Consider the following 70,478-nt stretch of genomic DNA (forward strand, 5'->3'; position numbering starts at 1 on the left):
TCTGCTCACCATTAAGGACAAATTCCAAAATAGATCGTCGCAGGGCCACCATAAGAAAAAGACATGGCCGCAGACACAAGTAGCACAACAAAATAACACACACGTCAGCAAAAAGCTGAGTAATCACCATATATCAGAATACAGAGTATAATAGAATAATTAACATTACTAGCTCAATTAAATAATGTAGTTCAAAACTACATAACACATTGTACTCTGAAAATAACCTTGAATAATAATACAAACCCTTTTACTCAATTAACTGATCATACCCAATAAGTGTGCCATGCTCTTTGTTCTATACCTAGCCTTGGACATGGGTAATTCGAATAAAACCAACAAGTATAAAAACTTGAATACTCCCAATAATTAGAAAACACCTTGAACCAGACCACATACGGGCCAATTCCCACTGTAGGGGACCATAGAAAAATAAATAATAAAGATTGTACCTCATTCTTAACTCATGATCATTATCTCCTTACCAACATGCCAAGGACTAAGGTCTATAACGCCGAGCCTCAAACCAAGAACAAAATAATAATTTCTCAACCTTTTGATCTCATACTTGATCAAATAATCATTCACAACCAATAATGTATATCTCAACAATGGCACAGATTCCCAAATAACATAACAATTTAAACTCCGTTCAATCATAGTATATCTCAACTCTGATATGACAATAAAACTAATACCCAAATATAATACTCTGCATTAACAACCCTAAAACCTCAATAAAACAATACTCCCTATAACAACAACATTAAAACCCTAGAAATAATTGTACAATTAATTATATACAACAAAAATAATACGATACTCAAATAATCCAATCAAATTATATAATACCACACACTTATATATATGTAAATCTTGATCATACAAATAACCAAATTATAAATTTTACACATGACAATACAAAATACAAACAATACAACAATAATTAATAATTAAACAACTTCGGCAACAAAAGATGCGTGTGATTACACATAACAAATAATACAATCAAATTAATCAAACATCTCCAAATTGATGAAGTGTGATTACCTTTTATTCAGGAAACAATTAAGCGAACCGCACTCACGCACAAGATACTCCACCATCAAAAATAAAACTCACGCATAAAACTTGTAATTTTGGGAAAACTAATAATAATGGGTTTATCATGGAGATAAATATTTATTATATGAATTAATGGAAATTATGCTACAGCTAGCTTTAAGCCACGAGCATAATGGAGTAAAGAGATAGGAATTTTAATATCAATACGGCAGCAAGGTTTATTTATCAAAAACTTGGGCTAAAATAGTTTATATATGCTTAAAAATAGAGAGTCCTGTTTAAAATTAAATAGGGTTTTAAACCTTTCCAAACTCTAAAATAAAAAAAAAATTATAGGATTAGGAAAGTTATTTAATAAATAAAAATAAACTATATATAAAATCATAAAATATTCGGGTATTACAATTATCACATGACACTTGTCATGAATATTGCAAGTTGTGTTTGATGTTTGCTATTTGTGTTTGATGTTTGCTGTAGAAATGCAACGGCTATATTAATTTTTAACAGTTAGTATTGCTATAATGCTCCAACGGTAGTTTCTCACTTCATTTAAACATATTTCCAAAAAATAATTTCACCAACGGTATAATTATAATTTTATCTATAAATAGAGCCTAATATTGATATAGTTTCTCACCCTTAAAATTTCACTCTTCTTTTTTTCATTATAAAAATAATTTGTGATTATGGATCTTAATAATCCTAATTACGGAAATGGTTCCTCTCAAAATAATCCAAATAACCAATCTTCCAATTCTCCAAATTTTCAAAGTAATTTTCATTTTGATCCAAATAACCCTTATAATCCAAATGCTCAAAAGATGTTATTTTATAACATTCCTAACCAACCAACGCATCCAAACCAACAATTTGTACTATTTATAATGACTATTAATATTGCACTAAAGAATGTCTAACTTTTTTTAATTAATTATGTAAGTTCAAATATTACAAATAAATAATAGAGATTAATATATGTTTTAAAAAATATAAAATAAAACAAGAGTGAGAAAGAGAAAATGATGGGGTAGTTAGGAGAGAGAATGGTGAGTAAGCTCACCATTGTAGATAAATAAATAAGGTGACTCACACTAGTAGCTTATGATAGTGGAAGGTGAGGTGGAAGATGATTTGGAAAAAAAATAAATAAAAAAGATAGTTGAAAGTGAGGTGGATAATGGTGAGTAACCTCACCAATGCTCATGCTCTAACTCACATCAATTTATTCCCCTATCCACACGTTCCACTATGTTTGTGTGAAAACATACTATACAACTTGAAGTACCTTCAACCATTTCGATAGTCACCAAACATGAAGTATAATTAAGTGCTTCTCCATTTTGCACTTGAAATTGATTTGGCGGTATAATATTCTAAGTATATAATAATCTATAACTAGCTTAAAGCTTTAAAAAATTATGTTTTATCATTAATGTAAATTTGAATATGTAAATTGGTCACTTATCGATGTTATCAATTATCATATTCATCATTATACGTGAAATCGTGATATAAATACAAACAAACTCAACTGCTCAAAAGTGCGATGATTTAAAAGAACAATATCAATCGTAAATTCATAATACATAGCTCGTTTAATCAAACATATTTTTTTAAAAAGTTCGATTAAATCAAATGATCGTTTAAGTATACTATGTCGGTATGTCCTCCATATGATTAATTTTGTAATTGTAATCTACTTAACTCGAGAACAAGTATAGAACTATGGATAGCGTGACATAAGAAGAAAACTGGACAAAATTATGATCGAGTTACTTGCAAATTCAGCGTTTAACATCACAAATTTATAATGACTTTTAACAAATATAATGACCTAAGAAATTACAATTATCACCGGAATATACTAGAATTTAGTATTCAAGTGCATTCTTACTTGAGATTAAAACATGTAATCAGCCAATTTTCATTATCTCTCCTAAAAAACCTATCTTTAACATACCAAATTCTTAGTGTTTCTTTGAGTTCATCGATTCTTGTTGATTTCGTAGTTAATGGGGTCCATGTTCGGCGACTGGCCTTCACACGACCCTCACAACTTCAGCCAACTTCGCCCTTCTGATCCTTCAAACCCCTCTGTAAGATGCAATTTCATCTCTGAATCTTATCGATGTTTGAATTATTGTTTTTGATTTCGTTAGAAATGGCGTTAATTTGATCTGGGTTTGCTGTAATTATTTTAGTTGAATGATGGGGATTTGTGTCTCATCTGGGTATTTCAAGTAATGAACCAATTTTGTTTGCTAAATGCTTGGCTTAGGATTTTGTTATGTGATTTGTGAAATAATCATTGTTGTGGAATTGTATTTAGCAAGCATGATCATAATTTTCTCAGAATTATTCAAATTATTAAGTGCTGTTTAGTTAAGCTTTTGTACAATGGGTGACTCAATTTTGCAATCTGGACAAATTTAGGGATTTCATGGCATAAACCATGAGTTTGTTTGTTTGGGGTTGAAACTTGGCCTTCTTTGGATGTGTTTTGCTGTGATAGCATGCCGGAGAAATTCATTTGGGTTTAAAATCGAAACTTGGCCGTCTTCTAATGGTTGAGAAAGTATATGATGCTTCTTCTGAAAATTTGATATTCCCAGTTGACGCAGTTAAATTTTATGAAGGTGTCATTGATTTCATTGTAGACGCTGTTTATAATCACCATAAAGAATAAGATGGTAAATTTGTTCTTTATATGCCAATGTAAGTATTATATGCAGTTGCATCTGATGTTAATGAACTTTGTGGGTAAATTAGACTCGATTATTTGGTTTTCTAGGGCTCTCAATTAGTCTAAAGGTAAGTATTATTGATAGTCCTAGCTTGAACCTCAAATTCATTTTGCTATTTACGAAGTTTGATGAAATGAGCAGCATTTCTTTATTAACTAAGGTGAAGTAAAGGCATTCGATTGAATTGGCTCTTCAATCTTCACAACCTTCAAATATTCAACTAATAGTGTAGAATTTGGTCTTCATAACACAATTTGACCAATATGGGCATAACTTCATAAAAAGAGTTGGTGAGTGACCTGTCTCCTTCCAGAGAGTGTAAACAAGTCTTTGGGTCCAGCTCTATGTTTCCACATTGCGCCAGCCTTCTCATTTCTGCCGGGATTGGAGTCTAGGTTCAGGCTAGATTTAATCTTCTTTAAGCACTCACAGGTCACAAGTTTCAATCTTGACTGAAGAAGATTTCAATCACAAGGAGTTAGGATTTCGATTGTATTGTTTCATGTAATGTATGATTTATTTAATATCTACATGCCAGATTGATTAATGGAAATACATTTTGTGACCTATGGTGTACCTAGCTACATACCGCACTTATCAAGACAATCAATTGTAGCGATATACATGTTAAGTGATAGTTAGCTAATGACTCACACCTTGACACCTTGTTTTTGTTGGGATATATGTTTTTCCAATATATATAAGCTTCTGGCACACGTGAAAAACTAGGTTGATGGCTTGAGAGGAAAGTTGAGAGGTATAGAGAAGACATATCTAGTACTGCGACAAGGTATTTTAGTGAGTAAAGAGGAAATGAAATAAAGACAATCATGATCGATTTGTTGCATCATGTTTCTGACTGATACTTCACTAATGATTTGTCATTCATTTAATGAAATTGCCTTAAATAGTACACTGTCTTTTAAGGTTACTGTACCCTTCCCCCTTTATATTCCATTTGCTACACCTCCATAGCATAGTTAATGAAAATTGAAGAACAGACTCTCTGCACTAGAAGTTGTGAAGCTTTGCAAAATTGCATCATTTGCATGTTAAAACAAACCTTTTGTACAGGCACCCTAGTAATAATACAATATGCTCTCGAGGCCATTTTGACATGTATATAAGGACTTCTTGAGTTCAAGATTTTATTAGCGTCTGATGTGTGTGTGTGTGTGTGTGTGTAACCAGACATTTAAATATTTTCTCACCCTCACTCACCCCCCCCCCCCCCACACACACACACACAAAAGGGGGGAGGGGAGGGGGTATTGTTCCTTACCGACTAGTTAATCAAGCATACTCTGATACATGTTAGCCAGTTATCACTGTCTTTCTCGACGTTTAAGTTTCCCTCATAACAAACCTTCAGTTTAAGCATGGGAATCTATTTGTGTGAACTGTGGAGTGGAGTAGAGTACATCTGCAATATCACTATCTGTCTTAAAACATAGAGAAATAGATAGTACTTGCTGTACGTGAGTTGCTCCTATTATGGTATTCTTTTGAAAATATTGTAATTTTGTTACTTAATGCAGTACAAAGTGAGAGCACATTATAATATTGGGATCCCTAGGGTGTGGCAGAAGAGTATACTAGATTGATTTTGAGAAAAATATCTATGTGAATGACCTGAGTAACAGGAAGAGGATGATGCAAGGCTCACATATCCTTGTTGATTAGGATATTGGTTCACTTCCTTTTCACCTTTTCATTATTTGGTTGCTCTCCTTTTTTTTTTTTTTCCATTAGTTCTCAATTTCAAATTCAATTTGAATTATAGTAGAACTTCAAGCATTAGATAGAGTAGAAAGACAGGAGGCCTTCACACCAGGCAAAGGGAGTACCTTATATAAATAGTTTAATGATATTGTCAGGGTAACAAAAAATAAACTTTATCTGCAGAATAGAGAGATTCTAAATGTCGAAGTTGACAGAGTGTTTATTGGTTATCAGTTCCTTTTGTGCTTGTTATTCTTCTCTTTTCCTCAAATTCTCAATGTACCTTATATAATGATTTGCCACCTCCCCATGCTGTACATAATTACAGTTTTCTCTTCCTTTTCTTGTTGTTTTCTTAGAACTCAGAAGTAAAACTTCATGTGATTGAACCCCCAAATTCCTAATCCTACCTGTGACCCTATTGCCTACACTAGAGTCCTTAGTGTTTCCTCCTGATGTTAGGGAAGCCTGTGACGTAGTAAGGTAGCCAGCAAACAAATGTATATCTCTGTTGGGAATTTTTCCCGTGATGCAATTTATGCTGGGCCCAGCATTGAGTAGGTCAAAGGCCTCAAAGGCTTGTTGATTTTATTTATGAAAGGTTTATGTTTAAATTAGGAAGTCCTTCATCACATGCCTTGATGTAGCATTCTAATAGGCTACTAATTCCTGTTTATGTGCAGAGATTGACGCCTGCCACCTACCATCCCACTCACAGTCGTACTCTTCCACCTCCTGATCAAGGTATTGCTAATTCTATATTCCTAATCATATAAGCATGTTGAATTCATACAGTAAATGAACAATAGTACAATACACAGTAATAATTTTGCATAATATAAGTTGAAATTTGGATGCTACATGTAGGATATGTGACAATGTTTACTGATAATCTACTATATACACAAAGGTAGATATGTTATTGCTTGTTTTTGTCTACCCTTTTTCTGATCTTTTTAGACATTCTGCATCCTGTTCCATTTAGACAATGACTATATCAATATTGACATGACAGCAATTTCAAGGAGTTAGTTAAATAAACAATGCATTTGCAGCTGCAAGTGCTTTCAGAATTCCGCGTGTTCATAATGTGTAATTTTTGACCCTGGTGTATCTAGAAGCACTATAAATGTAAAATGAACATGAGTAAACATATCCATTTTCATGTAAAAGCTGTTTCTTAAGAATTTATTTTCGTTTTAAAACATCCTTCCTGATAATCATGGAGAAAGGTATTTAAGATCACTGATAATTGTTTGAGAGGCTGTTGTACAAAGGAAAAAGAGTATGAACAGGATGATCAAATTCATAGGCAGTAGATGGAAGATTATCAACTAAACTAATGGGTCAGGAAGGAAGTCTGGCATAATCATATAACTGCCTTACACAAATTTTCCACATGAAAACCAACTAAGGTACTAGATAAGTATGAATCAACATAAAGGTATACCATGAAACAAGAGACAAAAAAAAGAGGGGGGGGGGGTGTTGAGAAGCACCAACCTGTTGTTAGTACTTTACTTGATATTTTGTAGCATTTTAAAATAAGTGAAATTTTTTTTGGAAGCAAGTATTTCCAGTAGATGGATAAGGACAAACGGAGTAGAAGAATAAGAAAAGAATGTACAGCTGAATCTATGTAGTAGCATCATCTATAAGCAATGGAACAATCATTATATGCAAAAGAATTACCTTTTATGAAAGCTATGTAGCTAATGGAATAATATGGAGTCTAGGCTGATTCATCTGCAAGCTACAATTATAAGTAACATTAAATTGTAGGTATGATCTATCTTCACCAAGGCTGTTTGCCTGTTTCTATGTTCTTTGGCTCTTTGCATATCTTGACTGGCTAGGGATAGGAGCTTACACAGTTACACCTTGGCCTTTACAAATCAATACATATGTCTGCAATGATTGTTGGATGAATAAATATTATATTCTCCCTCTGTTTTATATTAGCTGTTCTACTTTGACCGGAAACGTATGCCAATGCAAAACTTTGACCATTAATATCTTTAATTACGGGGTATATCTTAATTAAAATTATAAAGTTGACATTTTGAAAGTATGTGTTAGGCAAGTCCCATAGCAAACTACATCATATGTTACAATTTCTTTTACGTGTTGGTTAAAAATAATTTGGTTAAAGTAGGGTATGTGAATAGTGTATAAAGTCAAAGTGGTGCGAGTATTTTAAAACAGAGGGAGTAATGGAGTATATGAGTGATGAATGATGATTACATATCTTTTTTAAAAACAGAGGGAGTGTATGATTGATTAATGATCAGTGGATATCTGATTTACTTTAACCATCCATAGACATAAATCCCCAGAGATTTGACCTATCAGTTGGTAATATTAATTGTGAAGAAATATCTTTGCTAGTGTCAGATATAGCTTTAAAGCTCAATAAGGTCTTATCTCTCTGTAATATCTGGTTTTAACCTATAGCAAGATTTCTCGTCTAAATTTTGTGTACAGTTCAAAGCATGTGATAATCTTGAAGCTTAATTATAACCTCTTTTTTCTTTCAATGAAAAAGTTAAATCAAATCTTGAGGGGAGAATTTTTGCTAGTTCTACAATTATTACGAAGTATATTTTAAAGTAAATATGTTGTGAACTTATGATTGCCTGGGTGCCTGTTTCTGGAGAATAACTACCTGAGAACTCATCCTTACTTTCTGTTCCGAGGAACAGAAACATACACTGACCTGTTGGAAACCTTGGTTGCAGTTATCTGTACAGAGAGCAAAAATATTCTAATCAGACACTTCTATAAGCATGCAGAGGAGAAGGTACCAGTTTGATTAGTATTATTTGACTGATTTGCGTGCTTTTAGGCATGTATTCCAAAAATCATTTTGGCCTTCTTTTTTCTTGGGTGGATGCAGCTGAGACCCAAGAGAGCTGCTTCAGAACACCTTGCGCCTGAGAATGGAGCCAAGCATCTGAGAGCATCTTCCTCAGGAACTCCTCTATAAGCTATTGCCAGATGAAGGATTTTTAATCATGTTAATAAAGTCATGTACATAATTTTTATAAAACAATGATGTTGTAGATGTGATAGTTATATTCCAAACTGTTTTGATTTGTCGGTAATTAATAGGGTAAGGTCCTTGAGAGGGTACAGGTGTTCCCTCAATGTAGGGTGATGAAGAATTGATCCCCATACCAGGGTTCAGGAAGATGAGCTTCAAAATCGCTGTTTTCTTCCAGTTTCCTTGACAGAGTCACCAAGGAGCGAAACTTGTAATGCTTGTGGTGTGTACATTCAGTGTGCATAATCAAATAAAGTGACTGAGCTATGTCGTTTATGTGCTATTTTAGCGTACACATTGTATCATTTTTATTTTCCTGACAGTCGCTACTTGGCGCCTGCATTAGCTCTTTGTGAAGCTTGTGTTAATAGCTGCTAGCAATAGTTGCAAATTTCGGGTACAGAATAATGTATTGATTGCATTTACAACTTTAACAGCATTTTTCACTTTGCTGGTGTTTGCCTTTGGGCTTTGTCTATCACTTTTTTTTTTAACCACAAATACAGAATACTAAAAGCTTACTATGATTGTTTTGATGCATGTGATTTAACCCTACTGTAATTTATGCTTTTTGGAAAGAAATGAAAGGGAAAAAAATGCTATCTTTTGAGTTTTGATGATTGATATAGAATAAACCAAGTGGCAAATAGCAGAAGATTTTCATTCTATGTTCATATCTTTTTTTTTTTTTTTTTTTTTTTTTTTTTTTTGACAAGAATGTTCACATCTTTACTAATTGAACGCAATCTTATGATCAATAAGCTAATATGATTGATCACCAACATAATATATTGATCCTCTTGTGAAGGGCGTCTCTTACTGTTATTTCTTTTTCTTACCTTTAGAAATTTAGTACGTACCTGTGTATAAATATTACTCGTATATTTCATAGCGAGCTATTTTCTACATTATTATGAGAAAAACAAAAACACGTATGGTACTGGATCCATGAAATCAATATCACCCTCGAATTTATTCCGAAAATGCTTCCTTCACATAAACATGTCATGATTATTGTACCTAAAAATTGTAACTTTCTTTATATTGCAATTGAAAACATGAAACCAAAATTAAAAAGGCCAAATTAATTAATAATTTACATTCTGAAGGAATAGAAAAGGACCGACACTCTACAAGCTGCTAAAAATGGATAGTATCATCTTCTTTAAATTAAATGAAAGATCAGATAATAAATACTGACACCAAAAAAATAGAACCAGTGGCTGAAAAGAAATAGAGCAAACTGTGACATAAAAGAAGAACCAATTTTCCCTCCCTATAGGCTAGGCAAAAAGGACCTTTGCAATATTAATGGGGGCAACAAACAGACATACCAACCTAATAATTTTTATTTTTATATTTGTTAGAAATTAATACATGATTAAACATTCCAACGAGATTTTTCGCCAATTAAATAAATACTCTCGTAGTTTATATCCCCTTTTCACATCTGTCAATGCATTAGCTCGATAATTAGTAATCTAACAAGTAACAATCATAAAAAGCCACAACTTGCTTGAAAATAGACATTGAGACAAATCAGACAATACCCTGCATGATGATTTTTTCCTTATATACAACTTATCAAACATTGTGATTATGTAAATAATGTCATTAATAAAAGAGTAGAGAAAGTATACCATGTTTATGTAAAAACGTTTTAACGTTAACAGATACATATCATAATCTATTAAAAAAAAAACCGAGGGTGTGTACTTAAATTATTTGTTACAAAAATAAATGTATGATAGAAAAATAAAAGCCAATAATAATATGAATGAATGATGTACTGGTTAAAATTCACATGGTGTGTTTAATATAGTTCTCTGATAAGTCATACTTTAATGTGTGTGTCAAAAAATGAGAGAAGTTTTAAGGCAAAAACTCGAAATAGTTGAGCATGTGATAGCACATGGAAATGGGCCAATTTCATGCTATCTTACTTTAAATTGGATTTTATAGTTGCACATGGATGATACAATATCCAACTTCCCATTAAGACACAAGTCCCTACTTTTTTTGTATACCACTTACTTGTATTATGTAACGGTGGTAGGTTCCTTCTTATTTATTGTCACTATTTTACAAGATTGGTTTCAAGATTTTATCACACTATATTGTTGTAAATTGACATTTGTCTTCAAATCCACTTGTAATATCGGTTTTTCGGTTTCGGTTACAGTTACGTATAAAAGTTTAATACATTGTCCAAATTTATATTAGATTAATAATGTTTGATGAAATTACATATCGATTACTATTATTTTACTGTTCTTAAATTAGGTCATGATAGATACGTTAAGGATTTCAATTCCATAATTGATAGATATCTCATGTCATACTTCTTTCTCAAACCTTGCTTCTTTCCAAAGGGATTGAAAACAAATTGGCGGAGTTGGCTGATTATGTAAGGGGAACTCTTAACCTATACATGCATTATATTAAGTAATTCTTGAGGTTTTGGCGTTCAAGTTTGGAACTTCAATTTTTGTAAAACCTTACTATCTATTTCTCCATTTCAGTTTGTTTTGATCCCTTAATTATATTATGTCTAATCATCGTCATTTGCAAACATAATATAGCTAAAAATATCTATAAAATTTGTCACCTTTTAAAGTTATAATTGTGCACGCAAACATTGCGTGCGTGCATAAATTTATAAGTAAAAGCTTAATTAACGTTTGTAATAGTTTGTCTAAATAATTTTATTATGAAGAAAAGGACAATTAAGATATGAAATTAAATTATTTTTTGTGTGGGAAAAAGAAAGTGTCCCTTGAGGATAGTTGTTGAGGATTGATCAAGGTATGAAGTGATGGTATATGCACATGATACCTCTGATATTGCCAATTGTGATGGTCTTTCAAATTGAGATATGGTTGGGGGTTAACTTACATGTTCCAAGTGGGAGCCTACTTCCCTCCTTTCCGAAAGACTACTCATAACACAATCCTTTGGATTATATATGCAATAATTATCATTATTATTATTATATGGAAAATGTGATAAATCACGACAATATAATTTAAGTCTAATATTTCGTACTTCGTATTAGACAATATATATATAATATATTTAATTTTCATTAACATACATGAAAAGTCCTTAAATAACTAATTAATATCACTAAATTGTTTTGCTTTTTAGGTTTTCTTAGTGAAGATTGTCCCACCATTAAGAATGCACTTAATGAGGGTTATTACATATGAACATATCCAAAATATTTTTAAAATGCCCTAAAATGAACTTAAATATTTAAGAGTAAAACCAGAGGAATATTTTGTCTATCCACAACAAAATTTGCATCATTTTTTTAATTCGTACCAATTGAAGGTTTAATATGAGGAGATCTATACTAGAATCGATATGGACCGATTGTTGAGTGTTGACAAAAGTTGTATTAAAATTATGAATATATGAAGTCACGCTCAAGATTGTATTTGATTTATTTCTTACTATAAATATTTTGAAACTAAACATCTATACTTAGTATTTAAAAACACAAACCACATATTTTCACATGACACATGTCATCACAAGTCACTCATTATCCCATATGCCACATGTCACCTCCCTTAATTTTTTTGTTCAAGTCTTTATGCATTCTATAACTTGGAAATTCTAGAAAGAAAATGAAGTGTTTCATTTCCACCATAATTTGTACATATTAAATAAAATATAGTATGAATTATAATCAAAATTGTCTTTTCATCTCATACACTTAAATTATAACTTAAACTAATACGTCATTTCATATTCCACAATCTTCATGTATATATACTTAATCCTTCATCTTCTTTCAAAATTCTACTCTAACCATTTTTTTTAAGTTTTAGCAATGAAACAATTACTTTGTATACTATATAAAAAGTTTCAATTTATGAAAAGTATACCTTTATTTGAAAATAATTTATCCGAGTAACAACCCGTGCATCGAACGGGTCAAAAGGCTAGTTAATGTTAATTACTACTCGTACTTAGTATATATATCTATACTGTGTAGCATCATTCTCCAATCAAGAAAGAACAAAATAGAATATGGAATAATCAAAACGCTATCATAAAGAATGTACATTTCTTTTTGTTGAAGACATTGCCCATGGTTTTTTTTTTCAAAATTACTTGGGTTATAAATTATTCAAAAAATATGATACTCGTATAATATGGTGTACATAGTTAAGTTTTTACAAACCAAAAAGATATTTCTTACAAAAAGACCATAATAAATTGCTAAAATGAAGGACAATTTGGTCAAACGTCACTTTCACAATTTACAAAGTTTGTAAATACCATAGATCATATATTGCCTATAAATACCATCTCATTTCACAAAAACTTACATCCAACACACTCCCATACATTCTTCTTTGAAAATTTGCTTAAAATCACTTAAAAAATCTCCTTTGTTTCCTTAAGAAATGGCAATGTCAAGGAACCTAAGTCTTTTGCTTTGTGTCACTTTGATGCTTATTGTATTGACAGCAAACCAGGTACGTTACATTACTAGCTATCACATAACTTGTAATGCTACGTACAATATATCCTTACTTTCCTGTTTAGTCGTACACATGAAAATTTTTTAATCGTCTATTCTCTCATTACAAATTCAACTAAATTAGTGACTAGTAAAAACTGTCACTAATATCGTAGTTTCTTGTAGTGATATACTCCGTACAATACAAAGTGTCATTTTATTACATACATTTACTTATTTATACACTAATACGGAATATATTAAAGTTTAATGTGTGTTTTTTTTTTACGTTTTACAGGCTTATTGTCAATCTTCTCAACCACAAACCCAAAGTGGCCACTCACTGGTAAGTGCTTGCAACACTAACAATCCTTATAATTTCGTAATAAAGTTGAAAGAAATGGTGATATTATGCTCTAAAAATAGAATTAAGTACTCGTAACCACTAATTTAAAGAATCAACACTATTGATTACAATGCATAAAAGTGGTAAATTTCTTAGAAGGACGTTTCTTTTGCTGATTAAATATAGAAACTTTCTTTCTTTTTTCAAATTTATTTTGTCCGTGAACTTTTATGACATTTAATAGAGAATGATCTTTTTACACAAGTATGTACACGTTGGTTGGAAACTTGGCTAAAATATTTATCTAACCATATCCTGAAAAAGGACAAAATTAAATTACTCATTTTAACCTTTTGATTCTTATTTATATGCAGTACGGTGCGTCACAAGGAAGCCTCCATCCTCAAGGTAGGTTTAATTTGCCATCATATCTTTGTAACACTAATAATATAGCGTGACATATTATGAAATTGAGAAACCCCCTATAAGATGAGTTTCTAAGTATCATTGATAACACATGTCGACTACACTAACACGTTCTTATACTTGGTACGTGTTAGTGTAGTCGACTATCACTCATATAAGTATATATTTATGTTTTCGTATCTGTATCTGTATCCGTATCGGTGACTATACTGATGAACATTATTATATAAACGGGAATGCAGAATGTGGACCTCGGTGCACAATGAGATGCTCAGCCACAGCATACAAGAAGCCGTGCTTGTTTTTCTGCAACAAATGTTGTACAAAATGTCTGTGTGTCCCACCTGGTACGTACGGCAACAAGCAACTATGCCCTTGCTACAACAACTGGAAGACCAAAAGAGGCGGCCCTAAATGCCCTTAATTTATTACCACATTTATTTTTCTAAGTACTGCTTATTATCTTCTCAACTACTCTTATAACTAAGTATTTATTATAGTAGCACTAGTAGTATAGTATGTAGTATGTACTTCCTTTAAATCTAACTACATATTTTAAGGTCATTTTTAGGATCTACTACTACTATTACCCAAGAAATGATGGAACCATGTACCTAAGTTGTGGTTCATTCTAATTTATTGATGCATCGATCGATCTACATGATGTAATTCGGTTATAATGTAATTTGTTTTACGAATTATATGTAATATACTATAGTGTAATGAAATACTATAGTGTAATGAAATTATCCAAGTTGGGTACTCGTATTACATTTCGAATTAAGAGCTCTCATTTTCGTTTTTTCCTTTGAGTTCCATAATCATCTACAAGTATATATTAGCTAATGCAATAGGGATTACGAATATGCCATTATCGTCTCGGATTATTGTCTATCTAAAATCGTTAGAGCTTAACATGAGTTAAAATGTACAAGTATATTGATATTTTCAAACTTTACAAGGATCCAAGGAATCTCAAAAAATATATAGAGGCAAAATTTTGAGAGTACAACCCAAGCAAAATCAGGAACCTATGACATTTTAGGCCCAATGGATTATACTTTGGGTTTGAATAGAATAAAATGAGTAACAAAATATGCAGCAACAATAGTTTGGGCCTCCACCAAATTGGGCTGGGCTAACAGTATATAAATTTGGGCCTAGTATATAAACTTGAATTGTTTAATATTGGGCCTTCAAAGGCTTTGGAATTCACAACTTGGGAAATATTGCAAGAAAAGAAGTCAAGAACTCCTGAATCAGAGCAGGGCCAAATCAGCAGCAAGAGAGCTGTCCAAGATGAGGACTGTACAGGCAGTCTCAACCGAGTTCCGGATGAGGAGTGTTGCCTACATACCTTCCGTGAAGAAGGATCAAGTTGAGTGTAGGTAGATCCACTAGGGGTATTAGGAAATCCACATACATGTAGAGAGTTAAGAACCAGCAAGTTTTGGTTATGTAACCTGCAACTCTGCAAGGCTTAAGTGCAGGATGTCTGAGCATTAGAACATAGATGTGTGGCTAATTAACAATACAATCGCGCTGTCTACTTGTCTAGCATTTGGTTACACCTTAAGTGCAGGATGTCTGAGCATTAGAACAGAGATCTGTGGCTAATTGTAATATACAATCGCGATGTCTAGCATTTGGTTAGCAATTAGACCACCATTGATGCTTAATACAGCAGTTTTCAGGTCTCATATAAGCGCGGTTTATTTGTTATTTTGTCGCAGTTGAGTCTGCAGAAATGCATTTTTTTCCCACAGAATATGGTGTTAGCAATTTGACATTGTAGTATGGCAACCATAGAAAATGGTAATAGGAGTAACATACTCAAATTGATACAATATACACACCCAAAAACACAAGAAACCCAAAAAAAAAAAAAAAAAAAAAAAAAAAAAAAAAAAAAAAAAAAAAACATAAAAGAAGGCAAACCCAATGCTACAATAAAAGATCATAAAGAGGTTGCTTCCTCATATGATTTACTGGTATACATCTGCTAGCTAACAAAACTATTCATACAAAGATTGAAAACAAACTAAACCAACAACACTATCAAATCGTATCGATTTTCACCTCCTACATCTCCATGCTGATACTGAAAAAAGGGGGCGATCTTGCCAGCAGATAACAACACATCCATTTTCTTCCTTAATTCTATAACCATCACAACTACACCCTTGGAGCAATCGCCGTGCTTGCAACATGCCCATATAGCTCAAAGGAACGCTTCCAAATCCAGCCATATCGAGCCTTTGCATCCACCTATCGAGCTTCTCATGCCTTTCTCTTCTTTCCCCACCTTCACACGCGATAATATTCTTGATCTCTTCCCCTAGAAGCATCTTCTCTACTTTCCTCCTCTCAACCGATGCTCTTGGTAAGGTACTCTCTAAGCAATCGAACAATGCAGCATAAAAGTACAATGCCTCGGACAATCTTTCCATTAGTCCAGACCCATTATGGTTTGAATCTTGCTCGGTTATCACCATAATCTTCGGTGATAACCCCCACAAAGAAGCAAGAAAACCATCCATCTTTGCTGAAGCATTAACCGAAGTAGGTGATGATGAAGCAGAATCATTACTCGGGCTACTACGCCTATTAGCATTTCCTCCATTAGCCCCATTTACATGATTAAACAATCCTAAAGATGAACTTTTCCTTAGTGTTTCATCATCAGAGGCCAAGAGGGTATGAAGCTGAAGGACCGAGCTAATAGCTAAAGCCTCCCCGGTCTTAACACGAAGCTTTTCAACATCAAGATTTTCCAATTTGCACACAACAGGATTAAACTGAAATGGCAAATCCAACTTCTCAGCTTCATCAGTTAACCTATGAGCCACTTGTTCCAACACCTCTTTCTGTTGATGAACACCGGTTATTCTCAAATGAGGCGGTCCTTCAGGCCTCGCACTCAAGGCCTGAATAAGGGCAATCCATTGTGCAGGTTCTGATGCATTAAGATCAATAATGTGAACCATCTTTTCACCATCCATTGCTTCAAGAATCGATTGATTCGTTACCACGAAAGCAAGCTTTAAGAAGGGAAACAGCTCAAAATACAACTTCCTAGCAAGAATTTCCTCTGAAACAACAGGCATTCTTGTAAACTGAAGGGCTCTATATATGCCAGGCCATGATTTAAGCACCCTTTCAGAAAGGGATTCAGCAAAATAAGCAGCAATTCGCTGCATTGTATCGCCATCAGGCGCGGCGAGGTGGGAGATTTGCTCTAGGGCTAAGTTTGCATTATCTAGGCTACCATTAGAGACATGGTTTGCACAAGCTAATAACAAATGTATCAAATAAAGACCCCTTTCTTCAGGTTTCAATTCTCTAAGCCAAGGATGTGATGAACCTATATTTGGTGACATTCTAGAGAAAAATTGAAGGGGGGAAGATGAAGTTACTGATGATCCATCATCTTGAAGCATTGGTCCCATTAACAATTACACCCCCAAAACCCCACAAATTTTTTATCCTAATTCAATCCAACAATCCCAAAAAAATAGGGATTTCCTTATATTATGGCCAAAATATCAAAATCACAATAACCCAAATCAATCAAACAAATAACAAACTATATGAAATGGGATTTAACAGGTGAAATTGAACAAGGGTTTTTGATAGAATAAAGAGCATGAACTTTCTAAAGCAAGAAAAAACAAAAACTTCTTAAACAAGATAGATCAGATATTACCATGAAAAGGGAGAAAACAGAGGAAACTACCATGAAAAGCTTGAAAGATGTGAAATTTGATTGAATAACACCAAACTATTTCTGGGTTATGCAATTCAATCGAACCCCATAAAAAGCCCCTTAAAAAGTTGACAACTTTTTGATCAAATAGCTCGAATTTCTCTATCTAAGCCTCTGTTTTCTCTCTAAAAATTGGGTTTTTGATTGTAATCAATTGGAAAAAGGAGGATGAAGAGAGAGAGAGATGAAGAAGGAAGTGAAGCTTTGAAGAACTCCACAACAAATGGGGGGTAACGTTAGTAGACAATGCGTGGTAGTAGTTTTTGTCGTCAACTCATTTGTTTTCTTTCTTTCTACTCTTTTATGAAAAAAATAAAGGAAAAAAAAACAGAGGAATATGGAATTTATGAGAAGAAGAGCCTCATTTTTTGTTGTTTTTTGTTAACCTTTTTCTTTTTTGACAAATAGTTTGTAGTACTTGTTAATTTTTTATTTGTTTGAATAATTAAAAAGTTTATACATACTACACATAAACTTTACAATTATTATCTTTATTTTTACATGTTCACTTCGAATTTTTTTGTATAATCTTACTCTCTATTTTATTTAGACAACATAATTTTACACAAAATACTTGTTTAAATATTGTTTCAACAAAAAAAAAAAAAAAAAAATGTTTACATAAGTACCGAGTACATTTTTCAAACACTTTTAGAAAATCTTACACACAAATGAGATAATTTTAGGAAAAATGAGTTTAGATAATTTCATACAATTTCAAGTAATTTAAACAATAAAAATTGAACCAGATAGTGTCTTATATGGTATGACATGACTTAAACCGAAATTAGTCGACATTTGAAATTATTAGGCTATGTTTAATTCATCTTATTTTGCTTATTTGGTTTCATCTAAACTTATTTTTCTAATCTAATCAATCTGATGGTTTAATTTGATTAAAATTTGACCTTATATCCAATCCATAAGAAAAATACATATCAAATGAGATCTCATTAGATTTATATTTATACATTTTATAAAAATCATTATGAAACTAATAATATTCAGGTATAAAATATCTCTAATATAATGATAGGGTATCATCTAACCTGATATGATATAATTAATAAAGTATAAAAATAAAATAAAATAAACCACTAAGTGAGGTACTCTAAATGATAATTAAGCTCATATTTTACTAAACATTTAAGTGATTTTTTTTTAAAAAAATAAAAATATAGTAATCCAAAGTGACTATCATATACTTTTGTCTAATGGGAAAAAGATATGGTAGTGGCTTTAATTTCAATGGATGGTTTCGTCTTAACCTGAAGTGAGTTTGGGAATCAAGGAAAAGAGCCAAAGAAAAAGGCTCCCCAAATTTATTCCCAATCAACACTTGGATCCAAACATGCCTTAACAAAGACAAACAAAACACTCACACTTTCTCTCTCTAATTTTCTCTCTCTAAACCCCTAATTTTGTTTGTTAGTGGGGTTTTGTGTTTGGAAGAGGGAATTTACATGGAAGCTCACAATCAAATAAATTTAAAAAATAAATAATTAAATTGGTTTTTTTGTTTGAAAGCCAACACACCAAAGACACATACAAATTGGTATTTATCCCATTCTCCTTATTTAAGACAAACGGGACAAGGTGGTTAAGGATACTTCCAAAAGTAGATACCACTTTTATCTTTTTTTGTGGACTCTCTTTTTTTGTCCTTTTACCCAACTACTTTTTTTATTTTTCAAGTTTTTTTCTTTGTATTCAATTTTATTTTGGGTACAATGTATATGTGAATTAATGCAACTATATGTTTCAAAAAAAAATTAATGCAACTATATTTTCTAGAGAATTAGTTTTGATTCAAATCCTATTCTTTGTATTAGGGATTATAATGCATGTTTTTCCTAAGTCCACGTGAAAGTGAATATCGACCCGATAGTTTTGGTTCAGCTAATCTAATATGCAGTATTAATTATGATTTCGTTTCACGGTCAGGCATTGATTGTTGGTTGATTTTCTTGGTTTATTTATTGTTTAATATTATATGTCATGTATATGACTTGCCCTGTTATATATATAGATAGTTATTTTTAAGTAGATAATAATAATAAAAAAAAGGTTACATTTTACAAATTTACAAGTATATTAAATTCAAATTTTTGTTTAGGTTTTTAATATAATTTTATTGTATTTTTGGATGGAATAAAAGGAAAGAGGTGATATAACTTTCCCTCGAAAGATTATAATTAAAAGAAATTTTGTTCAAAACTTGACTATACTTTTGTTCAACAATATACAAAGTATATTTGATGATGCTTGATAGACCTAAAAACGAAGTATTCTTTTGTCACTAAAAGACAGTTCCATTATTCATCATAATTTATCCCTAAAAAATTTGCTTCATTTTGAGAGTTTATGTTCAATGTTGGATTATGTATAGTTTACACGTAAAAATACGATTATCTCTAAACATTATTACAAAAATAAATAAACTAAGGGCATATCTGATTTACTGAACTGAATTGAATATTTTATGAGAGGAAGAAATTGGGAATTGAATTGAACTGAAGTAAACTTAACTGAACTTAAGCTAAAGAGAACAGACCCTAAGATTAAAGTTGTTGATTTTTTTAGCAGAAGCCTAGAATTAATTAAAGGAATTTCCATACAACTTCACAAACTTGGGAGTACAAGCAACTAATTTAATAAGGGTGGTTTTGTTAAACAAATAACCTAAGCTAAGCAGCTGTAGGTCACTGAAAGGGAGCTTTATTAGCTGATTTTGCACATTTCAACTTATTGTCTTTTTCAATTTGTCTTCAATGTAAACCAAGAAGTTTTGTAAAGGAAAAAAAAAATCACAAAAACTAATTTTAAATCATAAATATTGATCGAAAGAAATTTGACTGAGTTACTAATACGTGTGAAATGGAGAATAACCTACCACATAAATTACTTTAAGCAATGCCTAATTTTCATTATGAGTGCATCGATTGTAGGTTCCTTCAATTCACCCTCTTGGAAAAACTACTTGTGTAATTTTTCGTACGAGGTAATATTATTTAATACGAAGTATATATGTAATGTTATTGTACATTATATAGTGTATTTACCAAAAAAAAAAAAATTGTACTTGTTGTACCAAAAAAAATGCAAGATAAAGAAAAAATTCAAGATATCTGCGATTATTTTCAGTGCAGTTCAGTTCAGCTCCTAATTTCCTTCTCTCATAAATTATTCATTTCAATTAAGCTCTAATAAGTTTAGTTCAGTTCAGTCCAATCAATTCAACTAAACTCATTTCAGTCAATAAGAACGGGTCTTAAGAGACTTTTTTCACATATAAAACCCATAACGCGTAAAAAAAAGTCATGGATAAAAGTATTGATTGATGTTGTACCATAGTAAATTAGTAACCGTACTAGAAACAAAATTTGTGGAATGAGACAAAACATTTACTGCGACTTTGAAGCAAAAGTCCAAACAAGCAATTCATAGACTCAATAATAAGTATATGTAGGGGGATTAATTTTGTCTTTTTAGGCCACCGACTAATTTGAAGAGAATTAGTACAATGTGTTTTTCTTGTAGGTAGAAGAGTAGTAGTAGTAGTAGTAGCAGCTGATTATAATGACATCTAATTAATTAGGTGTGCTTTCAAAATTTTATTAGTACAACACAACATGTTTAATTTCTCATTTTTGTCATCTAATTTGGATGGTTTTGTACTAGTGATCAATATTGTTGTTTGGTAACTACTTTAGTTTGGAAATTGGAAGTGGTTATGTTTATGTTTATTCCACTAGTTTAACCATTACAAGTTTACAACTAACATTACCATTTACCACTATCTATATAACTTGTAATCTTGGTTATGACTTGTATGTGTTATTGCATTGCTTTTGTTTTGTTGATCGGTTTTAATGAAATTGCGTGGCTCGGTTTTTACTCAAAGTCGAATTGATCAAGTCATATCTAAAATTTAATAGTTTTGTTTAAATTGTCACTACAATGAATAATCGAATTATATAGCTTATCGTCCAACTATACTGACTAAAAGTAACCTTATGTCTTGTAATAATTCAAATGACATGTTTGTTACGTATGCCTAATTTCTTTGAATGAGAGGGAGGGCCATAGCACCAAAACCATGTGGGTAGCCTAGTTCATGAAAGTCCAATATTTACAGAATAGATCCAGCTATAGCTCTCTCTTTTTTGGGTCAGTTATCATGATAAAATGACAGCAAATCTAACGCTCCCTCAACTATAATTTTTCTAAGGAAAAAGAGTAATCAGAAAGTTTCTTAATTTCTATTTTTTTTTTTCTTTGCAAAAAACAGTTGCCAAAAGTTTGAATAAGAATCCACCAGTGCTTTCCTTTGAGTCATTCACATGAGATCATACAAAATTAAATCAATTATTAAAATTATTTGATTAACTTAAATTTATATTATATTCTGAAGTTCTGAAAGCAATTATCTACTCAAAATTTTGAGCTTAATATGAGTTTAAAACAAGTTATGGTCAAAATATGACCAGTCAAATTATACTTTTGGCTTTGTACCAAAAAAAAAAATTATGCTTTTGGCTTTTTTAGAAAAGTTTTTCTTTGATCAGAAAAGTCACACTAGATTCTAGTAGTGAAATCTAAAATCCTGCTTACTTTGATGATTTTGATCATGAATCTGTATTAGTGCTTTTCAAACTAGAGTAAAAGATTAACATTTTCATTTTTTATTTTTTAATGACAACAAGTTTAATATTTTAAATAAATAGGAAAATACATAATTTTACAAATTGATTCATATTAAATTTACTTAATTTTGACCATTAGTATTTGATTATGGCCTTGTTTAGTGGTAGCGTTTGAGGTAGCTATTACTTATAGCGTTTTGAGTAATCAAAACACTACTAGAAAAAATTTTGTGAGTTTGCTTTAAAATATAGACATAGAGAATCACCATCATTAATGTTAGGCATGTACAAAACTATCCGAGAATCCGATAATCCGATCCGCAACCGATCCGAATTTTTGGATATCCGATCCGAGTTTTCATTTCGGATCGGATATCCGATCCGAAAAGGCGGATATCGGATGCGGATTTGGATATTAATTTTCAGAATTTCGGATATCCGATATCCAAAATATAAAGCCTAAAATAATATAATTTTTAAATTGTTCATATAAAACTAACCCTGTATTATTAACTTATTGTAATATTCTTAATATATTTGATGATAATATTAATTGCAAAAGGACTACTATTTTTGTTAAAATATTTTGTACAACTTAGCGATAAAAAAACGGTAAAAGTAGTACAATTTCGAAAAGTGATCATAACAATTTTACTTAATATTGGATAATGGATATGCGAAGCATCCGATCCGAAAATTTTGGATATCCGAATTTTTCAAATCGGATTTGGATATCAATTTTTGATATCCGAGTCTTCGGATATCCGATCCGTGAACAGGCCTAATTAATGTCACAATGAAACGCTACATAATACAAAATCCCAAAATCACAAGTCCATTGTAACAAGCTCGATAACAATCATAAAGTCAAGAGTTGGAATTGTAATCGTATAAATCTATATTTCGCATTTGAATTTGTATATCTTGACCGCCAAAAATTGGATTAATCCGCAATATTTGTTTTATATTTAATAAAAACGGAATCTATAAAGATTAGGAATGTTAGAAATACATAAATATTTATGATTAGGTTGACTGTTCAGCTGTAAAACCGACTGACTAAACATGTAGTTATAGTGGGACTGCAAATGCAGCTTGAATACAGAAACTTGCAGACAAACAACTTAATTTGGATGACCAATTGTCTTTGGAATCACATGAATTTAGTGGAGTTTTTGTTGAAACCCACGTTCACCTGTTTGAAAAATGCAACCCCCAATGTTATTATTTAACTCTAACTACACTAAAACATACGAGTAACATTTATTCTCAGCTAAAATTCATACAGTTTGTACAGTGGATTTATATGAGTAAGGCTTTTGCTGAAAGATTCATCGTTTTCAATCCAGCAAAAGACAGCAACCGCCTCATATGAAGCCATATGCAGCCACACTCAGCCATATGACGCGATGAATTGAAAATGATGCACCCTGATGAACATTGCATCGTCAAAGCCATCAACTTCTGTCATGAGTCTTGTGAAACAGTCGTAGCCTAGCTGCAGGAGGAAGAACTATATCAGCAATGCTGAATGATTTATCAGCTAGATAAAGATTATTTCTATTCACACCAATGTACTCCCTTTATCCGGAATTAGCAGTCACATTATCCCAATTATTTCAGGATTTCACAAAAGACCTTTTATAATAGTCAGATTGTCATTTTTATCAAGTGACGTACAATTGATACTTTAAAAAAAAGGCAAGCTATTTCCAGACATCCTAAAGATTTCTCATATCATCTATAGTTAAAGCATTCTTGGAAAAGGCCAATGTCCTGCAATACTCTTCTTCGTTATGAATTTATAGACGCTTAGGTCGATCTAAAGATGCACAGTATGGAGTATAACTTCGTAGGCCCACCAAAACGGGGGAAATTAAGGAAAGAAACATGAATCCATGGTCCCAAATACTGATCAGAAGTGACAAACTTATAAGCACGGAATATATGATATATGTATGAGAAACAGTGACTACATATCAGAATGATGGAGTTTGAGATATAGATACTTACCTTGTCAGATACCGTAGCCAAGTCACAATTAGCTCCTGGTGCATAGACGTCCATTAAGATTTAATTTGATCACTATATCCTCTCATTTGGGCAAGACAAACAGCAATCCTAGAACCAGTGGTGGCATTATTCTTTACAAGAGCGATATCTAGATGCAAGTCAAGGAAATGTATCAACTCATGTAAAAAGCATGCCAGTTAGGCATTCGACTCGTGTCAGCCACTGTGAACCAAAACATAACTATTTCACAACTTCGATCCCCCGTCATATTGAAAGAATTTCAAAGGATACTAGAAGCCAAAGAAGCTCCTCCAGTTAACTCATTCACTCTTGAAAGCAAGAAAGGAGTTTCAGCGCTGCCCTTTATATTTTGCTCCCTGAAAACATTTCCAAATGAATTCTTGTAAGGAATAAACAGGGACACTACAAGCAACTATATCAATAGTTGAGCATCTTTCTGAGAAGAAATCTAACTTTGCTTCCATCAAAGCCTTCTGTATTGCAGATTCAATAAAGCTACCAGAAGCAGAATGTTCTTTGGGAATAGGAACTGCAATTAGCACACCAGTTCCAAGATTGAGTTTTGTGTTGGCTTCTGCAACCAAATGATTGCCATCAGTAATATGAATAACAAGGACCGTACAGCATTAGAAATCATGGTTTTTTTTAAATAATTTGTCATGCACCTATTAACCGGGCAGCATCCTTTGGGGAATCCACACGGCAAGAAACCTAAAAAACACAAAATATAAGGTGACATTTATTAAGGTTTATGCTATGTACATCAGTACATGTACAGCATATTACAGGAGAACTGAACTCAAGTGCATTACACTCAGTGTGCAAGAAAAAAATATGTGATCGAAAATTAACGGAAACCAGATAAATGCATACAAACTCCCATAGCTATTGAAATGTAATCACTTCAAAAGTTGAAAACGATCTATAAACCACAGCTTGGAAGCCAAATAAGCTGCTATGTCTGTGCTACTATTTTCATCATAAAGGTATTTGAACTATACTACATAAAAAATGTGAATTATTTTAAATGGAGTAATAAGACTGAAAAACGATCTATAAACCACAGCTTGGAAGCCAAATAAGCTGCTATGTCTGTGCTACTATTTTCATCATAAAGGTATTTGAACTATACTACATAAATGATGTGAATTATTTTAAATGGAGTAATAAGACAAAAGGTATCAAACAGTATTTGTTGGAAATTTGATGGCTTCATTACTGCCACTATCTTCATATTAAAGGTATATGAGGTACACTCTACAATCTACATATGTGTTGTGTATGAGCTAAATTATTCAGAATAGAACTCTAAGAAACATAGATAACAAACAAGATTTAATGGCAATATCACATGCATTAAAACAAACATCCTATTCCAATAGTTCACTTGCAAAAAAAAAAAAATAGTGGAAATATAGGAATGCCAAAAGTACCTTACAGCCACTCCTTTCAGTAAAAAAGGCAGGAAATTCATTGGTCCTGTATCCAGCAACACACACTCCCTGAGTTTCCTGCATTAAACACATGGGATAAAAATAGACCTTGAGTATTGATATACGCAGCGAAGTGATGCAAAGTCTGAATCTTTCAAAGGTATCGCACCAAATACTCGAGGGTTCTAGGTATGTCAAGTATTGATTTAGCACCAGCAGAGACCACTGCTACTGGTGTCTTCGCCAACTCAGTAAGATCAGAAGATATATCCATGGCTGCAAAGGATACATTAAAATCAGGAATAAAATATTGATTACTGAAAGCTGACAGATAAAATTCCTTTACACATATCGAAACTATTCCATAATTGCAAGTCCACAAATTATCATCATCGGCATAAGGCATTGTCATGGAGGGGGTGGAAGGGGAAGGTTATGGACAAACCTCTGCAGATGCTAACACAGAACAGGTACAAGACATTAACAAGGAATGATTTTGTCTATCTCACATAGAGCTATAAAAGCAAATCCGGCTTCTATAAACTTCTATATGCACTACAGCATTCTGAAAACAACTTCTTATCCATCAAGCTAATAAATACACCTGGTGCTTCAGATGCACTAGAAACAAAATTATGCATCATCAAACTAGGAAATCAGCCAATATGATTTACCATAATCAAGATACAAATCAATATAAGATGTTACAACAACAGGTCAACAGCAATAACATTATTCCAACAGCTCTTTGGTCAAATTGGGTTAAAGAGGGTGTGCTGTCTGCAGTGTGATAGCAGAAATATTGCTTCCATTAAAATCTTGGTTAACGAAGAATGTAAGATGTGCGGGAATTTATTTAGCCATTATAAATTAGTCCAAAAAATTAGAGACACTGAACGAAAATGTCAAATTTTATTATAAATGCAAAAAACAAGTAAAATGGAAAGTGAGAAGACCTCAGTTTATTAGAATTTCTGACAATCTCAATATGAAGTATGAGGCTGCCCTATGGCTAAATTTCAAACCTAATTATGCTAGGCCAAGTATACTAAGTTTTGTATAATTGTCATGGCATTAGAAATAGTAAAATTACTTTGCTCTCCATGCCTGTGTACTCCCCCAATTCCTCCAGTCACGAAGACGGAAATGCCAACCTGCAATTGCAACCATGACAGTAAGCCAATATCTGAAGATAGGAAAGGACACAGAGAACTGTGTAGTGAAATATGCTTCTGGGAAAAGCCTGACCATTGAGGCAAAAAACATTGTTGCTGAAACAGTTGTAGCACCATCTACTCCAGCAGCAACCTAAGCAGGCATGAGATCCGTTATTGACATCAATTGAGACTAAAACTAACTGTTGTGCATGCATTTACAAGGCGCAATTGTTTTTGAAAAAACTATAGGCCAAGCGAGACAACTAAGAGTTGAGAGGAACTATGATCCTTGAGAAAACAACCACAGCAATTCAGGCAGCTTGACACTTGTGCAGAGATTTGCAGGCAGTACAACTAGGCTAAAGTGAGCACAGTGCACAGTAAAAGACAGTGTAATAAGGACATGTCTAGATTCCTTAACATGGGAAATAAATACTAAGCAGACAAATATCAAATATGTAATAGCAGCTCACATATACTCTACAGAGAGGTCAGAATTAGTAAGATTTATGAGACAATGTTACCATGACATATCATTATCCTAATGCCTTTAGTAGCCTAGGGAGTCTAACATATACAGCCAACAGCCTTGCCCATTCAAGTGATAACTGATTAACTGCAATTGTTTCACCTATAAATCACTTTTAATGAATAAGTTTCCCGGCAGCTGGTTCTATAAAACTAAACATAGACAATAAGAAACTACAATTAAATTATTGCTTTATTTTTTTGACAGGCAATTATATTATTGCTTCAGTAATAAGACTAGTAACAATAAATACTTATATTTGATTCATCTAATTTTCAAAAAGAAGATGGAAAATTTGTAGGTGGCTAAATTGTATTCTTGGTCCAGACTCTCCAGAGAGCACAATCCATGACTGTCCATGACATAAGACGGTGCTAGGCAACAAAATTGGAGCAAAAGCTTGCCTTCTGGTCATCTCTAAACTTTGAATCAAGTTGATTAGCTCTCATTATTATATTCCACATCCATTTCTTCCCAACAAATGATGTCGGAACAGTGCTAAGAAATAACCAAGATGGCAGAACAAGCATGGTGCACTTCACAAAGCATGTTCAGATTTAAAACTAGTATCAATATCACTCTATACCTAGCTAGACCCCATGCTGGAATGCATCAATCATATGCAGCTTCATAGTAAATCACTTTGACTCCATCGGGAATAGAGTTTCTTTCAGCCTCAGTACAAATAAATAAATAAATATATAAATAAATCTTCTAAGTATTTTAACAGAAAATTATTTCCTTCACTGCTTGTGGGTTTACTTCGTTTGAACATAACAACTTTAACATCCTAAAAGAGAAGGACAGTCTGAAAAAAAAAAAAATGGAGACTGAAGTATGATTACCTAAGAGATCACCATGCACAAGTTCCAGTATCAATGATTAAAGAATAGCACTAATTCTAACAGAACAAAAGTGACAAAGGTACTGTGTTCAGAAAAAATCATATACATAAAGAAACAGACGTAGATGGCAGAGGGTGAAGGAAGTTACGTAGATAATGCTAAATATACAATGGACACTTACAACAGCAGCAATATCACGACGAGCAGTCTTTCGAACTTGCGCTCCTGTTTTAGCAAGCCTCTCCAACTCTTCCATCTGGAGACCTAATTTTGATTTAAGTTACCTTAGAGACCAAAGACAACACTTCAATGTTTTCCATCATACTTAACAGTGGTAAAATATTCCATGATAGCATTGATGTCAGGTTGAATATGTTGAAACATTCAGTTTAATTGTCAATATGAAAAGACATAAAAATGACATCTGAAAAATCATCAACTGACTATATTTATATGCAAAGCCATTATAGACAAGAGTAAAGCATAAATTCAAATTATCAGAAAATAAGCACCTATACGCGGAATTCCATCCAATATAGCAATGGTTGCAGGAATCGCTCCATTGTCTCTCACGATTGCTTCAATTTCCTTTGCAGTTTTTAAATTTTGAGGGTAGGGCATCCCTAATATCATCATACACAAACCACAATCAGCAATGGTATCATATATTGGCAAACATAACTCAACAATACAAAATTGCCTTTATTTAATTCTATCCATCCATAAATTAACTCGCTCACTTCATTGGCGTGTAGCTTACGGACTGGCACAAAAGGCCATTTGCACATCCAAGTACACAAACACTAAAAAAAAAACTATAAAGTTAACCAGGCCCGACCCTAAACTTAAACCCCACCCATAGTTCTTGTTCAATACCCAAATTACTTAGCTACATTAGTCTTCGGCTGCACGATAGCCCAAAAAGACCTTAGTTCAGCCGGCCAACAAGCTAAATCCAGATGTCTAAAATTCAAAGAACAATTGGAAAAAACCATGATCAATTTTACTTTCAATTACCCAAATTGCCTTTCAATTAAACAAGCCATAGTATGAACAGCAATTCAATATCTTCCTAGCTAGTAACAATAATTTCACTTTCAATTTATAACAACCATACAAATTAACAATTGAATAAAAGGGATTTTCAGTTGATCATACAATGACAACAACAATATCAAAGCCTTAATCTGGAAAAGACGGGGCCGGCAACTCAATAGAACGGGGTTGGGTGCATACCATGACAAATAATAGTTGATTCCAATGCAACAACAGCTGCTCCACGAGATAAAGCATCAGAAACTTCTGGGCTAATTTTGATCAACCCACCCTACAATATTGTGATTAACTTATAAATGCAATCGAAATTTCCTTGATTCATTGATTTCATGATAAGAACACAGAATAATTGATGAAACCCTAAAAATCAATATAGAAAAAAATGGCGGGAAAACCTTGAAAAGATAAGAGGTTGAAGAAGAAGAAGCTGGTTGAGGATAAAGGTGTCTTGCAATGTTTGAGAGTCTGGAAATTGCGGCTGAATCCATTGTTGTGGAACTTCGAATGATTGCGATGCGGTGATTGATTGGTGGTCGGTGGCGGCGATGATGGGGAAGAGAGAGAAAATTGGGCAGGAATTGTTTAGCAGGAGATGAACTGATGATCAGCATGAGAGGGTTTTAGGGTTAATTCGGCGGCAAAATGATTCTAAATCTTTCAACTTAATTGTAATAGAATGTTTAATGCTAAGTTAGGGATGAGAATCAATCCTTAATCTCTTGAAATCGGGAGAAAAGTTCTAACCACTTGAGTTATCCCTTACTTTCCTGTTAATAAAGAGTATTTAAGTAGGAGAAAATACAAGTTTATCACCTTAAATTAAAAGTGGCAAATATGTGATAAAATTGCTTGGATATTTGTGCTTTTATGCAGTAATAAAAAAAATTTCATTTACACTTGTACGATTGGCAATAATTTATTGGGAAACAACATTGATTCATTTGGTTACATTATTCAAGGCGAAAGCTTAGAAGCATCCACGAAGAAAGCCCATAAACTTCAATGGAGAAATCAAGAGGGAAAGCTCACCTACCATTTTGGGCTAACCATGCCCTTTATTTCTTTGTTTTCTTTTGAGGATTTCATTTACTTTGGCGAATGGCGTTATTGGTGATGTCAGTGTTGAATATGGCAAGAGGATAGAATATGGCTATAGACATGGTGTTTTGGTACTATTTTGGAAAATCCTTATTTTTATTAAGACATACTTTCATTAAGTTATTGTAAAATGGGTTAAGTTTAAGGAAATGTGTCCTTGACTCTCGTGCAATTACTAATATAATATGAATCATATTATGGAGATAATAAGTTCGTTTAGTTAAGTCGTCTTTACGCCTTGCTAGAGACCAATACTGATCATTAGGTAATCTAATGTCAACTAAATGAATCTTATGAGATCACACGTTACAACGTTAGGTCAAACAAGGAAACTGAGTCCAAAAGTTGGGTAGTGAATGACTAGCCATAAGAAGTAAAAGAGGACTAAGTCTTGCTCTAATCAGATAATATGATTATATAATAAAAGGCTTGGGGAAAAATAATACAGATGTTCATCTTTCGCAAAAAAACAATGTAATATTTTTCCCTTCCTCTCTCTCTCTACAACCGGTTAGAAGTTATCCATATAAGAGGAGATTAATTAGTATTGGTGGAGGTTTGATCTACACTTGTGGACCAATATTAGAGGAGCAACAATTGTGGCTCTAATCTTTGCAAGAAGGTCGAAGAAAGCTTGGGGATTCACGTATCAAAGGTTAATTATAAATTATTATGTGATCCATTATTTGTATATGCATGAGATTTTATTTAGGTGCGTATGAACGAGATTCTTGAAGTTCCGCTTAGAATACCTAAAACCTTACAAAAACTAACCTAAAAGTATCTAAAGTTACCTTATATACTAAGAAGTACAAAAGTTATTATTTTCCTTACATAAATTTTGCCCCTAAAAAACACTTATAATATACTGTATTCAATTAATCACCTTAGCCTTCCTAATATATATCCATTCGAAACTACACATTAAAAAATAATCAAACTCATTACAAATTAAAAGTTATCATCAAAGAGATTAAAGTTTCCATAAATATTGTTAAAGTTACATTTAAAACGTCCGTCTTATAATAAATTGAACTAGTGTATAGCCTGGACGTTGCACCGGATTACTATTTTAATAAACCTTGTGATTATTATGTAGTGTTATTTATGGTGTATTTTTTAAATTTTTTTTTTTATTATATATAACTAGACCTCGTAATTTGCAATTATATACCTTTATTTTCATATTTATAACATGGTTGGTAATTTGCTTAGATGGTTAACCATCCCTCTTATAAGAAAGATGGGATGTTTAAATCTCATTATCCTAAGAAGTATAAGAGGTTAAGGCCCTGTTCTTTTGAGTTTTTGAGCAGAGCAGAGCATATTTTTTTTTTATTATTATTAGTATTATTTTTAATCAGAGCAGAGCAGAGCAGACAGTGCAGATATAAAGAACGGGGCCTAAGTAGATTACGTGTCACATATACATAAATTCATTTTATACAAAACTTATTAAACCCATTTTATTTACTTAGAGATATAAATAAAAAATATTAAAATCCCCGAACGAAAATAAACCGGATAAGGTCCTTCATCCACTAATTAGGATTTCATGGCAGCAACAAAACTGTCATTCCCTCCAATTCCAGTTTACACCATAAAAAGTCAAAGAAACCCAACATTTTTTCAATCAATTACTCCTATTTCTTTGATACCCACAAATTATTATTACAAATGTTGTTATTCAAAGCACAATTTCGGGAAAATTTGCTCCATAAAATCATCTCCAATCGTTAGTGCTGTGAAACAAGATGAAATTCAATCATCCGATTCAGAGACATCCAATAACCCTTCAGCTTCAACTTCTAAGTTGGTTCTTGTTGTTGGTGGCACTGGCGGTGTTGGTAAATTTTATTTTGCTTAATCTTCTTATTTATAAAGTTTATGATTTTTTTTGAGGGGTTTAAGGTTGATTTAGCCATGGTTAGATTGTTGGTTTTACTGTATATTTTATCAAGTATTTGTTGGACGAAAATTTTCTAATAAACAAATGAGCGGGTATTAGATTTTACCCGAGTGAGAGTTAGGTACACCCGAGTGTATATTAGACTCTCTAACTAGAACTATCGAGACGCTTGTGTCATCGTGTGTATCCGTGTATACTAGACTCTCTAATAATACACCTATAATTGAAATATGTTATGTAATGATTTTCACCTGTGTGTATTATAGATTTGAAAGTTGTAAATCAGGAACTGCATATGATGCCCACATGACAGGAACCCTTAGGATTCAAAGTGATTATATCATTTTTCCTGTACTCGTTAACGTAGATAATTAGATATGTTTATATCTTGGAATGACGTGAAATATAAAGTTTTGGTCTTGTAATGAAGTGTATTGATTGAAGGAGCGAATAGGATGCTAATTAGCTTAGTTGGTTGTACTCTAGGGGTGGTACCTAAGACTAGTAATTCAATTCTATGCTAAGTAGCTTAGTTGGTTGTACTCGTGGGGTGGTACTAAGACTAGCAATTCATTCCGTCAAATCATTTACCCTTCGTAGCTCCTCGTTAATTTGCCTGGTTGGTTATAGTCTAGGGGTTGTGTCTAAGACTAGGAACATAAAGCTCACACTTGGAAGTAGAGAATGGAAAAATAATTGGAATAGTTGCTCATTTGCCTTAGGAAATGAGGGTAATGTTTTATTCTTGCTACACTTGGACAATGTGTTACCTTACCTTCCCTAGAGATATGTAGATTTTCATGTGGTTATACAAATGTAGGTCCTTGCTAAATTTTTGTTGAATATGTAGTGATTATTATATATGTAGTACTCATACAATATAGGTCCTTGTGATTATGGTTGTGGAATTGTGGTCATTACATTTCATCAATGAGACTAAACCGTACGTTTTGTTGTTTCTTTTCAGGGCAGATTGTAGTGGCATCACTGCTCAATCGCGATATCAAAGTACGTCTCTTATTACGAGATCCTGAAAAGGCAACCAAATTGTTTGGTGAACAAGATGAAGAGAAATTACAGGTAATAGTTTTAATATGCTAACATGATTTTCTTGTTGTGAAATAGATTTCAATTTTTCTTAGTGTCTGAATCCATTTGTTTTCCTGTGGGAATTAAAGTTTATATTGAAGGAGCTTTTAGAACTCTGACAGGTGTGTAAGGGGGACACAAGGAACCAAGAGGATCTTGATCCATCAATTCTCGAGGTCTGCCCTAATAAAAACACAGACTGAATTCAATCTAGTTTACAATGCTGATTAAACCAGTAGACTGATAATGTTGGTAAATTCTGGACAAAATTTTCCGTTTAGGGTGTCACACATGTTATATGCTGCACAGGGACGACAGCTTTTCCTTCACGGAGATGGGATGGAGATAATACACCTGAAAAAGTAGGTATGTTGCTTCTTTAATGCTGTCATGCTGACTACTTGCTAGAAAGTCATAATAGATTTCAACCCTAGTATATACTCCCTCTGTCCGGAATTTAATGGATGTTGAAAAAAAAAAAAAAAAAAAGATTGCCACCCTCCCTAGAAAGAAGTATGGTGTATGGGTGGATTTTCTTAATATGTCCTTAGATTTAAGTGGTGGGAGGATGATAGGGCTACCTTGAGAGATTGGGACAATTACAATTTTTCCGGACACAGGGGTTACAACTTAGATAATGTGGCAACTTATACATTGTGCATGTTTTTGGGTACAAATGTCTGATCTTTGTGCTGATGACTGATAACTTTTGTGTACTATTCTGAAGATTGGGATGGAGTCAGAAACCTCGTATCAATACTGCCCTCGACTCTAAAAAGATTTGTTCTTGTTTCATCAGTTGGAGTGACCAAGCCCAATGAACTACCATGGAGGTACGACTTCTTCACGTGTACATAATTTGAGAATTGATGACTGATTTGATCAAACTTTTAAGTAGTACGGAGTATGTTGAACATCTTTTTTTAATGTTCATCCTGCAGCATCATGAATCTTTTTGGTGTTCTGAAGTACAAAAAGATGGGAGAGGATTTTCTTCGTGATTCTGGCATTCCTTATACTATAATCAGGTTTGAGTTATGAATCTTTGATTAATTATAATAGAGAATACACACACTGACACACAGCACAATTTGTGTGAACATTATCAGATCATCATAAACATAATAAACCCTAACATTCTAATATAGTGTAACTTGTAGTTTATACATTTCTCACTGAAGTTGATTTTGTATCAGACCCGGGAGGTTAACTGATGGCCCGTATACCTCATATGATCTCAATACTCTACTCAGAGCTACAGCGGGTGAGCGTCGTGCTGTCCTCATAGACCAAGGTATGCTAAAGTGCCAACTTTGAGGCCTTATGTAACTGTAACAAGGGTAAATCTGTTGATGATTTCTGGGATTGTGACTAGGGGATAAGCTTGTTGGAGAAGCAAGCAGACTTGTAGTTGCCGAGGCTTGTATACAATCACTGGATATTGATTTCACAGAAGGGGAGATTTTTGAAATTAATTCTGTTCAGGTACTTAAATAATTCAACTTTCATTCTCATTTTTCATAGATTATTCATATTGTGGTTGTGCATTTTTTCCCACGATAATGTATATGTTAGCAAGGGTGCTACAATACGGTGTTAGTTATACACCTAATCTATACTTGTATATTTTTTTCACCTGTCTTGACTCTTTTTCCACCTGGAGCTCAAGATTGTTTCATATTTTCGGTTGTGGATGTTGTATTCTGTAGGGAGATGGACCAGGGAGTGATCCACAGAAGTGGAAAGAACTGTTTGATGCTGCTCGAACCAAATCACAAGGCCTGGCTTAACTTGCAGGGCTGATATTTCAATATAATTCCTGTGCTGAATTACCTTCTGTTTCCCTATACTGTTGTGCTGTATAGTTACTAAGATCACATTCATGCATATTTTTAGTGAGAAAATGCAAATTTGGGAGGATGAAAAAGTGAGGAATGATTTCTTTCCTATCACTTCTTTTCCTTTCCTTTCCTCTGCTTCCATTATAAAGCAAACATAAGAAAGTTATTCAATTCCTTTCTAATGATTCCATCCATTTATTGCTACCAAGTAAAGTTTTCAAAACTTAAATCACGAATACATTTTGTGGATCTGGAGAAGAGAAGCGGAGTTTATATACAATCCAGAACACCCGCAAACAGCACAGTCCGGACATGTGCACGCTTATGTGCTAGAGGAATATCTCTAGTTCTTCTAATCAAGGCTTGCAAGGGGCTTGGCATGTATAGAGTACGTAAAGGCCTTTTATTTTGTTTGTGGGACATTTGGTTATTTTGAAGCAACACTATACTTGGAGATTTATTAAGATATGTTACTATTGTGGAAGATCAAACTTCAACAATTGTCTCGAACACATATTGACCTTGGTATTGCGAAAAGTATGTATGTTACTATGTAGTATGTAGAAATCCTTTAATGGCAATATCGCTTGTTGCTTTATTAGGGTCGGTAAATAGGTGGAGTGGGGTGGATACATATCCACCAATTTTTTTTTGCACCAATTTTTTTTGTACCCTATAATTATGGAGAATACACACTCAAATACTCAATATTTCTATTTCGCCACCCAAGTATATATCCATTATGGAGTACTTGCCTAGCACTTGAATATTAATCACCTATATTTGCTTGATTTTCTTACAAACTTATTGTGAATGGAAAGCGGGAATCGAACATATGACAAGCGTTTATGGTGGGTTAGATACGATTTCTACTTTACCACTTCTTGTTGCAAGAATGACTTTTATATTTCATATCCTTACGTTCATAAGGACCATAACCTACCAAAGTATCAAAGTTATACACATACCGGCTCCAACTGAGGTCTGAGGCCAATGCTTCGCAAATTTTGAAAATTACATCCGTCTACTATCCTTTAAGTATATAATTGGAAGAAAAAAAAAAAAGAATGGTAATAACAATAGGTGAATTTGAGTTATAGCGTGCTAAATTTGACTATGCATACTATTTGTGTGAATTTTTTTGAAAACACTACTTGTGTGAATTTTGAGGTAACTTGAAAAATTATTGGTTGGAATTCTTAGAAAAATGATAACCTTATTTTCATTTAATTTGAAATTTGACATCAACACAAAACTTATTACATAACTTGACCCAAATAGTCAAACAAATTAAAATTAACTATCAAGATGAATTGTAATTTGAACTAACTTAGCTTCAAAAAAATCCAGGTTGATCAAATATTCACCCAATATTTAAATGATGTGAAGTCTAAATGATGATTGCCTATTCTCGTCCATCATTAAAATTATATACCTATTAGGGCCTGTTCTCATTGACTGAACTGAACTTAACTGAAATGAATATTTTACAAGAGAAGGAAATTAGGAGCTAAATTGAACTGAACTTATTAGAGCTGAACTGAACGAAACTGAATTGAAATAAATATTTTATAAGAGAAGGAAATTAGGAGCTAAACTGAACTGATTATAGCTGAAGTGAACCGAACTGGACTGAAAATAAACGTATTAGAACAGGCCCTTAGTTACTACAATACTACATATTTGGACTTAAACTAGAAGTCGTGTGGCTATAATTTCAATTGTTTAACTATTTTTATCATGTACATAACTTTAAGTATATATTTCTCATAATGAGAAAACCCAAATATAATTTTACTTATTTTCATGTGTAAAATAACCCGTTATAATATAGACATTCTACTTATATGTCTCTTTTTTTATTAAGTAGCAACCTCATCACAAAGAAAGATAAAAACAAGTGTAGTTACTATGATGTGTTGTACCATATTCAAAAACCTAATTAATAAGTCAACCAAACTTTCAATCTCAACCCTCCCCAAACCACAAAGAACTTCAAAACACTTATTTAGATCATCTCCACGTGTGATCATCCATTTTAACACTTATAATTCTCTCCCCTTTGACCCCCACCTCACGCATAATTAACTTCATTGACCCAAAAAAAAACCCCACTAATTTCATTAACCCTCCCAATGAAAAAATAAAAACCCAACAAACACTCAAAGCCTAATTCTTTTTATGTTCTTTTTTTCACAAGCAAAATTATTTTTTATTTTACTTTAAAAAATAATCCCAACAAAAAACACAAAGCCTAGTTTTTATTGTTTCACTTTTTTTTTTTTTTTATACATTCAAAATAAAATACTCCATTTAGAAAATAAAAACACCAACAAACACTCATAAATTTTATCATTTTACTTTTAATCAAAATACTAAATAATTAGAAATATTAAAAAAATTAGAAATATTAAAAAAATTAGAAAAATAACCCAACAAAAATCTCAAAGCCTAAAAAGTTAAAATATTTCACTTTTTTACAATCAAAATAAATTTTTTAAAATAATAAAAATTATAAAAAACCAACAAAACACTAATTCTTATTATTTCACTTTTCTACAATCAAAATAAAATAAATAAAAAATAAATCCCCTCATTTATTTCAATTTTCACCACTACCAAATAAAATTTTCCCTAATTATATCTCACTTTCTCTCTCCTAAAAAACACCTTTCTCTCTCCTCACAAAAACCCAAATCAACCCTATCATCCTCCTCTCTTTCCACCGGAATACCGCCTTTCTCTCTCCTCTTTTACGGCGGCGATCGTTTCTCCGATTATACTCTCCGATTTCACTGTATTTTTTTCCGTATTAAACAAGTATATAATTTTTTTCCGATTTTTTTCCGATTTCCCAAAAAACCCAACAAAAATTAAGGACAAATTTTTATAATTTTGTTTTTTTGAAATAGTAGTCCCTCCTTTTTTTTGATTTTCCGGCCAATTTTCCGACGGGTTTTCCGCGAATTTGTGCGCGCGATTATTTAACCGGCGCATTATTTTCTCTCTGATTTTCCATTAATACTTCAATTGGGCTTCGATTTTTGCAGGTATGGTGGATTTGATTAGTGGGTACTGAATTGTTTTTCAATTAGGGATTGATTTAGGGTTTTTGGGGTTGGATTTTGGGTCTAGATTCGATTTTTAGGGTTTGTTTGTTTAGGGAGTTTGTTTAGTGTTTAGCTCGTTTTGTTAGGAGTGTTCAGTGGCCGATCCATTGTTTGCCTATTTCAATTTGTGTGTTTGATTGAATTTTGATTTGATTGATTGTTTTGGTATTTGGGGTTTGATTTAGGTTTAGTTTGTGATCAATTGGACGTTGAATTTCAGTTATTTGTGCAGTGTGCTAGATATTAACTGTATTCTTGGGTCTTTGTCTAATCATTGCATATGCTTTAAACATTTCTGGAAGTTTGATTTAGTCATCAAAAAATTTGTTTTTTTGTTGCATTATTGTCTGTTTGTGTCGTCGTCGAGCTTGCTCTGCTTGGTTTCTCGGACATGATCACTCAAAATTAAGGAAAAAACCAGTTTTTATGATAGTCAAAGTCGCTACATATCGATTCAAATGTCACCATTCTGCCAAGGTTTCTCATCAAATTCAGCTCATGTCTCGTGTTAGTCGACTCTGGTCTCTTCGTTTACTCGTCTTACATTAGTTTTACTGACTTTGTACTGCTGTTCTTTGGAGCTCTTACTAGCTGCTTGCTTTAGTTTGGCACATGCAATATGAGGATTTTTATTGCTTCATCTGATTGTTTTTTTATTCTTGTGTGTTCTTAGGAATTCATTAGGTTAGCCGAGCTTTTGGAATTAAGCTGGTAGCTAATCTGTAGATTATAAGATTACAATTCCATGATAGAGGATGGCATTTTTTAGGGATTATTCGAGTGAGGCAGTTACCCACAGAGCCATGGAGGACAAGAATGCTAGTCGCACTGTGAATAGAGTACACAACTCGATAGACATAGATTTGAATTCAAGTGAAAATGACTTTGAAATGAAGATTGATGGACACTATCAAAGTGATGTTGAACCGGATCCTAGCAGACTACCTAATGAGGTGGCTGTCAATGGTGGTGCTGATATGGAACCTTCAACTTCTCATACATATGAAAGAAGAAGTAGAGGTTCAGCTGATAAATGGGGGTCTACTTTTTGGAAAGGCAGCCAGCCAATTGTTACTCATGATATTTCGGACTCTGGTCATGAATCTAGAAGTGGGTCTGAGTATAAAAATGATGAAGGTTCTGAAGGTAATTCGTTTGGTGGAGAAGACAGATTAGAATTAGAGGAATATGATGGGCAGAAGGAAACAGAAAAGGTTCCTGCAGACGAGATGTTGTCCGATGAGTATTACGAGCAAGATGGGGATGATCAGAATGATTCATTGCAATATAGAGGTTACAATGCTGCTACGTCCAATTCAAGACCTCAATCAAGGACTATTATGCCAGCTAACTCAAATCCAAGAAATCGGAGGAGAGTTTATGATAATGATGAATATGCAGAGGTGGAAGATGATGAAGATGATGAAGAAGCAGATGGTTAGTTAATTATTTTTCTTCTATGGGCTTTCCTTAAGCATTGGTCATACTACAATTATATGTTAGGAAATCACTCCTATTACTTTTCTTCTAGCTGTTAATGGAGGTGCCAGAATTTGGAATCTTGTGCTTTAGAATTTGCACTTCTTTGGCATTGAAAGTTTCCTTTCACAATTCTTGCAGAGGATGACCCTGATGATATTGATTTTGAGCCTGATGGAGTTGCTGACGACCGGACAAGGACGAAGGTTGTCTTTTATATATATTTAATGTCATCTGTTTTTATTTATTTTGTTTTATGCTTCAGCTTTATTAGCATACCTTGTTAAATGTTACCGTGTGAATACCTTCAGGATGATGATTGGGAAATTGAAGATTCAGAAGTAGAGGTTGAAAGTGAAGGGGAGGTTGATGTTTCTTCTGATGATGGTTCATACTATAAGAAAAAGCCTAGGGGTGGTCAGCGAGTTAAAAGTGGAGGAAATGGAAAGGCTAGCAAGGGGCAGAGATCGCTCTCTGCCCCTACTCGAAGAAGAAAAGGTAGGGTATCGGACGATGAACTATCTGCTGAGGATTCTGAGGATGTTAGTGATGAGAATTTTAGGGCAAGGAGAGGTGCTCATGTCCACAAAAATAGCAACTTGGGACGAAAAAATGAGGCGCGCACTTCCAGCAGGTCAACTCGCAAGGTTTCATATGCTGAAAGTGAGGAAAGTGAAGAAGTTGATGAAGGGAAAAATAAGAAGTCTCAAAAGGTTTGTGATTCTCATTCTCAGTCTTATATTTCTGCATAATTGTGCATTGGCCTCGTTATTGTAGTAAGATGGGCTTAGATACCTTTCGTCCTTTTTCTTTTCTGACTAAAAAATTGACATGGTTACTATCCCCATTTTAATGGTGCTATTCATTTTTTCAATTGGTTGACTTATCTCTGTGTTGATGACTATCTTCTCTGAAATCTTTGAACAGAATGTCTTTTTTAAATTGCTACTTCAACCCTCTGTTTATTTTTGCTTGAAGGGTGTATTAGACACGTTCCTTTATTTATACATTCTTCCTTACAGGAGGATAATGACGAAGAGGATGCTGATGCAATTGAAAAGGTTTTATTTCATCAGCCAAAGGGAATGGCCGAGGAAGCTATGAGAGCCAACAAATCTACTCAGCCTGTATTGCTAGGCCACTTTTATGATACTGAATTAGACTGGAATGAAATGGAATTTTTAATTAAATGGAAAGGGCAATCTCATCTACACTGTCTGTGGAAACCATTAGCTGAGCTGCAAAATGTAAGTCTGCATTCATCTGATTTGCCTGGTCATTTCTGTGCTGTCCTGACGAGGAATTATTTCTAGTCATACTGAATGCTGTCCTTAAATTTACTGTGGTCCTTTTCTCCTGCCTCCTCTTTTGATTTTATTTTCTTTTCCTTCTCTTTATTGTCTTCAGCTCAGTGGTTTCAAGAAGGTTTTGAACTACATGAAAAAGGTTGCGGAGGATGTAAGATTTCGGATGTCTGTATCCCGTGAAGAGGTGAGTTTCTTTATATATCCCACTTCTATAAAAATAAGAAAGTTCAGATTTAGCTCTTCCCAGAGCATTTGCTGGTTGGAGGTCTGGGGTTGCAGGAATATTGAGTACTCTTTAGTTTCCGTTTGATTAGTACTCCTTTAATTATGTTATCTATTGTAAAGTACTGTCACTTTCCCCTTGCCTTTGTGTTTATTGTTTATGTGGTGGAGCTATGGGCTGTAGTGGGAATTTGCCTCTGTTTTGTTGGTGGAAGCCATTGCTGGAACAATTTATCACACTCAGTATTCCACAATGTATAATGTATCAAACAGTGTTAGAACACTTGCATATGTGCATGTTTTTGATTTTTTCCTTGCTCCAGCCTTTTCCATAGACTTCAGGTGTCATTACTTTTGCTTTTTTTGGATATGCTGACATGCTTTGGCGCCCAAAGTTTGAATTTAGGAATTATGTATTAACTTAATAAAAAGGCCGCCATGACCCTGACTTGATTATTCTACTACAATTGGTATAACATAAATCATGTATGATCTGTAACCCTGACAGCCCTTGATCATATGAAAGTTAAACAGGATTTGAAGATTGTTTTTGCAAAACCCAGGTGCTATGTCTACTTGCATATATAGTGTCAGTAATACTGTCTGAATGTGCAGCTTTATGATGAATTCTTTGGCTATTAAATTATGCTATATCCGTAATATGTTTTCATATATTAAATTGCGTTCTTAGCTGTTAAGTGCAAGGCTGTTGATAAGAAAGTTTAACTGCCTTTGTTTTTGCAAATTGATTTTAACTGCCTTAATGTAATATTGCTGCATGATTTGTTAGATTGAAGTCCATGACGTGAGCAAGGAAATGGATTTGGATCTTTTCAAACAAAATTGTCAGGTATTGTCTCATAGACCTTGAATTTTTTTTTCCTATTGGTGCTTTAATATATGACCCAATATTTTTCTACATTACCTCTGGTGTAAGTTTATTTGCAATTGTGAAGATTTATATTTGTGTATTACATATGTAGGTGGAGAGAATTATTGCTGATAGGATCAACAGAGATAGCTCAGGTGAGGTGACTCCTGAGTATTTGGTGAAGTGGCAAGGATTATCTTACGCAGAAGCCACCTGGTATGTTTTTGATCTCTGTTTATTGGTGTGTGTGTGCGCGCCAATGAAAGTGCATAAAAGAAAACTTCTATAAGAGTTGCGGTGGTGTGCATAAAAGATCTTCCAATAACAAAGCTTTCTAATATGTTGTTTTCTTTGTTGTTGCTTTTTTTTTTTTTTTTTTTTTTTCCCTTCAAATGCATATGATTTCTGATCAGACTGCTTTACAGATTGTTTTGCTTCATTGGTTGTAATGTCCTGCTGTTCCCCTGAATGCCTATGGTTATTACTGGTTGAACTAAAATTTACACATTGTATCACTTTGTAATTATGAGTTACATGTTATTGCAGGGAAAAAGATGTAGACATTGCATTTGCTCAGGAAGCTATTGATGAATACAAGGTAAAGTATTCAGGGCACTGTGTTTTATTTCCTCTATTTTTTTTTTCCGTTCACATCATTTCTCTTTTTGGTTAGTGTGGGTTTGTGTACTTGTAATTCTTGGACTATATTGCTTTATCTTTGCGTCAGATGGTTGTACAATGGTTATATATGGGTCAATAAAGAAGTCACAAGCTGATTTGTGTATCGAACACTCGTAGTATTACTACCTCCGGTCCAAATTACTCGCAACTTTGGGGTATTATTTGTGAGATTTAAAATATTCTAAAGTTGCGAGTAATTTGGACCGGAGGTAGTATTTTGGTTGCCTCAATACTTTTTTAAAAGTAGATTACATGTGGATTGTGTGTTTTTGGTCAACATAAGCTATGTTACCTGGACACGGCATTTTGGCCGGCATACCCGGGTCGATACGACGCGACACCGATCCGGGTATGAAATCCGTTCCGGATACTCCATTTTGTTCTCGGGTACGGCGGCCATTGAAGGAGTTGAAGCTTTGAAGAAGATGAAGACGGTTCTCAAACAATTTCGAAGATGAACACGATTACGAGTTTTCTCAATGCAGTTTTCTCTCTCTTTCTTCTTTCACGTGTATTTACTTATTTAATTTCTGAAGTTTTTGACTTTTTTTCTCCCTCCTCTCTCCTGATTTACCTAGCAGTAACATTTTTTTTTTTAATATATGTGCTTAAGGGTGGCGGCTAGGGTTTTGTTTTAATTGGTAAAAAGCTTAAAAGGCCTTAAACCTATGTTTCTCTATCAACAACTTGGGCTTTTTTTAAATAAACAACTTGGGCTTTTTATTTTGTTTACTTTTTTTTAGCAATCCACTCACCTAGATATAAAAATCTATCAATAAAAACCACCTATATAATTTTTGATATATTATGGACAAAATTATTGCCGTATCCGTACCCGAGTCCAATGTTAAGACGGTGTCCCCGTGTCCTAAATTTTTGAGAATGGCGTATCAGACACTCGGATACGTACCAATATCGGATACCCGTACCCGTGTCAATGTAACATAGAACATAAGTGTTCCGTTTTATATCACTGGAGTTTTGGGTCTAATTGTGAATTTGAATTGTATAATTGCTTTTGATGCTGGAAGATAAAAATTATTACTATGCTTATTTCATGGATGATCAAATAGCTTCTTCTCGGCTAGTCATTATATGTTTTCATCCTCTATAGATATGAATGACTTTATTGTGGTATAGTATAACTGGTATCTTGCAAAATGTACATATGTAAACTTCTGCTTGGTACCCCTTTGGTAGATCCAAAAACTCCAAAATTCACATGTTACCCTTTTCTTTCAACTATTTACATTTTCTGACAATTCAATGGCTCTATGCTCTGCGCTCTCTTTTGAACAAATCTTCCATAGAAGCTACCCAACAATTCCACTGGGCTTCCCTCTTACGGTCTTACCACTCTCCTACTTTTTTTTCTCTCCCATCTTTGTCCACAGTACCATTTTCAACAAAATAATTATTGCTGCTGTGAAAAAGACCACGGTTTTGGACTTTTTGGATAGCCTATCATCAACACTAAGAAAGGTTTCCCTCTCTTTCTCTCCTTCCCCTGATTTGTGTTCTTGTTGGGAGGTGGTGAAGAAGTTGATGGCTGTGGTGTGGTTGCTGGTGTAAAGTGCAGACTATTGGTGGGGATGATTATGGCTATGAAGGGGAATCATTGAGTGGCTACCATGGGGGTTTGGGGGTGTGACTGTAGGGATGGCTATCTTTGGAATTGGATGGGTGTGAATGGTTGGTTATGAGCAGTTGTTGGTGGTTTTGTGGTGAATAGTGGAGGTAGTGATGCTGGTGAGGGAATGCTGAGGTGGGTTGGATGTTGGTGAATTGGTGGCTTGGTGGGAGAAACAAGAGGGGAAGGATGGTTTTGTTCTCCTTTTCCTTTTTGTGTGGTGAGTGGTATCTAGTTATTTTAGCTGTGTGAGTATGTGACATAGTACATAAATACATAGTTCATGGAAATTGGAGAGAATGTTGTGCAATTGATATGGTGCCAGATAAGTTTCAAGTAATTTTGGTACCCCTAAGTGATGATATGATTATCTGCTGTTGGTTGGTTGGGTTGTGAATTTGTAATGCTTGATGGTAATATTTGTTTTGCATGTGGCATTGGTGTTTTTTTTATTTTTTTATTTTTATTTTTAAAATTTTTATTTTAATTTTTTTAAAACCATTTATTTGTGAACCCACTGTCTTACTTTGTTATTATTATATGTGCATAATTTGATTGTTCTTTATTAAATGTGGTGCTTTGATCAGGCTCGTGAGGCCACTATAGCGGTGCCGGGAAAAACAGTGGATGCACAACGTAGGAAGATTAGAGGTATGGCATCTTCAATAACTGCTTCTTGTTTCCATAATATTTGCTACAAAATTTTTGTAGGTGTATGATTTTTGGTTTTATATTGTAAAAAGTGGTTGTGTTCTGGTTGATTTTGTCAAGCACTTCCTCCGTTTGTGGTAATCGCAATGTGTGAAATTTTACACTATTCACTCACACTCATTTGATCGTCTTTTGTGATTTACATGTTGGAAAAAATATAGTCGCGTGGGATTTTGTTAGATTCGTCTCGAAATATACTTTCTTAATATCAACTTTTTATAATTTTTTTTTACTAAAAAACAACTTAAGATATGTAAGTTATAAAATGTGCATTGGCAAGCGTGAAATCCCCATTGTGCGATTGAAATAATTCGGAGGAAGTATGCTGTTAAACTATTCCTTTTTATGTAGTTACTTTGGATTACTTTACATTATGCAGTTAGCACAAACAATCCCTTCTACATTGATATTTTTTGCTGTGTAGGAAGTTTGCGGAAGCTGGATGAGCAGCCTGAATGGCTGAAAGGAGGAAAACTGCGTGATTATCAGCTTGAGGGCCTGAATTTTCTTGTTAACAGGTACAGAGTGATCTTATGTAGTTTTCAGTGTAACTCCTGAGATTTTTAATTATGTTATCTTAGCCTGGGAATATGACAATGCTCTTCAAGTTAATTGTAATAAGTTAATTTTATGTAGATGATTTGGTTGAACATCTGTAATTGTTTTGCTATACTGGGGTATGAAGTGTTAATTTAGCTCATGTCTGGTTGAGCATATGGTGGATATATACTCCATACCTAATGTGTGAATCCTCTGAACAAGCAAGTCCTTCAGAGGGCTTTTAACACGTAAATGAGCTTGATTTGCCATTCTTTTCTAGTTTGTGAATAAACTATATAAGTTATGATCCTATTTCAAATTATTTTGCAGTCAACTGGCCAACTAGGTTTATATTTGTTTTGGGATCTTTCATATTGCTTATTTTATTTTAAAATGTTTATTTATTTAACTTTTTCCCCTTGTGTTTCTGGGGAAATTGTCATTTAAAACTGCTTTGTAGCTTTTTTACTTGCAATGATTGTTGCCGCTTTCTTGTTACAGCTGGAGGAATGATACTAATGTCATTCTAGCTGATGAAATGGGTCTTGGCAAAACTGTTCAATCAGTTTCTATGCTTGGTTTCTTGCAGGTAGAATTTTGTTTGTATATGTTTAATAATTTTGCTTCCCTTTACCCAGTCAAATCTGTAACTGGTGTTTTGCCTTTTTGCAGAATGCCCAACAAATTAATGGTCCATTTCTTGTAGTTGTACCATTGTCTACCTTATCCAATTGGGCAAAAGAATTTAGGAAATGGCTTCCAAGTATGAATGTTATAGTTTATGTTGGAACTCGTGCTAGCAGAGAGGTGATTATTTCATTTTTTTTTATTTTTATGTTTACTTCACTATTCTAGCATGATTTTTATTTTTTATAATTTTTTTTTTTCCTAACCTTACCTACTTACCTCTTGGACCACGTTGTGTTTGCATGCCAGTTTCCTTGTTCCCCTGGCCCTTTCACTACAAAAATTGATCTTTTTTCATGCAGTTGTATACTTTCCTTATCTCTCTTTTCAGACACCTTGTAAACATCAAAGGATGATTAGGGGGGGGGGGGGGGGATAAGTACATGCCTCCTTAGATGAATATAAACCCAATCATTTGTTTCATTATTGAATAATGCCTTGATCTTATATATTTTTGAATATATGGGCTGTTTTGTTTTCTTTTCTTTCCATGTGTAATACTTTGTACTTCCTCCGTTCTATTAATTTTGCAACAAGGGTGAAATTATGCATCCCAAAGCACATTTTATATGTTAAATATCTATAATTGTATAATTATGAAACTATTTTAAGAGACAAATCTAACAAGAACCCACATGACTATATTTTGTTTAACGTATAAATCATATTGTATGGTCAAACAAGAGTGTTGAATAGTGCTAAAAGTCCATTGTTGCAATCTTATTGGAGCGGAGGAAGTGTGAGTCTACCGTTTTTGGGTTGTTCCATGTTTCGTGTATCCATCTCTAATCGCTTTGGAAAATTCTAGTCTGTTTTCCCCATAGTTCTTCCTTTCATTTGATGTTAAAAAGACCATAGTTCTTTGTATTCTAATGTTTGGAAGATTTAAGTACCATTATGATTATTTTGTTTAACGTATATCTGGAAGTTCTGGCTTTTTTGCATGTTATGTAATGGTGGATTGCTCCATTCTCTGATTTGCAGGTTTGTCAGCAGCATGAGTTTTACAATGAAAAGAATACAGGCAGAACGATTAAATTTGACGCCTTGTTGACAACATATGAAGTTATTCTGAAGGATAAGGCAGTGCTGTCAAAGATCAAGTGGAGCTATCTCATGGTTGATGAGGCTCACCGGCTAAAAAATAGTGAAGCTTCACTATACACTTCTCTCTTGGTATGTCCCGTTGGCCAAATATTGTATTGGGTTACTTTTATATAAACTTAGTGTCTGTTCCTTAATTTTTGGCAGGAATTTAGCACGAAGAACAAGCTGCTCATTACTGGAACTCCATTACAGAATAGTGTAGAGGAGCTATGGTAATTATATAATTACTGAAGATATTTCTGCCTTTGTGGATGCTTACTGTATTCTTGTCTTGCAAGTTAGTATAGCACTCAATAGCGTTACATGGAGAATGCAAATAAATCACGTTGTGGTAGAGGGGGAGGGTAGAGTGGTGAAGGCATTTATTAAAGTTGGTTAGATATACTCTATGTACATACCAGTCATATATATGGGAAATTCATCTATAATCTTAAAATCTGATATTGGATTGAATTGTTGCAAGTGGCTTGATACAACGTGGACTGTGGAGTGGATTATTGATCACTACAGGAGCTCTTATTCTCTGGGTGATAGCATATGGCTTAAAAGGTTTTGTTGCTTTGAGGCCATTGCTACCCTTTGTATGGCTTAGCTCTCAGCTCCTGAATGACTTTTGTGATACTTTGTAGTCTTAGGGGTTCAAAAGCCTATTAAATTAATCTTTGTGAGAGTTGGATTAGCTCTCTTTCTAGATCTAAGTATTTTTTAACAGCTAATTGACTTCGATTATTGAGCAATCCAATCACTTATTCCAACTTCCTTTAAAGCTCCAATACCTGAATTAAGATATGTCTTAGCCTAAATGTGGGCGTTCTTTCTTCCATCTGCATCAAACTTGTCAAGGAAACAGATGGGTGACTTTTTGAATAAGCTCTAACAGCTGACTACATTAGAGTCATATGCCTTGGCTAAAAGGCATCTGAGTGTGAGGAGTGCAGATGTGCGTGATTAATTGTCTCTAATAACCTGAGCACTGTAATCTACAACTAATGCTAGGATGCACTCACCCCCAGCTGTCTCTAGCGCTATGTCCTGTAAGCTTCCTAGGGACGAAGCAATGGTAGAGTAGCAGATATCAGATAATACAAAAAAATTTAGATAATACAAGAGTATGATCTATATAGGTTAATTGTTTTGTATGATGCTTTCATACCGTAATATGTCCCAAATCTGCCATTTAATCACTATTGCTTTAACTTGGCCCTAGATTAGAAGCCTTAATTTAATTAATCCCCGAGGTATTGAGTCAATCAAAACTGGTGGTTTCTGGTCAAATTTGGTGAGTAGCCTTGGTAGCTCTTCAAAGTTTGCGTGGGTTAAAGAGAAGTTACTAGGAGGACTGTTGGTTCTTTGGAGTCAGTTGTCATGTTATAAGTAGTGAGTGTCAAAACTGGTGGCTGGCAGTCAACTTGGGTGAGTAGTCTTGGGAAGCTCTTCAAAGTGTGCCTGGGTAGGTGAGAAGTTTACTAGGAGGCCTGTTGTTGGTTCTTTGGGGTCAGCTGTCACTTCCAAAGGAGGGAATTGTAGGCTTGGTAAAGTCATGAGAGGCCTACAAAGGGGAGAATAGGATCTTGTTTATTGTTCTACCATGGTTCTCTGAGTGATAATAGCCATTTGGGGTTGTGGAATCAGTGGTTGTTGTTAGACCTATTATTAGGTTTATGAACAGATTCTCTGATGAATGCTAAATACTTCCTGAATAGACATTTTTCTGAGAAGAAGAATCTGCTCACTTTTATAGTTGCATAAATTTATTTTATTTTATTTTATTTTTAATTTTTTTTTCCCCCGGAAATGATGTCTCCTTGCAAGTCTTTTGGAAATGGATTCCCAATGCCTTGCCTTAGTGAAATTAGCACTGGTTTGATTTATTAATTGTTTCCTGGTTGAATTAACTATTGCCCTGTTTTGATAACAGGGCTCTGCTTCATTTCCTGGATCCTGATAAGTTCAGGAATAAAGATGTTTTTGTTCAGAACTACAAAAATCTTAGCTCATTCAATGAGATTGAGGTAAGATTACTTTTGGTAAATTCTTTTTGTTTCAGTTATAATGATTAGAAAACTGTATTTTGATCCTTAAAAGTTTTGCTGGATTTTGCTAGCTTGCAAATCTTCACATGGAGTTGAGGCCTCACATTCTCAGGAGAGTTATTAAGGACGTGGAGAAATCTTTGCCACCTAAAATTGAACGAATTCTAAGGGTTGAAATGTCCCCGTTGCAGAAACAGTGAGCACTTAACCCAGTGTTCCTTTTTCTTATATATATATGTATATATATATTTTTTTTTTTTTTATTTCAGTCATCTGCTGTTCTTTTAAAATATTTGTCCATTTGCCTTGCATATAGGTATTATAAATGGATTTTAGAACGCAACTTCCATGACTTGAACAAAGGAGTTAAGGGAAATCAGGTAAGTTGTCTTTATTGATGTTTTTCGTATAGCAGATGTTAATGATTTTATGTCTTTTGCCATAGCACATTTCTTATAGGACATCTTGTTGTGCAAGGCACATCTTGAATTAATTACCTTTTAGTCTCTTAGTAATTTCTGATAGGAATTTATATTGATTGTGCAGGTTTCACTGCTGAATATTGTGGTGGAGTTGAAAAAGTGTTGCAATCATCCATTCTTATTTGAAAGTGCTGATCATGGCTATGGTGGGGAGTCTAATGATGGAAGCAAACTTGAGCGAATGATCCTTAGTAGTGGCAAACTAGTGATTCTTGATAAGCTGCTTGTAAAATTGCATGAAACAAAACATCGAGTTCTTATATTCTCACAGGTTTCTTCTGGAATCTTTTTGTAGTTTTAAAATTATTGGTGTTTTTTTTGTGACATTTTTCTTCTTCATCTGTTTTGAAGTTTCTTATTAACTTTATTTAGCTGTTTGATCATTTCTTTGCAGCACCACTGATTGTTTAATTGTATTAAATGCTTGATTATATGTGGTTTGCATCTCATATGACTAGTATGAACTTTGTGCATCACTGCATCTTCATACAGGCCTATTAAGTTGGATGTTTGGCTACAGAATGTTGTCAGACATTATCTTGTGAGATCTAAGCTGTTGTCAGGGTTTCTTACAGAATGTGTGAAACTGTGCCACCTGGCATCAAAGTATTTTGTGTAATTTTGCATGAAATGTCCTCCCCCTCGCCCCACCCCCCCCCCCCCCCCCCCCCCCAATTCTTTTGCATTGTTTATTACTCTCTCCATTCCATAATATTTGCTTGTATTCTTTTTTTGGTGTCCTGAAACTGTGGTATCTTTTTTCTAATACTTAATTTTTCCGTAGTACATTAGTGCCCCAGCTTTTTTCCTTTTCCTATATAAGATAGTAGTAGTAAAAGTACCCTTACTTATGAACATACAAAAGGTTTTGTGTGAGTCCGTTTCACGTTTCACGTGAGTCCACCACCACCGACCCAAAAGAGCCCAAACCAAGACCTTAATTGCAATATTAAGAGATCGAGAAGCAGCAAGCCATTGATGAGTCTGCTTCTGAAAACAATTAACCGTAGTAGTAAAATTTCGAGCTCGATTTGCTTTTGATGGAGAAATGATTCTTGAACTCCGCCATTAACAGAGGCAACCAAAAGCTCTGAAAGTAATCGATAAATTGCAATTATGTCAAATCTGATACTCCGCCATTATGTCAATTTGAGAGTAATTGATAGATTGCAATTTTGTAAAATTTGATACTCAATTCCAATTACTGCTCTGAAAGTACATTTCTGCAACTAATGTGAGTTGAAGAGAAAGAGGAGAGAGATGGTGAGTTGTTGAGGAGAGAGAAAGAGAGGAAGGAAGGAGGGATTTTAATACCTGACCATTATAATCTATTTTCTGATGTATATAACCTATTTTCTGATATATTTAATCTATTTTTTGATATATATAACTTATTTTCTGACAATTATACTATAGTATCTGATATTTATAATCAAATATTTGACCATTAAGATTTTTTTTTCCTCAATTTTTTTGTTTGTATGATCGGACTCACGTGAGTCCGTTCTACACAAAACTTTTACTATGACCATATCCACAATTTTTTTTTTTAACCTTTCCTAATATAAAAGTGATAAAACACCTATGTTTCTTAAACTTTTCCCGTATAAATGACCCCTTTAAGATTATAATTTACTCCTTCTACTACCCTTAATCCCCGTGAAATATGAGAAATAGGCACTATATTGTGGGACGGAGGGAGTATTGTGTAGATTTAGGTATTGATGGTTGAAAAATAAGTTTATGGACATGCTATGAATTAACACAGCTTAAGCATCATTAATGGCAGAAAATAGGAAGAAGACGGTTTTTGATTAATTAACTGAATTACAGCACTTTTGTATGATAATTAGGGAGGTGGATTTTATCTTAATTTTGCTTTCTAAAGCTAACCCTAAGCATTAAGCAATGTTCAACACAGTGATATCTTTCTAATTCTCTTCTCATAGCATTTCATCCCTAACAACCCAGGCTTCCTATAACTAACTATAATGATACTGTCTAAAATGCCCCTTTCCCCTAATATCAGTTGATAGCAGAACATTAGTCTTAGACTGTGGAGATTCATCATTTATGCGTACTCTTGTTAAGTGACTATACTTTGGCTAGAAAAGAGGAGTTTTTTCGGCTATTTGTATCTTTGTGTCACTCTTAATTCTTATCTTAAAATGATTGTAGACTTTTTTTTTTCTTTTTTCTTTTTTCCCCCTTCCTATTGTTTTACTTGTGTATATAACTGGTTAATTAGGGATAATTCTAGACTTTTTTCTAAGTATTGTTTTATATGCAGATGGTAAGAATGTTGGATATATTGGCAGAGTATTTGTCTCTGAGAGGATTCCAGTTTCAAAGGCTTGATGGTAGTACTAAGGCTGAGTCACGGCACCAAGCTATGGAGCATTTTAATGCCCCAGGAAGTGATGACTTTTGTTTCCTTCTGTCCACTCGGGCTGGTGGACTGGGCATAAACTTGGCAACTGCTGACACAGTTATTATATTTGATTCAGATTGGAACCCTCAGAATGATTTGCAGGTTTTTAACTAGAATACATGAGCTCTTTACCTCTTTGTAGAAACAAGAACTTTTTATTGTATTAATTCATCCCTTTATTAGAAATTTAGAGAACTTAAATCCTGTACAAAACCTTCAGGCAAAGGTGAGAACATATGAAGATGATATGGTTTTTTATTCAAACAAAAGCAACCTTGTCCTAAGATCTGTAGAACTTACTTGTCTTTGGTAACTATATTTTGGACTGTATCCTTCATTGCTACTGTAATCTCCTCTTTTTTTCTCAACTTCCTCTTTTACTTGATTATTTGCTGATTTTTATATTTTCCACTGTTGTGTTAGGCAATGAGTAGAGCTCACAGGATTGGGCAGCAGGAAGTTGTTAACATATACCGTTTTGTAACAAGTAAAAGTGTTGAAGAAGATATCCTTGAAAGGGCAAAGAAAAAGATGGTAAAATGATGACTCTTATTTGGCCCTTGATGATGGTATATTTTCGTATATTTAGTTTTAATTTTAATTGTATCGTCTCCTTGTTGTAGGTCCTTGATCATTTGGTGATCCAGAAGCTAAATGCAGAGGGTAGACTAGAGAAGAAAGAGGCAAAAAAGGCGGTTACCTTTGACAAAGTAAGATGAGTAACTTCTTATCTTATTAATTACTTTGGCCTTATCTTTGTCTCCTTCTTTATGTTTCCTTGGTATTTAAGTTTTGACTTTTTAGTTTCTGTTTTTTATTGCTAGTGTTTAATCTGCTGCTTATCTTTAAGAATTGAGACTGTCTGATTTGACATCTTCTGTCACTGTAGAATGAACTTTCAGCAATATTGAGGTTTGGAGCTGAGGAGCTATTTAAGGAAGAGAAAAATGAGGAGGAAAGCAAAAGGAGACTTTTGAGCATGGATATAGATGAAATTCTCGAGAGAGCAGAGAAGGTTGAGGACAAGGGAACTGAAGGGGAACAAGCCAATGAGCTTCTCAGTCAGTTTAAGGTATGCTCTGATGTTTCATTTGTCTGATAAAGCTCCTGTGCATCTTTAGGCAATGAATTTTAAATAATATTGAGGGCAAATATATGTAGGTTGCAAATTTTTGCAATGCTGAAGATGATACTAGTTTCTGGAGCCGTTGGATAAAGCCAGATGCTGTTGGGCAAGCAGAGGTTCAATTTATTGCATTGTGTACTTTATTATTTGGTGGCATTTTACTACAAATCCTTTATAAGTTTCCTTATACAATTGATATATGCAGGAAGCATTAGCTCCTCGAGGAGCAAGATATACTAAGAGCTATGTGGAGCCTGTCCAACCCGATGGAAGCAACAAAAGGAAAAAGAAGGAAGCTCCACCAGTGAGGGCAAATACAAAGCGTCGTAGAGGTGAATCATCTCATATGGTCCCAATGATTGATGGTGCTTCAGCTCAAGTAAGAGATTGGTCTTCTGGAAATTTGCCAAAGAGAGATGCAACTCGTTTTGCTAAGGCTGTAAGATTCATATATCTTGCCTCCCTAGTTTGAGTTATGGTCTTATGGATCGTAGATTTATTTGGGAGAGGGAATTCGATTATTCCTTATATTCAGTATAGTTTTGTTCTGGAGGAGGGGTGGTGGAAAAGGGCTTAGTTTTTGTGGGCATCCCATTAGATTTGTGTTCCTTTAATGAGATTTTGCTAATATTTATTCGTATTGGGCTGATGGATTAGGTTATGAAGTTTGGTAATGCAAGCCAAATAGACTTAATTGCAGCTGATGTTGGAGGTGCAGTTGAAGCAGCTCCAGTCGATTCTCAGATTGAGCTTTTTGATGCTTTGATTGATGGGTGTCAGGAGGCAGCTAAAGAAGAAAAGATCGATCCAAAGGTATATATTAATGTAAATTATAAAGGCAAAGCCTATACAATTTTGTTATGGCTGTTCTTGGCTGGGTGGCGCTTGCTTATGTTTTCATGTTCATCTGCAGGGTCCTCTTTTGGATTTCTTTGGTGTTCCTGTGAAGGCTAGTGATATGGTAAATCGTGTTGAGCAGCTTCAACACTTAGCTAAGCGGATAGGTCGTTATGAAGATCCCATTTCGCAGTTCCGAGTGCTAAAGTATCTGAAACCTGCAAATTGGTCAAAAGGGTGTGGGTGGAATCAAAGTAAGCGAATAGTATGATCTATCTTGTTGAGTTGTTTTTTCTTTTCTTTTTTTTTTTTACTGTTCATATTTTCGTGAAATTTGTGATTTGTCTAACCTGATGTGTACTTCTTGTTAGTTGATGATGCAAGATTACTTTTGGGTGTGCATTATCATGGTTTTGGCAATTGGGAAAAAATTCGGTTAGATGAAAGGCTTGGTTTAACAAAGAAGATTGCCCCAGTTGAGCTTCAAACACATGAAACTTTTCTTCCGCGGGCACCCAATCTGAAGGATCGTGCTTTGGCACTACTTGAAATGGTATTTGAACTTGGATAAAGAAAGCTGTACTGGTCTGGATGTGATTTATATATTTTTTTTATCTCTATTATTAATTCATTCTTTGCGTTTCTCGTTGTGTTTGAATGAATGTAATGCTGGTGTTATTCATCAAAATTTTAGAACTTATGTATGATGTTCATTTATGCATTATCTAGGAAATTTCTGCTGTTTCTGGGAAAAATTCTAATCCTAAGGGGCGCAACAAATCTTCAAAAAACATGGAGAATCTTCATAATGTAGCAAAACCTCGTGGCCGAGGGCGGGGGAGGCCGAGCTCACCCAAGCTTAACCAGATGAGGTCCCAAAGATCCCAGAAAGTAGAACCTTTAGTCAAAGAAGAAGGAGAAATGTCTGATAATGAAGAAGTTTACGAGCAATTCAAGGAAGTAAAATGGATGGAATGGTGTGAAGATGTCATGATGGAAGAGGAAAGGACTTTGAAACGTCTTCAGAAGTTGCAGACTACTAGCGCTGACCTTCCAAAGGAGAAGGTTGATCTGTCAACTTTTGCAATGTCAACAAATTTGATGTCTTTGAGGCTAACTTCTGTCTTTTTTGTAACCCTGTTCCCTTCTTGGTACAGGTACTCTCAAAGATCCGCAAGTATTTGCAACTTATTGGCAGGAGAATTGACCAAGTAGTTTTTGAACATGAGCGTGAACCACATAAACAAGATCGTAAGTTCAATTGCTTTCTGATAATTTTGTTTCATCTTATTTTCATTTGTGCCAACCTGGCATCCTTTGAAATTAAGAGTCTTCTGGGGTAAGGGCTAGTTTGGGAGCTCTATTTTCGTGCTGCTTATCATCGCTGCTCTTCAGTTGAATCTGGATTTAGTTCTTTTCGAATGATTTTTTAAATCTGATGATCTGATCCAAACTTTCTGTCTGTTAGGAATGATGATGCGTTTATGGAAATACGTTTCAACCTATTCAAATTTGACCGGGGACAGATTGTGTCAAATTTATTCCAAACTTAAGCAGGAACAGGAAGATGAAGTTGGGTTGGGGCCGTCCCACATCAATGGAAATAACGCCTTCCAGCGTCAGTCAGCTAGACTGAAGGGACTACAGAACAATACCTCTTATCAAACAGGTGAACCGGGTCTCAAACTCCATGATCCAGCAAAGTTTGAGGCATGGAAACGGAAGAAGAGAGCTGAGACAGATGCTTTCTTAGAGGCGGAAGACCCTTTCCAGAAACCTTCAAGTAATGGTCAGAGATTGCCAGCGTCAAATTCTTTGGGAATATTGGGTGCTGCACCAGCTGACAGCAGGCCTTATAATAATGAGAGGCCGTACAAGATACGTCCAGGCGGTTTTCAACAGAGGCAGGGTTTCTCATCAGGTATTAGGTAGCTGTCCAAATGGAGGTGGACTGAATCCTGTTACAGGAAAGATTTCAGATGGCTCTTTTGCCACCTGATGGGGTCATGCCCTTGCAGCGACTAGCCCCTCAAAATTTTATTGGCCCGCGGGGATAATAATATTCTATCTGTTGTCAAAATGGCCAATGCTAAGCCTTGGCATGCCAGATAACAGCGTCCTGGTTTAATGGTTAGAAAGTACAATCATCTACACTTTTGACATAAGCAGTGACAAGTAACACAGACAAATGAAGATGTATTCGAGTCCTGGCAAAAGCTGTGTTTTGTTTTTTCTTTTAGATAGAGGCCAGCATTTTGCTTACAAGTATAGCTTAAAGTAGAGAAAGAAATGTAGAGAGGTCTTTAACCTAGTTTCTTTGTAATCTACCCATACTGGGTGGATACTGTATTTAGAACTTACCGAAGTTAGCGCGCCTTTAGAAATGTACATTATTCAGTTTTGTTATCAAAATCAATTTTGGTCACTGCAAGCAGCTTGTAGATACTTTTTGATTGATGATAAAAGTTTACATTCCCATTTATACAACATGGAAATTGATTGCTTTTGTTTTTGTTTTGCAATTGTTCTGTTACTCTAATTTTCTAATCCATCACCCAAATCAATGAATATCTGCTGTAATCTTTGTTTTTATACACCATTACTGCTAACTGTGCTTTTCTCTGTTGTTTTTCCTTCACCATCTATATCTTGAGTCAGATGAAGATCTTTTTCTTAAGATGGTGAAATTTGATCGCTCAAGGTGCATCGCCTATGTGAGGTAATACTGTAACAGTACATTCCATTCTTGTCTCATGTTTGCTATTGAGGATAGGATATCTTGTACAGTTTTATTCTATTGAATGCAACTGGTTTATTCTTTATTGCCGGATTCTGGAATCTCTTGATAATATATTGTTTTGATTGAATTTACGTTGATGCTTCCAATTGCTGAAGGCCTGACTGCCTGATGTTCAAAGTGAATGAAGGTCTGAATATTCGTGCGTGATAATTCTCTTGCCATTTGTTGATCTGGACTTCACTTTAAGGTCAGTTCATGCTAAACAGATTAAGTATGATTCTTGTAGGAGTCTACCTTATAATGACACCCAGGTTATCTAGAATCGTAAGCTGTGTTTGACAAGAGAGCTCACTTGGACTCAGGTGGTGCTCATGTGAGACACAGGTATGTGTCCAAGTGTCGTACTGGGCTATTTTATGAAAAATATCTGTGTGTTGGTCCATAGTTTACAGTGAAATTAAGAGTACGAGAATCATAGGCCAATATATTATGTATTTGGCAATCTTTGTTACATGGGCAAGTTTAAACTAAGTTTACTACTAGCATTAATTCATGAACTTCAGTGTTTATAGAACAAGTGAGAATCATAGAACTTCAAGAACATGTCCAGGGAACTAAATAGAATTAATAATTGGTTACTACCAATTAAGATCTTTATATTTTGATGATGTCTTTTTCTATGTTATTAATATGATTTCAATTCTTTTTGTAAGTATTTGCAATTGGTCACTAATGTACTGCTGGCGAAAGCTCAGACTTTGGAAGTATGTTTGATTGCCTAATCCTAACGTTTTTGACATTGCTAAGATGAGGTTCTGGAGGAATGCTCCAAATCATCACACGTCCCGGTGTTTGGTTTCTTGTTCCTCTATAGTATATGTACAAATCTATAGTAGAAGAAGGAACAAGAATTTGAGAAGGATCCACATCATAGGAAAACACATCGGAGCAGCTATAGCGCGTAGTTGTGTGGTAGTTGCCTTCCTGGGAAGATTGTGGTTGATACTTCGTTATCTTGTTATCTATTACTTAGCTTTCTCAGCCCCAAAATTAAATAAAATCAAATAAATAAAGGATTCTATATTATGTAAAATTTAATTTTGCACTTTTTACATTTTTGGGAGTTTTATGCTTCAACTTTTTTGATGTGTATGGTTATTGAATTGAACTTTTTTTTTTGGACATTAGATTAACCTTATTGTTGAGTTCAGTGATTAAGCGTTTCAATCATTTATTTATTTATTTTTTTTTAAAAAAAAATTGCCATGAAATAAGTGGTATTTTGTTGAACTATTGAACATAAGAAGTAGGTTTGTTAGAATAATTGATAAACAATTTTCAATTATTAATTAATACAACAAAGTACTATTTAGTACAATATATTAATGGTTATGACTCAATTCGTGTTAGATACTTTGAAAGTTAAACTAAATTCAAAAAAGATGGAAGAAGGATTTTAAAATGTATTGATTTATTTATACTCGTAATTTAAATTTGATAGAAAATAAAAAAAGGAAAACGATAGGACTCATAGGAGTGTACATAAAATTAAAAAAAAAAATTAAAAAAAATCATTATCATCTTGTCAAAAAAAAAATAAAAAATCATTATCATGCATTTAAAAGGCCAACTACAATATTAATTGAGGAACTACACTCCAATGCACAATAAGCCATATGAGATCTTTATCTCCAATACTTGGCCAACTTAAGCTCTGTCTAATTGTTTGTTCTAGCTTATTTCATGAACTTATTAGTTAATTATACGTATGAGAATCATACAACATTAAATTAGACTTGAATAATTTAGGCAATATAAACTTATCTTATCTGCATTCAAATATTGCCAGATTTCTACCATAAAACTGTAATAATTTTAAAATTAAATATTTGATACACATACATTGACGAATTTATTAGCATTCCATTTAAAATGTCTTTTTTAAAATAAAAAAAAAAAAAAAATTTGTTTATCAATTTTTGGCTTACATATATATATGATCAAAGTTCATTCAAAAAAAAAAAAAAAAAAAAAAAATCTAAAAAATCTAGACCAGAACAATTTATTTCAATTTTTTTTTTTTTTACTTGAAGTGTAATTTTGTATTTCTTGATAATATAGTTGTGCTCTCTCATTTTTTTTTTTTTTTTTATTTTTTTTTTTTTTTTTTTTTTTGAATAAGAGCTGATGTAAGCAATTTTCGGCCGCAAAGGTTGGAAGAAGGAGAATCCTTATCTGCCACGTTTTAGGATATGGCGTGGGGTCCACATCAGTTCAATATCTTATGATTCATATCCCTCCCTACTATAAAAAAAACATTCATAAAAATGGTGCTTATATAATATTCTATATTTCTTTTATTAATATTCTAAATTTTGTGTTTAATATCTATTTATAATTGGCATGTCCCAACTTTTTTGGGTTGGTTAGTACTTAGTATCAGTCAGTCTTCTCTGCAACCTGCTACATCACTTGCGAATTTCAAGCAAGATTTCTGGTAATCATGCCTTTGACTTCTGCTTTTGCCTTTTTGCTATTTTTAGTAATCTAATATATAGTCCTCTATGAATTAGTAATATCAATTTGTGAATATCGTACTTGATCTTTGGATGATTTTTCTATTTGAAATATCTCGGAATAGTTTAGTGGTAGTCAGGCTAAACGGAGAAATTTATGCATGTTGATAAAAATTTCGATTCTAAGGAGCTCCCCATTTCATAAGGTTTGTAATAAATTGTCAATGAAATAGTATACTTTATGTTTGTCAATAAAAATCTATTCAAAGTGCTTACTTTGAGACTTGTTCTCATGTATAGTAATGAATTGTACCAATATGTACACTTTACATTCTAAAGTCAACTTTTAATGATATGAAGTTGACGAGTGTGTGCTACTTTAGCTCTTAAATCCTAGGAGGGTTTTATAAAAATCCAAGTAAAAAACCTTCAATAGTATATGGTTTTATTGTAGGGTCCTTGCTCTTTTGAGAAAATATATTCATGCAAGTATGTAACCCAAATTGGCAGTGGAACTATTGATTGACAGAATTCTTTATTGTTGATTTGATTTGATTTAATGAGAAGGGTGTGCAAATTTGTTGTGCCTAAACATTGTACAATTGATTGACAAATGCTTTTATGCCTTAGCATGTGGACTTTTATGTGGTTTTCATCTTGAAGATTCACAGACAAAAAAATATGTATGTAAATAATTTTTGATTGCAAAACATAATTTCTGTGTGTGATTTTTTCAATGATACTACTTTCTATGTTGGTTTTGCAGTTCCAGTGACTTAGTTTATCAATAGTTTGACATTTTAGTTAAGGGGAGGAGAAGATGGACTACATGAATGGGCCAGGGAGACACCATCTCTTTGTTCCGGGACCTGTCAATATCCCGGAACCAGTCATTAGAGCCATGAATCGAAACAATGAAGATTATCGTGCACCTGCAATTCCAGCACTGACAAAATCACTTCTTGAAGATGTCAAGAAAATTTTCAAAACTACCACAGGAACCCCATTTATGATCCCCACCACAGGTACTACTGTCATTTTTTTTACTGTAAACTGCAGGCAACTTTTTTTTGAAATATTTTTGTTACTGCATGATTAATTAGGTACCTAAGTCTAGTGCTTGCATACTGTCTTTGTATAATAGGGTATGTAGCATAGATAATTGTATGAAACTACCCTTTAATGGATTTTTACAGAAAAAATGTGCTTGAACCTGTTAAATTTTTGTAATATTGATGCTTGAACCTTAATATTGAAAGTTTTCGATGGATTTATCAGTTAAGATTTACTGTATGACTCTTTTACAGGTACTGGTGCATGGGAAAGTGCACTGACAAACACTTTATCTCCTGGAGACCGAACTTTATCCTTCCTGATCGGGCAATTCAGCTTGCTCTGGATTGATCAGCAGAAACGCCTTGGCTTCGATGTTGATGTCATAGAGAGTGATTGGGGATATGGTGCCAACCTTGAAGCCATGGCATCAAAACTGGCAGCTGACACTGCACACAAAATCAAGGCTATCTGCATTGTCCATAATGAGACTGCAACTGGAGTTACCAACAATCTGGCCACTGTCAGGAAGATTTTGGGTAACATTTCTAGATCAGATCAGATACATTTTATAGCTTATATGAATTTTTCAGTATTGATTACATGAAAATCATTGAATATAACAGATATTTAACTGATTAATAGTTATCTCTTCATTCTGCAAAAACTGGTCAGAGCTGTTAGAGATAAATTTAGACTACTTTGTTGTAAGAGAAAAAATTGGCCTAGTTAAAATGAAATGTACATGGTTTTATTACATAGGAACCACTTTTCTTGGGTTAACTTGGATAATTTTTTGTGCATGTTCTTATTTCTTGAATATATGAAAGCTAACTTGAAAATTGTTCCGACTGTTTTCAGACCACTACAACCACCCTGCACTCTTTCTGGTTGATGGAGTGTCCTCGATCTGTGCACTAGATTTCCGCATGGATGAGTGGGGAGTAGATGTTGCCTTGACTGGGTCTCAGAAGGCTCTTTCTCTTCCGACTGGGATGGGTATTGTTTGTGCAAGCCCCAAAGCTCTAGAGGCAAGCAAGACAGCCAAATCTGTCAGAGTTTTCTTTGATTGGAATGATTACTTGAAGTTTTACAAGGCAGGAAGTTACTGGCCTTACACTCCATCCATCCAACTCCTCTATGGTCTCAAAGCGGCTTTGGAACTGATTTTTGAGGAAGGCCTTGACAATGTCATTGCAAGGCATGCCCGCATGGGAAAAGCAACCAGGTATGCCTATTTAAATCCATCCAATAACTCTGTTAATGGCTTTGTTGTTTGTTCTTTTCATGTGATAAACACCATCTTATCTTATTTTGTCTGCGCGTAAAACTTAGCCAACTCTTATCTGAACTTATTCAAGCTTAAATTTTCCTGAAACTTTTTTGTAAAGGTGAAAAGAACTATAGTGAATCCAGATAGAGGATTCTTTCTCAAATAAGTACCATGCTCTTCTGAAACACCTGCAATTGCACACATCTTGTGAATTCAGTTCATATATGTGATTAGGGATGATCATTTCATGCTCTAGATGTGGATGTTACATAGCTTGTCCGGTTAAGTACCGTGTCTAGGTGGGTGTGGGGTTTGACAAAAATACATTGCCTCTTCATCAAAAGAAAGATTGATAGGAGTATATATTGTAGATGCTTATGATTTTGAGATGCAGACTTGCAGTAGAGGCTTGGGGTTTAAAGAACTGTACACAAAAAGAAGAATGGTTCAGTGACACCGTGACTGCTGTGGTCGTTCCTCCCCACATTAACAGCAATCAAATTGTGAAGAGAGCATGGGAGAGATATAACATGAGCTTGGGCCTTGGTCTTAACAAAGTAGCTGGAAAGGTTTTCAGAATAGGGCATCTAGGTCACTTGAATGAGGTACGCGCAGTTTCCTTGTTCAATCATGTAAGAATACTAAGCACCCTCAGCTCTAATTTGTGTCTAACCCTTCATATTGTGTTGCAGTTGCAACTACTTGGTTGTTTGGCTGGGGTGGAGATGATACTTAAGGATGTGGGTTACCCTGTAAAGCTGGGTAGCGGAGTTGCAGCAGCCGCTGCATACCTGCAGAACAGCACACCGATGATCCCTTCTAGGATCTGAAGCAAAATCTAGTTTCATTTCCTTGTAATTATCCTTGTTTATTGGTATACTCCTGTAAAAAATAATGTGTAATATTTGCCTTCTTCCTGCCTGTACTCTTTTAAGGCTTCTTCGGACATTGACAGCCATTTGTGCTTTTTATCTGGGAAACTTTTTCATCAAAATCTTTGTGTTGAACAAATTAACTAGCTTCTCATATCATGAAACCCAGTATATTTTAGTAACTTAAATTATATTATTGTAGTTGAATTAAATTTACTAAACTCAAAATTATTTTGTCTAAAAACAAGGAGTATTATTTCTTCAAAGAGAAGAGAATAGGGCCTAGAGAGTAGATTATGCAAGATACATTCAATTGTCACTGTACAACATATTACAACTGATCACAAAAACAGAAAATAGTCAATTAAACCAAATCAGAGTGATCAGACCATCAATCTTTAAGTAGCTGCTTTGCAAGTTCCCTATAGCTAACTTTCTTCTTCTTCACTGGTTCTCCAGAGGGTGATTCTATGGAAGAACCCTCTTGTGTTAGTGTTGATGGTAAATTAACATTCGCATCTTCAGACAACCTTTTGAGACTTGGGATCAAATCTAGCAACATCCCTGAAGTAGAGTAATCATTGTCTTTATTTGGTTTACTGCAAGTAACAGAGCCGGCATTGCCCAAGCAGTGTGTCCCTGTCGCATTTAAATCAGGCTTGTGCTCAGCTGTATTCTCTTCATTCTTTTCAAGACCAAACTTTCCTGTTGTATTAGTCTTCCGGTGACTAGGCTTATCATCCCGTTCATGTTCAGGGCTTGCTTTCATCAGTTCATCAGTCTTGTTTTCTTCCTTACTCTCCTCGTTATTGTCTGATAAACCATGTCTTGAACCTAATCTAATATTCTCAGTTTCAAGACCAGATTTTTCCAGAGTATCAGTATCTTGCTCGGCAGGCTTATGATCAAAAGCAATCCCCTGAAAAACATGATCATGCATTTTATGTTCAGGGCTCGCTGTAACTGGTGCATCAGCTTCTTGCTCACTAGTCTTGTGACTCTCATCATCAAACGCAATGTCCTGTAATTTAGCAGGCTTGCTTCCCATTCTGGCCCTTTTAGTTATTGGAGGTTTGCTGACAATGGTTTTGCTTTTCTTAGTGCTAGTTCCAACAGGCCTTCCTCGTTTTCTTCTGGGTTCCCTAATATGAGGAATGGTTTTTAAAACAGATTCACTCAACTTTTCTTCATGAGCAGAGGAAGTTGGGTGCTTCCCATAATCATTTTCATCTTCACCTTTCTCCTCTTCAGAGGCAGATTCTTCATATGCCGTTGGCTTCAGGTTGTATGCTACTTCTGGCAATTTCTGCCCCTCCTTGAGACAATCCTCCAACCACTGTGATCCAATAACATGTAGTCTTTTTCTACGTAAGATGTATTTTTGGTCTCCTGGAAAACTCTGCAACAAGGTTTCAAACTTCAGCTCATGTCCGGGAATTGACATGACTACTATATGTGTTGCTTGAGAAGGGTTGTCACTAACTTTCCCACCACCTACAGAAACTTCTACTTTCATCCTCCTTGTGGCTATTTTCAAAAAGATGTCCCAATTAGCACAGTGGGACTTTGCACATGAATAGAAATATATGCAGCAACCATGGAAACGACCCCATTTTTCACGCGGACAGTACTTTTTCTTGTAATGGTCAACCATTTTTGCATCTTCTGATCTATTTACATTGCCAAAGGTCTGTTTCAACTCAGCAAAATCAACATCCCAAAAGTAAGAGTCTGAGAACTCATCAATCTCCTCCTGTAGCTTCTTTCTTGAAGAATCCGAAAGGAAGACATAATGTTTGGGCCTCAAGGGAAGAAGCTGCTTCTGCGAGCAACAATCGAGAACCCAAGAGTAGTGGATAATGTCACGTCCACGCCTCTTTGCTGCCTCATACTTGATCCCTCGACTCTCTGCACCGATGCAATGAGTAACGGTGTCATTCAAATTCATGGAGAAAGTTCCACCATTCTCGACAACTAACTTGTGCATAGAATCCAAGGAATGAGCAGAAGGCACATTCACAAAATGAAACACCTTGTTAGAAAATATTTGTGATTCCCCCTTCACACTGGAAACATCAGTCTGAGTGAAATGAGAAGGGACTGTGACATTGACCCTTCCTCCCTTTTTTGCAGCCCTTCCACGTTTCGTTTTACCATCTGAAAACCCTTCTGCACCTCCTTTTCGTGTTGTCCCACTCGATTGTATTATCTCCGAGAAAGACTGAACATCAAGACATTCATGCCAAGGCTTGTCATATCTTACCCGGTCAAACCGAGGAAACCTCAAGGAGTAAGGTGCAGCATACATGTCAGAAAGTATGGGACGAATATCACTAGAAATTGACATAATCACTGACTTCTCAGGGCTCTCAACCCAAACATCGGGCTTCTCCCTATTAGTAACTTCATAAAAACTCGGGGCTGACTTCTTCGGATCAGACTTCCTAAAATACGGCTTCAACTTAGTCACCACTTCATCAAGCTCTTCATCATTAAGCCCTGTACCCACCTTAGCAAAGGAAACAAACTTCCTAGGGTAAGTACCTGGAGTAGGCTTCTCTGCAAGGCCAACCAGAAACTGACCCACCTCCCCTCCTCGACGACCTGTACCATAATACCCTCCAATGATCAGAACATCCAAATCAGACCCAGCATTAACATAATCAGGCTTCACTTTAATCCACTTCTTCCTATTCCTATCACCCGGTTCCCACTTCGAACCAAGGTCTTTTATAACAAGCCCTTCTTCCCCCTCATTCCCAACCTTCTCCTTAAAAAACCTCTCAACATCATCCACATTTTTAGCCACAATAGACCAACACGGCTCACCATCACCGCGGTTGGCATTTGGCACCGAGGTCTCTAAACGACCCTTCACAGTCCTCACAACCTTCCTAAGATGTTCATGCCTCTCTTTCAATGTTTGATGAATCACACTAGTATCCCCAACATACAACACATCAAAAGCAACATAACACAATTTCCTATCACTCTCTATTCCTTCCCTAGCAGCCTTAGCCATCTCCTGATTCAACCCGAACTTAGTAAACTTATTATTCGAACTATCCCAACCCAACAACTCCCCATCAAGTATACACTTATCAACCAACACATTCTCAATTATAACATTCGACATAGCAGGTTCATATTCAGTATGTTCTTTATAAGTTTTAGAATAGAATTTTACCTTCCCACCATTCTTATGAACTTGAAACCTCTCTCCATCGAACTTGACCTCGGCGACGACTTCCTTCCCATGAAGCCTCTTCATAGCCTCTCCACATGTCGCAGCTCTATCAGCCATCTGCGGCAACACAGCTTTCCCAACCTCAATGTCCTGCCGCTTATGCCGGACTTTCGGATCAGTCAATTTCTCACAAACTAACCGTAAATCACACGTTACATTGAACAAATCCTCAGCATCAGGATGAAACACATCAAATATACTCTTCTCACTCATCCCAATCTTCAAGTCCTTCATGATAATCACAATTATCCACTTCATCTCCGCCGGGTTCGTCTTCCTTATCATCTCCCCAAGCACCTCCACCTTCGCATTGCGGGTATCGGCACTCGCAAGCCGGTCAAGGAGATCATTCACTTCCCGGATAGTAACCCCGCCGGAAACGGAAGACTGCCGGCGTTGGAGGAAATCGGCGGCGACCATAGAGAAGTTTCCGGCGTACTTTCCGGCGATTACGGAACCCCCTTTTCGCCAATTGATGAGTTTCTGGGCATCTTCGGAATCGCGAGAAACAGCGAGTGCGTCGAGAAGGTGGAGAGCGAGGGTAGCTTCTTTGACGCCATAGGAGCCTCTTTCGCGGTCCAATGAAGGTAGAATTAAGCGGATTGAAGGGAAATAATCAGTGGGTCTGACGCAGTATTTATCGAGGAATTTGCGGAATAAAGTGCGTTTGATTTGGGGTGTTTTTGCTTTTGAAATGTAGCGGAAGAGTCCTACTAAAGCTGAGAATTTGATTTCGTCCCCCATTGTTGGAGCTTGGAGGGAGAAAGAGGAAGGCGGTGGAGATGGTGAGGGTTTAGGAGAGAGAAACCGCCATGAAAGGGTTTAAGGAAGGTGGAAGCTTGTTTGAGACGATATTAATTTGGAAATGAATTTTGGGCTTGATTTTAAAATTTAAAAAACGATAACCTTCAATTTTGTAATTTATTTAACCTTTATTTCGCCCGGAAATAAAAAATGCCGATATATTTATCATGGTTCCTAATATCGTCTGGGAGTCCAATTGGGTGAGTGGAACCATTCAATTTGCCTTAAAACGGTCAATTTAAACGTTTTTGTATTTGCACTGATTTCGTAAACTAAAGCCTACCATGGACATTTTTGACAACATATAATGGTCATATATGGTTCCAAACGTCATTATATGACCCTAAGATGTATCCCCTGGGATCTCAAAACTTTTCGCCACCAAGACCTGTGACATCAAAAATTCCTCAAAAAGCGAGGATAATAGCCTTCAATTTTGGAAATTTTTACCTTTTTTCGCCCGAAATTAAAAATTGTCGAGATGTTAACCATGGTCTCTAATACCCTCCGGGAGTACAATTGGGTGAGTGGAACCAACCAATTTTCCTTAAAACGGTCAATTTACCCGTTTTTGTACTTGCACTGATTTCGTAAACTCAAGCCAACCACAGATGTTTTTGACAACATATAATGGTCATATATGGTTCCAAAAGTCATTATATGACCCTAAGATATATCCCCTAGGATCTCAAGACTTTTCGCCACCGAGCCCCGTAACATGAAAAAATCCTCAACTTTGGAATTTTTTTGACCTTTTTTCGCCCGGAAATAAAATTTGCCGAGATGTTAACCATGGTTCCTAATATCCTCCGGAAGTCCAATTGGGTAGGTGGAACCATCCAATTTGCCTTAAAACGGTCAATTTACCCTTTTTCGTATTTGCACCGATTTCGTAAACTCAAGTCTACCACGAACATTTTTTACAACGTAAAATGGTCATATATGGTTCCAAACGTTATTAAATGACCCTCAGATGTATCCTCTGGAATTTCAAGACTTTTCGCCACTAAGCCCCGTAACATCGAAAATTCCTCAAAAAGCGTGGATAATAGCCTTCAATTTTGGAATTTTTTGACATTTTTTCGCCCGAAAATAAAAATTGATGAGATGTTAACTATGGTCCCTTATAACGGTAGTCCAATTGGGTGGATGGAACTATCCATTTTGCCTTAAAACGGTCAATTTACCCGTTTTCGTATTTGCATCGATTTCATAAACTCAAGCCTACCACGAACATTTTTGACAACATATAATGGTTATATATGGTTTCCAAACGTCATAATATGACCCTAAGATATATCCTTTAGGATCTCAAGACTTTTCGCTATCGAGCCCCGTAACATAAAAAATTCCTCAAAAAGCGTGGATAATAGCCTTCAATTTTGGAATTTTTTGACCTTTATTCGGCCGGAAATAAAAACTGCCGAGATGTTAACCATGGTTCCTAATACTCTCGGGGAGTCCAATTGGGTGGGTGGAACTAACCAATTTGCCTTAAAACGGAAAATTTACCCGTTTTCGTATTTGCACCGATTTTTTAAACTCAAGCCTACCACAGACATTTTTGACAATATATAATGGTCATATATGGTTCCAAACGTCATTATATGACCCTAAGATGTATCTCCTAGGATCTCAAGACTTTTCGCCACTAAGCCCCGTAACATCGAAAATTCCTCAAAAAGCGTGGATAATAGCCTTCAATTTTGGAATTTTTCAACCTTTTTTCGCCCGGAAATAAAAATTGCCGAGATGTTAACCATGGTCCATAATACCCTATAAGATTCCAATTGAGTGGGTGGAACCATCCAATTTGCCTTAAAACAGTCAATTTACCCGTTTTCGTACTTGCACCAATTTCGTGAACTCAAGCCTACCATGGACATTTTTGACAACATGTAATGGTCATATATGGTTCCAAATGTCATTATATGACCCTAAGATGTATCCCCTTGGATCTAAAGACTTTTCGCCACCGAGCCCATAACATCAAAAATTCCTTAAAAAGCGTGGATAATAGCCTTCAATTTCTGATTTTTTTGACCTTTTTTCGCTCGGAAATAAAGATTGCCGAGATGTTAACCATGGTTCCTAATACCCTCCGGGAGTCCAATTGGGTTGGTGGAACCATCTAATTTGCCTTAAAATGATTAATTTACCCGTTTTCGTACTTGCACGGATTTCGTAAATTCAAGCCTACCAAGGACATTTTTGACAAAATATAATGGTCATATATGGTTCCAAATGTCATTATATGAAACTACGACGTATCCCCTAGGATCTCAAGACCTGTTGACACCGAGCCTCATAACATCAAAAATATCTCAAAAAGCGTGGATTATAGCCTTCAATTTTTGATTGTTTTTATCTTTTTTCGCCCGGAAATAAAAATTGCAGAGATGTTAACCATGGTCCCTAATACCCTGTGCGAGTCTATATGGGTGGGTGGAACCATCCGATTTGCCTTAAAATGGTCAATTTACCCGTTTTCGTACTGGCATCGATTTCGTGAACTCAAGCCTATCACGGACATTTTTGACAAAATATAATGGTCATATATGGTTCCAAATTTCATTATATGACCCTAAGATGTATCCCCTAGGATCTAAAGACTTTTCGCCACCGAGCCCCATAACATCAAACTTCCTTAAAAAGCGTGGATTGGGTGGGTGGGTGGAACCATCCAATTTGCCTTAAAATTATCAATTTACCCGTTCTCGTACTTGCACGGATTTCGTAAACTCAACCCTACCACAGACATTTTTGACAACATATAATGGTCATAAATGGTTCCAAACGTCATTATATGACTCTACGACGTATTCCCTAGGATGTCAAGACTTTTCGACACTGAGCCCCGTAACATCAAAAATTTCTTAAAAAGCGTGGATAATAGCCTTTAAATTTGGAATATTTTGACGTTTTCGCTCGAAAATAAAAATTGCCGAGATGTTAACCATGGTCCCTAATACCCTCCGGGAGTCCAATTGGGTGGGTGGAACCATCCAATTTGCCTTAAAATGGTCAATTAACCCGTTTTCGTATGGCACCGATTTCGTGAACTCAAGCTTACCACGGACATTTTTGACAACATATATTGGTCAAATATGGTTCCAAATGTCATTATATAACCCTAACATGTATCCCCTAGGATCTAAAGACTTTTCGCCACCGAGCCTCGTAACATCAAAAATTCTTTAAAAAGCGTGGATAATAGCCTTCGATTTCTGATTTTTTTGACCTTTTTCGTCTGGAAATAAAAATTGGCGAAATGTTAACCATGGTCCCTAATACCTTCCGGGAGTCCAATTGGGTGGGTGGAACCTTCCAATTTGCTTTAAAATGATCAATTTACCCATTTTCGTACTTGCACGGATTTCGTAAACTCAAGCCTATCACGGACATTTTTGACAATATATAATGGTCATATATGGTTCCAAACGTCATAATATGACCCTACGACATATCACCTGGGATCTCAAGACTTTTCGAC

General features: G+C 34.7%; 7 protein-coding genes and 1 pseudogene across 10 annotated transcripts; 5 read left to right on the plus strand and 3 right to left on the minus strand.

The window, feature by feature from the left end:
• Positions 1–2,923: 2,923 nt before the first annotated feature.
• LOC145605702 (DET1- and DDB1-associated protein 1-like) lies at positions 2,924–9,023 on the plus strand. The gene is made up of 4 exons (XM_081661773.1): positions 2,924–3,164; positions 6,218–6,278; positions 8,273–8,334; positions 8,431–9,023. Exons 1-4 carry the CDS (start codon positions 3,081–3,083, stop codon positions 8,518–8,520), a joined length of 297 nt encoding a protein of 98 aa, XP_081517899.1. The 5' UTR covers positions 2,924–3,080; the 3' UTR covers positions 8,521–9,023.
• Positions 9,024–12,912: 3,889 nt separating this feature from the next.
• On the plus strand, positions 12,913–14,552 carry LOC145604593 (protein GAST1-like). 2 transcript variants are annotated; one of them, XM_081660490.1, is made up of 5 exons: positions 12,913–13,067; positions 13,350–13,397; positions 13,772–13,805; positions 14,066–14,249; positions 14,280–14,552. In XM_081660490.1, the coding sequence occupies exons 1-4, from the start codon at positions 12,996–12,998 to the stop codon at positions 14,245–14,247; spliced, it is 336 nt and encodes a 111-aa protein (XP_081516616.1). In that variant the 5' UTR covers positions 12,913–12,995; the 3' UTR covers positions 14,248–14,249; positions 14,280–14,552. The 2 variants fall into 2 exon arrangements, with proteins under 2 accessions (XP_081516616.1, XP_081516615.1); XM_081660489.1 differs by having other exon boundaries at positions 14,066–14,552.
• Positions 14,553–15,752: 1,200 nt separating this feature from the next.
• LOC145604846 (scarecrow-like protein 3) lies at positions 15,753–17,871 on the minus strand. Its single transcript, XM_081660821.1, has one exon. The coding sequence runs from the start codon at positions 17,270–17,272 to the stop codon at positions 15,899–15,901; it is 1,374 nt and encodes a 457-aa protein (XP_081516947.1). The 5' UTR covers positions 17,273–17,871; the 3' UTR covers positions 15,753–15,898.
• A 5,402-nt stretch (positions 17,872–23,273) lies between these two features.
• On the minus strand, positions 23,274–29,944 carry LOC145605337 (pseudouridine-5'-phosphate glycosidase-like). 2 transcript variants are annotated; one of them, XM_081661374.1, is made up of 13 exons: positions 29,685–29,944; positions 29,470–29,560; positions 28,746–28,856; positions 28,415–28,497; positions 26,951–27,010; positions 26,796–26,856; positions 25,872–25,978; positions 25,703–25,780; positions 24,935–24,980; positions 24,723–24,843; positions 24,540–24,625; positions 24,249–24,396; positions 23,274–23,729 (listed from the first exon to the last, which is right to left on the minus strand). In XM_081661374.1, exons 1-12 carry the CDS (start codon positions 29,898–29,900, stop codon positions 24,302–24,304), a joined length of 1,155 nt encoding a protein of 384 aa, XP_081517500.1. In that variant the 5' UTR covers positions 29,901–29,944; the 3' UTR covers positions 23,274–23,729; positions 24,249–24,301. The 2 variants fall into 2 exon arrangements, with proteins under 2 accessions (XP_081517500.1, XP_081517499.1); XM_081661373.1 differs by having other exon boundaries at positions 23,274–23,733.
• A 1,945-nt stretch (positions 29,945–31,889) lies between these two features.
• LOC145604619 (uncharacterized protein At5g02240-like) lies at positions 31,890–35,411 on the plus strand. The gene is made up of 9 exons (XM_081660522.1): positions 31,890–32,234; positions 33,264–33,376; positions 33,508–33,561; positions 33,667–33,751; positions 34,113–34,218; positions 34,327–34,413; positions 34,582–34,679; positions 34,761–34,870; positions 35,095–35,411. The coding sequence occupies exons 1-9, from the start codon at positions 31,943–31,945 to the stop codon at positions 35,173–35,175; spliced, it is 1,026 nt and encodes a 341-aa protein (XP_081516648.1). The 5' UTR covers positions 31,890–31,942; the 3' UTR covers positions 35,176–35,411.
• A 2,435-nt stretch (positions 35,412–37,846) lies between these two features.
• Positions 37,847–56,984, plus strand: LOC145606304 (protein CHROMATIN REMODELING 5-like). The gene is made up of 31 exons (XM_081662328.1): positions 37,847–38,276; positions 39,010–39,773; positions 39,957–40,021; positions 40,127–40,528; positions 40,838–41,062; positions 41,223–41,306; positions 42,135–42,194; positions 42,328–42,431; positions 42,762–42,813; positions 45,114–45,177; positions 45,662–45,755; positions 46,279–46,366; positions 46,450–46,584; positions 47,449–47,640; positions 47,716–47,783; positions 49,490–49,583; positions 49,676–49,800; positions 49,921–49,984; positions 50,151–50,357; positions 52,377–52,619; positions 52,941–53,051; positions 53,141–53,227; positions 53,407–53,589; positions 53,679–53,759; positions 53,849–54,082; positions 54,301–54,456; positions 54,557–54,734; positions 54,852–55,033; positions 55,210–55,545; positions 55,638–55,731; positions 55,949–56,984. Exons 2-31 carry the CDS (start codon positions 39,092–39,094, stop codon positions 56,410–56,412), a joined length of 5,154 nt encoding a protein of 1,717 aa, XP_081518454.1. The 5' UTR covers positions 37,847–38,276; positions 39,010–39,091; the 3' UTR covers positions 56,413–56,984.
• A 2,572-nt stretch (positions 56,985–59,556) lies between these two features.
• Positions 59,557–63,056, plus strand: LOC145604555 (serine--glyoxylate aminotransferase). 2 transcript variants are annotated; one of them, XM_081660442.1, is made up of 7 exons: positions 59,585–59,717; positions 60,367–60,419; positions 60,503–60,761; positions 61,044–61,328; positions 61,651–62,017; positions 62,457–62,667; positions 62,755–63,056. In XM_081660442.1, the coding sequence occupies exons 3-7, from the start codon at positions 60,557–60,559 to the stop codon at positions 62,890–62,892; spliced, it is 1,206 nt and encodes a 401-aa protein (XP_081516568.1). In that variant the 5' UTR covers positions 59,585–59,717; positions 60,367–60,419; positions 60,503–60,556; the 3' UTR covers positions 62,893–63,056. The 2 variants fall into 2 exon arrangements, with proteins under 2 accessions (XP_081516567.1, XP_081516568.1); XM_081660441.1 differs by lacking the exon at positions 60,367–60,419 and having other exon boundaries at positions 59,557–59,717.
• A 216-nt stretch (positions 63,057–63,272) lies between these two features.
• LOC145604554 (DNA ligase 4 pseudogene) lies at positions 63,273–66,990 on the minus strand (annotated as a pseudogene).
• Positions 66,991–70,478: the final 3,488 nt, after the last annotated feature.

Source organism: Chenopodium album, chromosome 22, assembly GCF_948465745.1.
Source record: "Chenopodium album chromosome 22, dcCheAlbu1.1, whole genome shotgun sequence".
Lineage (NCBI taxonomy): Eukaryota > Viridiplantae > Streptophyta > Magnoliopsida > Caryophyllales > Amaranthaceae > Chenopodium > Chenopodium album.

Bases quoted from the DNA above. Each gene is read 5' to 3' on its own strand.
- LOC145604555 (XM_081660441.1), top strand. From the start codon at position 60,557: ATGGACTACATGAATGGGCCAGGGAGACACCATCTCTTTGTTCCGGGA. The intron at 61,329-61,650 runs GTAACATTTCTA...GACTGTTTTCAG, and splicing joins CACTGTCAGGAAGATTTTGG to ACCACTACAACCACCCTGCA. The intron at 62,018-62,456 runs GTATGCCTATTT...TTTGAGATGCAG, and splicing joins CGCATGGGAAAAGCAACCAG to ACTTGCAGTAGAGGCTTGGG.
- LOC145604593 (XM_081660489.1), top strand. From the start codon at position 12,996: ATGGCAATGTCAAGGAACCTAAGTCTTTTGCTTTGTGTCACTTTGATG. The intron at 13,068-13,349 runs GTACGTTACATT...TACGTTTTACAG, and splicing joins TTGTATTGACAGCAAACCAG to GCTTATTGTCAATCTTCTCA. The intron at 13,398-13,771 runs GTAAGTGCTTGC...ATTTATATGCAG, and splicing joins CCCAAAGTGGCCACTCACTG to TACGGTGCGTCACAAGGAAG.
- LOC145606304 (XM_081662328.1), top strand. From the start codon at position 39,092: ATGGCATTTTTTAGGGATTATTCGAGTGAGGCAGTTACCCACAGAGCC. The intron at 50,358-52,376 runs GTTTCTTCTGGA...TTTTATATGCAG, and splicing joins GAGTTCTTATATTCTCACAG to ATGGTAAGAATGTTGGATAT. The intron at 54,457-54,556 runs GTATATATTAAT...GTTCATCTGCAG, and splicing joins AAGAAAAGATCGATCCAAAG to GGTCCTCTTTTGGATTTCTT.
- LOC145604846 (XM_081660821.1), bottom strand. From the start codon at position 17,272: ATGGGACCAATGCTTCAAGATGATGGATCATCAGTAACTTCATCTTCC.
- LOC145605702 (XM_081661773.1), top strand. From the start codon at position 3,081: ATGGGGTCCATGTTCGGCGACTGGCCTTCACACGACCCTCACAACTTC. The intron at 3,165-6,217 runs GTAAGATGCAAT...GTTTATGTGCAG, and splicing joins CTGATCCTTCAAACCCCTCT to AGATTGACGCCTGCCACCTA. The intron at 8,335-8,430 runs GTACCAGTTTGA...GGGTGGATGCAG, and splicing joins ATAAGCATGCAGAGGAGAAG to CTGAGACCCAAGAGAGCTGC.
- LOC145605337 (XM_081661374.1), bottom strand. From the start codon at position 29,900: ATGCTGATCATCAGTTCATCTCCTGCTAAACAATTCCTGCCCAATTTT. The intron at 28,498-28,745 runs GTGCTTATTTTC...AATCAAAATTAG, and splicing joins GGATGGAATTCCGCGTATAG to GTCTCCAGATGGAAGAGTTG. The intron at 27,011-28,414 runs GTAAGTGTCCAT...ATGCCTGCTTAG, and splicing joins GTCGTGATATTGCTGCTGTT to GTTGCTGCTGGAGTAGATGG.
- LOC145604619 (XM_081660522.1), top strand. From the start codon at position 31,943: ATGGCAGCAACAAAACTGTCATTCCCTCCAATTCCAGTTTACACCATA. The intron at 32,235-33,263 runs GTAAATTTTATT...GTTTCTTTTCAG, and splicing joins TGGTGGCACTGGCGGTGTTG to GGCAGATTGTAGTGGCATCA. The intron at 33,562-33,666 runs GTCTGCCCTAAT...TTTTCCGTTTAG, and splicing joins TTGATCCATCAATTCTCGAG to GGTGTCACACATGTTATATG.